General features: G+C 37.0%; 1 protein-coding gene across 2 annotated transcripts; it reads right to left on the bottom strand.

Annotated features, from left to right (window-relative positions):
• Positions 1-38,058: 38,058 nt before the first annotated feature.
• On the bottom strand, positions 38,059-58,737 carry rab11fip2 (RAB11 family interacting protein 2 (class I)). 2 transcript variants are annotated; one of them, XM_065296960.1, is made up of 6 exons: positions 58,542-58,737; positions 57,591-58,259; positions 47,908-48,290; positions 47,449-47,782; positions 45,180-45,276; positions 38,059-41,909 (listed from the first exon to the last, which is right to left on the bottom strand). In XM_065296960.1, the coding sequence occupies exons 2-6, from the start codon at positions 57,941-57,943 to the stop codon at positions 41,679-41,681; spliced, it is 1,398 nt and encodes a 465-aa protein (XP_065153032.1). In that variant the 5' UTR covers positions 57,944-58,259; positions 58,542-58,737; the 3' UTR covers positions 38,059-41,678. The 2 variants fall into 2 exon arrangements, with proteins under 2 accessions (XP_065153032.1, XP_065153033.1); XM_065296961.1 differs by having other exon boundaries at positions 57,591-58,253.
• Positions 58,738-72,089: the final 13,352 nt, after the last annotated feature.

The raw sequence follows: 72,089 nt of genomic DNA, 5'->3' as shown, positions 1-72,089 counted from the left end.
TGGGAATGCTTTACTCAGTATATCCACAATTCCATATTCTGTCCTTCTCTCATCTCACTTCAGTCCACCTCATCCACCTTTTACATTTCCATATGGAGAAGCAGAGACAGGGGAGTGGGGAAAACCAATTTACCCACAGAGCGACATCATCTGCCGGGCCGTTTATCTCTGACACACCACCCCTCGGTCCACTGTTGACAGTACATGATATTCCATTAATCTGCCTAATGAAAATTTAACCAGTGTTATAAACAAATAATTGGCCATTATCCTCTCAAAGATCCCGAATAAATTACTTGGGCCTTTCTTTTTTTCCTGCCGCATAGGAGGAGGAGGGATGAGAGAGAGAGAGAGAGAGAGAGAGCTTTAGCGAGTGAGACAGAGAGAGACTTAGAGACTCAGACATAGAGAGAGAGAGAGAGACGGCCTTCCTGATTGATGTCGGAATAAACGCGTAGGGTTCCCTCCGCCACTGCGAGTGGGCTTCGGCTAAGCCTGTGATTGACTTAATGAGAGTCTTTGGGGTGAGTAAATGTTCCAAATTGCTCAGTCATTAGCTTTAGCGCGGCTGTCTGAAGATACCCCCGATCTGCTGCGCTGGGTCGACTCCTCTTGTACCATTCCGCCTGCAATTACATTTTCATTTAAAGCAAACCTCTGAAGTCCGATAGCCAGGCCCCTTTTCATTATGCTAGACTCCTTTTTCTTTTTTTATCTAAATGGTGTGAAATGTCTCTTCATTTAGGCCAATTAAAGTTGAAAAAGTAGCCACTGTAATGAATTATCATACAAATTATTTACTTAATGCTACAATCTCACTCCGTCTTTTGCCTTTGCTTACTCTCATCTCATTCTGCACATCCCGTCAGGGCATAAATGGAGAGAGAGTGAGATTTTGATAAGGAAGAAGAGCATTTGGACTGCTGAGACCACATTAACGTCTCGGCCTTTTAGCAAATACTCTTCATAGCAAATGTAGAGAGACTGTATTTTATTACAACGTGAAAAGCAAACTCAGTGAATATTACTCTGCCATTAGAGAGGTGATTGGGATGAGGCATCTAGTGAGCTGGGGAATATGAGGACATTAAAACTCATTTCAGGAATTTGATTTCAGTGCTCAACTATCCTCCTTTAATTAAACAGAAGCTTATGCTTTTAAATTAACTCCATTTGATTGATGTGGAGTAAAATTTGCTGTGTGAGGCACAGGGAGAGGATCTTCATATATCTTTGGAGACCGATGGGTTATATGCAAGCAAACTGACACTTTGAGACTATTGCATTTCATCCTATAGTGTTCCTGTTGCCTTTTTCTGCCCTGGTCTCATCCAACACTGTTGACCCAATATTAATAGGTTCAGCCATGTACATGAAATGTATTCATCTAAGGCCCAAGTATACTTTGTTTTTACGCGTAAAAATGGTGTTTGACGCATTGCCTACATACTCAGACTGGTCTCATGGAAAGTCGTGTTATAGTCACAAAAAATATCCATGGCACAAAATTCAGCTTTTTTCGTGCCTTGTGCACAAATGTCTTTTTCGTGTCACTCGCACAAATTTCTATAAATAGTTTTTTGTGTCCGTTGCACGACTTTCTTTTTCGTTTAGTTTCATTTTATGTATTGTTATATCATTGTTTTTGCTATTTTCTTACCATTGTCACTTGGGGTTAGGGTTAGAATCACTTTCTGTTACATTTTTGACTTCCTAACCCAGTGGCGGCCGGTGACTTCTTTTTCGAGGGCGCTCGATGCGAAGTTTGTCACAACATGAATGTAGCCCGTCACATGTGTGGTTTGTAATTTCAAAATATGTGTTCGGCACGTCGAGTGAACCTGTGTGCGTTACGTGTCTTGTCAAAATAAGTGCCTGCTGCAGATGCGTCTAAAGGGTTTATGATAAATAAGACGCTTGCGCGTGCCCGATACTCTGTCTTGCGTGTATTTTGTGAACGTGAATGTGCCGGCTGCACACGGTTTTGACGGGTGTGCAGCAGGCACTTATTTTGACAAAACACGTGATGCGCATGGTTCATATGATGCAACAAACACATACACATGACAATACACATGACACTCCGAACACATATTTTACATTTGTGCCCCTCGGAAGAGCAGTCACGAGCCAGTACACCAGGTGAGGATAGATTTAAAAGCTGAAGAAAAACATGTAGAAACCAATACGTAAAAGTACATCCTCAACCAAACCCCAAATCTAACCCCAAGCGACAATGATTTAGGAATAGAAACAAAAAAATTATAAAACAATACATAAAATGACACAATAAAGAAAGTCGTGCCACGGACACGAAAAACTATTTATAGATATTTGTGCGAGTGACACGAAAAATACCTTTGTGCTCAAGGCACAAAAAAAGCTGAATTTCATGCCATGTACACAAATAAATGAATCAAATTTTTCGTGACTATAACAGGACTTTACGTTAGATCACGTTGACATACTATACTGCTTACTTCAGTCTGTGCATGCATTACCTATGCATACAAAGCATGCATGGTTACAAAAATCCAACTGTGAGCATACAGTACGTACATACTATTCTTATGAGGTCACGTGCACTGTGCGCTAACATACGCATATAAAGAAAAGTATACTCATGCTTTTATACTTTAATCTACTAACAAGAATTCTTTATTCATCATAATTTATTATTTCCAAGCAATCGTATTGACCCCAAAACACATTAGCAAACCACAGATGAGATATTCATGTATTAAACAAATGTAATAGCTCTGGGTGTTTGTTTTCATCCAGTTTGATTCAAAGCTTGTTCACACTGGGCACCACTGATTGAGCTGAAGTGGCTTGTCACCATGGAGACAGCAGCATCTGGTCCATGCCAAGCCTCCGTAGGGTTTAGGGAGGGCACCACCAACATTTCCCTGTAAACCCCCCAAATACTCCCATTCTACGGCTTAGTACTTTATTCCAAACAAACCGCCTGCCTCATTTTTAAGCACACTGACACGTATAATTTGTGTCTGGGGTTCGCTGCGCTATCAGATTTGAAAAAATCACAATGTACTCAGGCAAGTGGCACATCACGAATTTTACGTGAGGTGTCAAGCTGTTATTAGCCCTTCTGGGCAATAATGTTAAGTGCTGGGTGATTTGCAGTAATCGCTATGAAATCAGCCGCAGCGCTAAAGTGCCACTTCCGCCACTGTTTCTGCAGCGCTGCTGTTCAGCATCAGCTCGTATTCATTCTGACAGCTTATAATACCAATGCCAGATCACTCCTGCTGGGAACACCCAACAGAGGCAACGTTTCGCTGCTGTAGAAAGCACTTCACGGGTCACCTGTGGGTCTCTGTGCACTTCTCCTGAGCGCATTTTTTAATATAAGGGATTGCTTTTAATGATGGAGATAAATCGGGGTGGGTAAAAATTTAATGTTAAAAAGGTTAATGTGTTTAGGATTGCGTAAAGGACGTGCAAATGTCATGAGTGGCAAAACATTACATTCTCTATTATAATTTTTTTACATTGAAAGTGTAAATGTTAAAGCGTCGCCCAGTTAGCCTAATCTACAGTAATATCACAGAGTTACTGACAATTGGATTGTTCCACTAGATCAGTTTAACTAAAGTTTATAAGTTGAATTGAGATTTGGTGTTTGTATACAGAATTCTGTGCAGTTTCGGTAATCAGGACTTAAGTCCCACCTAAACACTGTGTAATTAAATTGTTGACATGCATAATTGCTTACCAATTAGAAGCCTGGTGCACTTGACTCTGCTTTCAGGGTCACTCGGTAGGAAGGCCAACATCCAGTCGACCAGACGTGTGTTTGCGCACTACTGCACTGAGCCGCTTGCAAGGGGTCCAAATAGCAATGTACATAAAGCAAGGCCGCATGCTGTCTGCGGCAGATGTATGCTAATTGTTAGCCGAGTGTGGACAACTGATCCGAAAGCAAACATTGGTCACACTGATGAACAAACACAATGCTTGTGTTTATAGCGCATGCTAAGATTGGCTTCACCTTTGTTTTTCGCATTAAAGAGGGGTTAGGCTATATCTGTGAATGCTCAGATTGTCATAGTGCATGTTTTACTAATGATCCAGGCGGCAAGATCAGCCTGACAGTTCTTAGCTTTAAAGTAGATTTCATAACATCTAAATACCTCCCTTACCAGCTTCCCGAGTAAATATCACAATTTGTGTCAAGGGGAATTTAGGATAGTGTCATGCAATAGATACGTTACATAATTTCGGTTGCCAGATCACATCAGAATTAAAAGCTTTGGTAAACCTGTGTGATCAATTTACTCTCCTCCATTTTTATAACAATGCTTTTGTTTTCCTCGCTAATGAGCGAGCTCACCTCCAAAATCAATTTAAAAGTCTGCCATAGCTTTTGAATGAAGAAGAGTAGAACCATTAATTAAAAGTGGAACAGGTTCTTATTTTAGTGGAAAGTGGAAAAATTGCGAGTCTTTGTTGAGGAAAGCCCAGGAGCCAGGCTTTCATTAGCCTACATGCATGGCAGAAGCAATTCATCAACCGTAATTTTCTCTCAATGGGGAAAAAAGAAGGGGATGAACCTCAGTACGCTATTTATGGTGTTTTTTTACGGAAGTGAGAAAACAGTAATGTGATTAACAGTTATCTACAACATGTTTGAAATAGCCCCTCCTGCAAGTGTTTGGGTCTAGATTAAAAAATAGACTGAGAGAGAGAGAGAGAGAGAGAGAGAGAGAGAGAGAGAGAGAGAGAGAGAGAGAGAGAGAGAGAGAGAGAGGGAGATAGCTTTGGTTGATATACGGTATATATAAAAAATTTGCTTTGCGGTGCAGCAGTGTAGCACATTGATAGCGATATCTTTCTACATTTTTAGCAGAATTTCTCTGCTACATTAAAAAGAGGATTTTTTGCCACCATCCAGCCCCCCTCCTTTTCGAAATATCTGTATTTAAATGTGTCTGTCCCTCGATGAAGGCGTGACGAGTAGAGTGTCTGCCTTTGTCCTGCGCAAGAGTATCTCCGCGACATATGAACTGCTTTTAGGATTAGCCGAGTGCAGATTTATTTAATGCAACCTCGTGGAGCATTGTTGAAAATCTATTTTGGGAAGCGCAGGGTTTGCCAAGCTCTAAGCCTGGTAATATATGCCTGCTACAGTTTAAGAGAGTAGGTTCAGGGACCCTCTTTATGCTGGGATCATATGGTTCATGCATACACATTTAATATGAAAATATCGCTGGGAGCTGATAGGACGCTATGCTAAATGCCCATCACCCCCCAACAATCCTATTGGCCACTTTCTGATCGCTTGTTTGTCTGGGCTGTTTAAATATTTGATATTCTGAAAACGTCTGTGATATTCATGTGACGCTATACTGTGCGTGCATATGTGTTGAGTGAATCAGTTAAATCAGTTTCCTCTTGAAAATGAGACAAAAATTTGCAATATTTGGAAAAATCTTTCTCATTTCATATGGACCCAATTCCAAAAATAAATACAGTTCACTGACTTTTAACAGAGAGCGACAACAACACCCTAGCACAGCAACAACAAAAAATGCAAAACTTTAAGAAAAAAGCCCATAAAACCATTCCCTCAACTACATCTCCCATGAAGCCCCGGGATAAGGCTTTGGGCCCATTCTCCACACAGTGTAATGTGGGCACGGTGACAAGCAACCGCACAATAGTGGAGAGCCGAGGGGAGCGCAGGCTGGGGAAGAGACTGTCAGACAAAAGGGGGAGGACATAGGCTTTGCACAGAAGACACGCTAAACCCGACGGCTTTATCAGAAGTGTGAAAGACAGGGGCCAGACTTCAAACATGATTTTCCTCAGCGTGACAAAGGCACTCTTCAAACATAGCCTACCTCACTTACTGAGAGGCTATAGCATACGTACAGTCTCTTTCAGTGCTAGCAATGAAATTGATGATTTCTTCTGTGTATAAACAGTCGTGATTAGCATTGAGTAAACTGGTGTAAAAAAGAACAGAGAGATAATTCATAATTTGCATTTAAAGTGTACACATTGTTAGTGTAAACTATTTTTGAGTGATGTATGTCCTACTGTATGCTAACAATTACTGTAATGCAATCCATGTATAATATATGTACAATCCATGTACTGATATATATTTTATATATGTTATAATTGTTTATTTCACTTAAAAAGTGGACATACATCATTTTTCATCACTAACATTTTATGATGAGATGCATTCTCAGGATCTTGGGAAAAATAACTCATGTATTTCTTCTATGCTACTCATTACTACATTAAACAAGAGGTATCAACAAGCAATTTCCATGATCATCAATACCCCATCTTTAAATAACAAGTGCTCTAAGCATCCCTCATTATATTAGCTTTATTTCTACAAACTTCAAGGAGAGCTTTGGGCTTGTCAAAATATCTCTTCTTTGACTAGGAAGCACACAAAGTTCAGTCAATTAGTCTGTGATTATTATTACTACTGCTGTTATTACTAGTCCCGCTAGCCAGACTGTTATGGTAACCCCAGACACAGCCCATAATACTAATCCTCACCCTCTCAATGACCCTAACCTTTCCACTTTTAATCAAAATCATATTTTGCAGAAAGGGGGCAAAATATTGACATGCTGTTTCTCGATGTGATCAGTTCACGGGCAATATTCTGGGAATGAAGTTGTTTTTCTCTTGTAAAACGCTTGTTTTTCTGTGCATTTTTGTCTTTTAGTATCATTTTCCACTAACAATTTCTTGTTTGGCGCTGCTGCGTCTGTGCGCAGTCACGAGGCCATTAGGGTTGGAACAAATTAGAAGAACAAAGACGGCGGTTATAGATGGGCTGTTTTGGGTGTGCGGCTCCATGTTTTATTGGAATCAGTCATGTACACAGCAGTCTATAAAGAGCTGTTTAGCAGGATGTATTGTCTAGCTCGAAACTTGTGGTATGAAATTCAATATTACTATTCAAGCGACACAAAAAGGACAATGCTGCGTTTTACCACAGCTGAAGCAATGAAGTCTTCTGGTTAATATTTGACCCATTTTAGCGCAAAACAAGTTTGTGGAAAATAACGATGTGCTATCTGATGGTAAATACATACTGGACGGTGTGATAAATACAAAGGCAAGAGCCATCAAGGCGAGCGAATGCCGAAGGGAAGACAATGATATTTCCTATGCAAAGCTCACACACAATGTCATGTGTGATAGCAACCGAGGTTGTCCAAGTCACATTTGGATTGGGGTCCGGGCACTGGGGGGATGTGCTGAATCGAGGTCAGCTGGGCTGCATCTTGCTTCTTGCTTTGATTCTGTTGATCCGGGATCTCAGAGTATTCCGGGTGACACAAAGCAGAGCTCGGCTTTGGGGTAATCTCATTACAAAACTTACCAACAGATGAATGAAGAATAAAGGAAGGGAAAAAGCCACCAAACCCGCATCGTACCAGAGCGGTGGCTCACGGAGGCAGGTGTAATGTTACCAAATTAGCCTCTAAATGGTAGAAAGGAGATTATTGCATATGCCCTAGCTAGCCAGAGCTTCGAGCCCCAAGGGGCGGCCCAAATTAGGCGTTGAGGACCCCCCAGGGCTCTGGGCCATAGCAGGTACTCTGACTGCAGAATGAATGTAGGCTGAGAGGATAGAGTATGTGATAGAGTATGTTAACTTTTTTGAGACAGATTATTATGTTATGTTTATGACACTTATTATGTTAAGTAGATCAATGTGACTTCTTGTATGTATATCTAGACATTTGTCTTTGTAGTTGATTCTAGTAGTTCACAATAAGGTCCCATTGTTTTTTTGTTTTTGTTTTTTTGCAGACATGGGTAGTGAAGAGTGTTTAGATTAGGTCAGGCTGAAATTGAGATATAAGTATCCTTTCCATCCTGCATTGGAACATGGATGTTAACTTTTAAAGTGCACCTATTATACCCATTTTCACAAGATGTAATATTAGTCTTGGGTGTGCCCAGAATGTGTCTGTGAAGTTTCAGCTCAAAATACCCAACAGATAATTTATTATTGCATGTCCTATTTGGGTGGGCGCAAAAGCTGTTTTCATGTATGTATCTTCATGGTTCTGCTCCTCACTCTATTTCTAAAAGAGAGACAGTGAGCACTTTCAGTTAAAATAGATTTGATTTCTCCGAATACAGATGGAGGCAATAGTGTATCAGCGTACAACTCACTAAAGGTGGAAATTATGGTAATGCAGGACTGTCAGTCAGTGGATGTGGGCTTATCAGTGTGATGTCACATTAACAAGAGAATCAAAACGGCATGTCTAATGAGAATGCTTTGGTTTAATGGGGATTAATAAAGTATATATGAATAGTTTGGTTCCAAAACGCAATAAATCAATTTTGACTAATTTCGGTAAAACGTGTTTTCTATACCAAGAAAGTTAAACGATGAAAACCACTATTTTCTGTTACAAACTTTCACATACCATCTTTAGGTTATAAAACATAACAAATTCAAATCCATAATTTAATTTTCAAAGATTTATTATAAAAACAACATGCCATGACAAGTTTTTTTTAATCAATATATTAATGTGTATTCATCTTTGCCATGTTGTATTAATTTAGTTGACTAGTGGTTTACGCTGAAAAATAAACATTAATAGCAATAATCAAAACACTTACTTTGTGATATTAATAACACTGTCATTGCTGCTGTTATACTTGGGACGTCGTTGCTCTACTTTTTTGATAGCGATCAGCTGTAAAATGTTTGGTCCTGCTCGATTTTCGTTGGCTTCAAGTAAAATAATGGAAAGTTTTTCATAAGATCCCCTGGGGTCAGTGTGTTAGCATGACAGAAGCTTGATGCTGTCGGGAGAACAAACAGCCGGCATTTTTCCGTCTTTTTTTGATGGCTTATATTTCTTCTCCGCCACAGAAAACCACCACAGGTTTATCAATGCCATCAGTATTATATTGTTTTTGAAGTACAAAGTATATGAGGAAAACTAGAATTCCATGTATATTCAAAGCACCGCTGTTATTGTTTTCAATGCGTGGAATAGTGCGTTGTGATTTGTTGAATGGATTTATTGCATTCTGCAGAGAAGGAGTGGCGTTTAATGCGTTTTGGGAAAAGAGGGAGAAAATATAACAGAATAACACGCCGGATATCGGATTTTGCATAAAATTAAGAATTGACTTTTTAATACTGACAAGATACAATACTGATTTTGGCGGTAACTCATTTAAAAAAAAAATGCAGCTTATAACGTTTTGGAACCATATATCTATGTAAAGTACTGTGCAAAAGTCTTAGGCCACCACCACCAGCTTTGTTTTTAAGCAAAGTTTTAATGTCCATCTAATTTTATTTTTCACTCTTTTTATTTTATTATTGATCAAGTGGAAGGGGAGTTTACCCTAAATACTTAACACAGCTTAAACTTTTATACTGTTTTTAATACTAAATACAAATGTATTCTGAAGAGACTGAAAAATAATTATATATGACCAGTATACCATTTTGAGAACAACAGATCTAATAGTGGCATGGTGGCCTAAGACTTCTGCATAGTACTGTATATGTGTATGTATTTGTATATGTGTACAAAATGTATAATCACAAAAAGACGTAAAGTATCCCGAGACTCTTCTTTGGACAGGTGAAGAATAATTGAAGTACAGAATATCCATAATTCCCTTTAATGTTTAAGAGACCAAGTTCTCATTTTTCCAAGCTTTCTCTGTTTGGCTTAACTGCATTCCCATCAAATCATCAACCGTTGTTTTTAATTCAGTTGGGTTGACTGCTGCCTGAAGATGTCACTGCTGGAGGTAGATTCCCTGCCATTGGCAAATGATTCTGTCAGCTACCACTAAGGACTGCTGGCTATGTTCTGCTTATAAAAAATGGTGCATAGAAGATGTGATGGAGTGTGCATGATCTAGGAAGCCCGAACCCAAAGTCGTCTAATCTCTGGCTGGATTAGTGTGGCAGATTGTTGCCATATGTGGCACGACGCTCTGCCTTCACCATGACAAAGATCAACTGTGGTGAGCAGAGTTTTCGTCTCTTAGAGCGACTTAAGTGCTATTACTGCAGTTTAAAACCCTCCTAAAAGGGCTTCCATGAATAAAAAAAAATGGGAAAATGACTTTTGAGTTGTCTGGAAAATATGGCTTCCAATCATTTAACAGGGCACTGAAATTATGTTATTCATCCAAACATATAAACCAGACACCACAAGTGAAGTTTAGGTCTAGATTAACATTAAAGAGGGAGAGTATACAGCGCAGATGCGTTCCTTCATCGCTACCCCCTTTTCTCCTTGCAGACGCACTGAGCCTTCAGCTTATTGTTACATAAAGTTGTGTAACAAATGAGCCGTGCTGCTTTGAACTGTTTGACCACACCAGGCTGGAGGAACCACTCGGAGAGAGACCTAAACATGTGGCAGCAATAAGATTGCCCCCCCTCCCTGCTTAAGACATGTGGGAGACAGAGCATTCCTGCCAAGATCATTAAAACTGAAAACACTCATCCCACAAACACTGTAGCACATACACAGGGTGATGAGACATATGTCTTTATTTTCCCACTAAAAATATGATTGTATTGTATAGGGTCAGTTAAGGGAGGTGTGCTTTATGGAAAAGTTGCCAGGTCCCAAAAAAGTGCACTTTTATTTATTTAGGTACACTTACCCATAATATACAAAAAGTATTAAGTACTTCTTAAGATAAACTCAGGAACATGTAAGTTTACTTACCTGTGCTATTTTAAGATTCCATTTATTTCAATATTTAAAATATTTTTTATATTTTTTGGTGTTTAGTATACTTTGCCAAGTGCACTAAAGTACTACTGAGGTAAAAACTAAAACTAAAAATTAGTACACTAAGCTGTCACTAGGACAGTACTTTTTAAAAAGATCCTAATATGTAACATTTGGGTACAGATATACCCAAATAAAATAACAGTGTACTACAAAAGTACTTTCTGGTGTATAAGCACATTTTAGAGCGTGCTCACACTATCCAACCAAACCATGCCCGAGTGCATTTGACCACCAAAGCCTGTTTCATTTTACTAGCGTGATCGCTCCATACCATGCCTGGGCGCGGTTTCATTAAATGCGCCCTGGCCCGGTTGCAGAGGTCGGCTCGTGTGTGCACTGTGTGAGTGCAAATTGGGTTTAAAAGGCGAGATGCCAGTTGTGCGACAGTCATTCAAGTTCATTTGTTCAAAAACCTATGATGTGCACAGGACGGTAATGTAACCGTCTGAGCGCCATAAGCAATGGTTTGCCTAAGCAATATAAAAGGCATGTAAGAGGGCTTTGTGTCATTGCGTCCCCAACGACTTAACATAGAAGCCACAAACGCAACATTACGATGCGCTCCAGTGTTGAGAGAGTGTTTTCCTTCATGTTTTCTTCAAAACAATCGCATCTTAATGACAAAAGCACAAATTGATAAAAGTACAGTGTGAGTGCAAGCCTGTGGGGGAGTGGAGGGGGGACAATGCGCTTGGGCATAGTTCAAGACAAACATGCCTAATACTTACTTTTTACTATTTTTTTTATTTTTACCCAGAGTACCTTGTGATACAAATTAATGTAGACATTTACATTCATCAAATGTTTTTATCCAAAGGGACTTACAATGCATTTGTGTTCCCTGGGGTTTAAACTTATGGCCTTTGCATTGCTAATGCAAGTCTCTACCAACTAAGCTACATTATCTATTTATTTATTACATTTTGGGTTAAATTACTTTAAAGTGCACCTATTTCATTGCTAAAAACAACATTATTTTGTGTATTTTTTATAATACAATGTGTTAGGGTGGTTTATGGTTAAAAACACATTATTTTCCACATACCGTACATTTTTGTAGCTCCAGATTTCACTCTCTTCCTAAAATGCACTGATTTAAAAAGCTCTGTGTCCCTGATTGGCCGGCTAATCGGCATGTTGTAATTGACCTGAGTACCTCTGATGTGAGCCGGAAATGTGACGCTCCTTACCATGTTTGAAAGATTCGCTCACAATGCAATGCTAAAAGGAGTTAAAGGAACAGTATGTAGGATTGTGGCCAAAGCTGGTATTGCAATCACAAAACGTGTGGCTAAAACTGGTACTGCAATCACACAGCTGGTGGCCAATATACAAAACGACAACATAAACATCAGTTGAGGGCTGCAACTCCACTTTTTAAATGACAATATCCTGGCCAGACCGCTGTTGTGAGTGATATAAGTATTTGAAATGAAAATTATTTCTTAATGTCTAGTGACATTTTAGGGCCATTTAATGATTAATTTATATAAATTTCTTACATACTGTTCCTTTAAAGAGTAACTAAACCCCAAACCAACTTTTTTTAGTTAATGATCTGTAAGAATGATGCTTTATTAGTGCTGTTTATTGATTTTAGTAATTTTTTTGACATTTGGATATAAAGTGTTTTAATACTGCAATATATGGTGTAAAAACGTCTGAGTGCTGCCCTCTTCAGGTTGAACGGTGGCTACTGCAGTTGAATTTTCCCATTGGATGTTGGGTCCAAAAAATGACTCGTGACGTAAGCAGGTTCAAGCTCACCACGCCCTTGTTACGATCTCACCACACACTTGGTACAAGCTTAATTCGTCCCCTCTATCTTCGTAGGGATCTGCCCACTTTTCTTGCATTTTTCAAATATTGCCAGTGGGTGGAGTCAGGCTCTGACCAGGGGTTTAGTTACTCTTTAACTTACAGGCTGTGTGTCCGAAGTGGAAGAAATTATGATAATGTCGGTCTTGTCTACATCATCAATTCCAGGAAGTAATTTTCCTACAATCTGTGTGTTTGTTGTAGTCCAAGAAAAGAGATTTACCCTGGAGATGATAACTCGAGTCGCGTCATCGTTTACTTTGGGGTTTGTAACGTTTGCATATCGTTAACATGTACTAATACACTCTTAAACACCAAAGGAAATGTAAAAACGTGAATCGGACAATAGGTGCTCTTTAAAGAATATAATTAAAATATGTGTGGCTAGTCTTTATTACAAGGATTAAAAGAATGTGTCCAGTTTATTGTTTAACAACAAACAGCCTACAGTTTGCCGAAAGAAACGACTCACTTCAAAACTTTGAATTGTTTATTGTAATAAAATGAACCCAAGTCCAAGATGAAAAGTCATATTGTCCAGTAAAAGCACATTAGTTAATTTAATAATGTGACAGATTTAACAACGCCCATTTGTAATGAAAATGGAACAGGCTGTTTAAATTCACACCCTTTTAAACTCATTTGTATGTTGTTCATTAATCTGCCTGCTCTGTTATTTTTAAGCCATACTCAACAAAAGGCCCATTTCTTCTACCACTACAAACAGCAGTAATAAATAAATCTGGTAATGTTGTAAAACTTGACGTCGAGACATTGATAGGAGCAGCATTTGCAAGCGCAACGCCTTGACATAAGATTTAGCATTTTAGAGGCCCCAAAATGTTTTCACTTAAAAGTGATATGACAGAAAAAAGAATAAAAGCAAAATGGCCACCGGGGAGGCTCTTTTTCTGGATGCAGGGAGACATCTGGCATGATTATTTTTGAGCTCTTCTGCTAATCCGCTAGAAATGTAAACTGGTGAGGGGATGTGCCAAATGGCTTTGGAGCAAGACTGTCTTTTGGACTTGTGGAAGATTCAAATGAGTTTTCATAGAAGCGTTTGCGGCATTATTGGAAAACGCAGTGAAACAATTGTAATTAGTTTTCATGCTGTCACATTTATCATCATTATCCTAGTTTTTAGACATGCCAAATTTACTCCACCGTTTAATGCTGCTGCCATATGCGTGCAATCCTCAAAATATGCTGTAGCATATCTGTCATTTTTTCACCTCTTTCTTTTTCCTTTCTTTTTTTGCAAGCACTGTTGCATTGTCAAACGTATGATATGTGACACTGATGCTCGGCGCCATGGCTGCAAGTCGTGTGGGTACCATTCAGAGGTGGCCTTGCCTCTGCTAATCCACTTGTCAGAGTCGACTGCCAAGCAAGTCGTCCCACACACTCAACAATGTGAGTTTATTCAGCGATCTGGGACATAGACTGCATCTGCCCACTGCAAAGGCCAGAAGAGCCATTGAAAAACACCCACGAGCCTTTAACTTACAGCCCGCAAATAATAAAAACAATCATGTGAAACTCATTTACTTTGACTCTGTAGCTTAATTCCTAAGTAACAACAAAAAGAGAGCTACTGCTTTAATTTTTTATGCGGATGACACTTTGTCTATTTGGTGTGTATATTAATGTATACATGTTAAAGTAGACTTCTTATACATAGATCTATCTGTCCACACATAAGTGCTTATGCATATCCCAGCATGTTATACATACATGACAAATTCAATCACCTATACTGTAGTTATTATCACATACATTAGTTTAGGTTATCATATGCGTCTACATGTGTACATTACATAGACAGACCCATGCATTGATGCATACTGTATGTAAATGCATATGTTTTTCAGCAGCGATATAGGGAATCTTAAAGTAAGCTTAATACACTGGGCTACAAAAACAATTAGGGTTGTTCATCCACTTGCTTTGACATATAGGGGAACATGTTCTGCATTACATGTAAGTTTAGATGGGATTTTTCATATTGCGAGAAAATGAAGAGAGGGATGGGCTCAATCCACTGAAGTGTGCCGTCTACACTGATCTCTGAATCCCGTTTTGACTTCAAACGAACTTCTACAATTTACAGAGAGTGATGCATTTGATGGAGGTTATAACGGCAAAGTCACAACAACGCTGTAATAGCGCGCCGTGATAGATTGGGCTCCTGTAATCGCTCTCAGTTGCCTTTTCATAAATCTTCAATGGGCCGCTGACCTCACTCCCAAACACTTCATAAATCAACATATTCAACATTGAAGCGACGGAGAGGGGAAAAATGCAGCAGGGAATATGTTTAATCTAAGTTTGCAGCTATTTAAAGCATGCTTCAAGTTCACAAAGGCAAGGCCCACAGATGCACAGGGAACCACCTGTTGAACAATCATTTAGGAAGTAATAAATTGCAATGCTTGATAAAGCAGAACTGAGACGGACATCTGCTGATGATTACAAACGCACAAATTAAACACGAGGAGGATGCGTTTGATGTCAAGTATTAAACAAAAGGCTCACGTTTGTTTCGAGGCTGCTTTCGTTTAAAGTGTGCAACACAGCAAAAAAATTCTGGCAGACACGCTGTTACCTAAAGGGCTAAATTACCTGAAACCATTCGCTTGTTTGCATGAGACCTGCTTATGTGTATGTCAGTGTGGTTGCTTGGTACCTGCTAGGAATTCATATGGATGACTGCTTGTGATGTGCAACCATCTGAGCAAGATTGCCCGCTAAACGAAATTAATGAAATACCAAAAGGTTTTGGAATGTCTACTTAATAGTGGAAAATTTGTTGTTAAAGTAGCGTTTCTAATGCGCTGTCTGTAATGGAAAGGTTTAAAGGCCATAAAAATGTAACTTTTAATGTTTTATGCTAGGATATAAAACTTAAGCGTGGTAAATGTGGAGTGCTGCAGATGGGGTAATAAACACCATTTTTGTTTAAACTGCCAAATTCTGATTCCATGGTTAAAACACAAGCACCTGGAAAGAGAAATTCTCTGCATGCTTTGATCTAAGCTGACCAATTGAAAACTCACAATGTCTAAAAAAAAATGTATAATGCAGTTTATTAGATATTTTTTTATTTAATGAGCATATTTAGTGAACCAATGCAAATCATAATGAGACTCGGCCTGCATCCCAATTCGCTTACTATGTCCTATGCCCTAAAAGTTTGTATTACAGGATTTTTGTGTTGGGAAAGTAATATAGACATTTGAGTGCTTTGAAAGATACCGACATAATAAATTAAATTACGAATACTATTTAATACTGATAGTATGCAAATTGGGATGCATGGTGAGTCTGTGTAGTTTAGTTTCTCACCACCAGGGGCGCTGCTCATTTTACATTTCTATTTTTCTGTTATATGATATTTAGTGCTGGGCAAAGATTAATAGTGATTAATCGTATACAAAATAAAAGTGACTTTTAGCATAATATACAGTGTGCTGTTTGTAATTATTATGTATATGTACTAGTGCTGCACAATTAATCGCATCGCAATCGCAATCGCGATGTCAGCCTGTGCAATTATATGACAGCAAAATGTTGCAATTATATTAAATAAATAAATGTGTGGACTTGTTAACACAAACTTTCTGATAACAGTTTGATGATTTTCCTTGCTGTTTAAAAAAAGAAAGAAAAATGAACAAAAACGGCAATGCACGTGTGGCATGCACGTGTGTGGTGTGCTTCGTCACTTATACCAGAGCGAAGATGGATGCAGAGGAGGTTGACAGTGATCTGGTAGTTTAAAAAAAACTCTATGTCTGTTGTATGGCGGTATTTTGGATTTAGGATTACTGAAACTGAGCAGTTGCTACATCATGTGGCAATACGAAAACATTTCTAGTTTTACAAATACAAATTTTAGCTAAACTGTGTGTGGATTTTCTTTAAAACCCATCATGTTGACTCATGATACCATTTAGTATAATCGCAATCGCACATCGCAATTTTAGCATCAATAACCGCAATGGGAAAAATTACCCAAATCGTGCAGCCCTAATATGTACTGTAAATACACACACATTCATGTATGTATTTAAGAAACATTTACGTGTGTGTGTGTGTGATAAATATATATATTTATTTATTATAAATAAACATATATATATATATATATATATATATATATATATATATATATATATATATATATATATATATATATATATATATATATATATATATATATATATATATATATATATATATATATTAATATTAATAAAACATTTCTGAAATGTGTATGTTCGTGTGTTTAAATATACATAATAATTACACAGCACACACACTTTATTATACAAAAAACCTTTTATTTTGTATGCGATGAATTGCAATTAATCTTTGCCCATGCTCTTATGATATTTAAAGATTATTTTCTATTCTGTGTGATATAAAAATATAAAAAGAAAGAATATACACTACCAGTCAAAAGATTGAAATTGACTGAAGATTGAATTGAACTTGACTAAATTTTTTTACATGATATTATAAATAAATGCTTGAAATTATTTTGTAGACAAACTTGTGCCAATAATTAATTTCTTTCATTAAAAAAATAAAATTCTGTTAAAATATTTTTTAATAAATGACTTTAATAATTGTGAACTCTTCAATATTTAAAATTCATCTCAGGGTGAAATCTGAAGTTGTTAAATTGCCATGAGTAAGATTTTACAAATTCTAGGCAAAGGGTGACTACACTAAAGATGATAACATTTTACAGTTTTGATTTATATCGAAAGTTTTTAGTCACAACATGACTTCCACGGTTATGCCATAGTTTTGATGAGTTTGCTATTATTACATAAGATTAGATAAAAGATGTTAATGGTTTGTTGATAACGTCTGACATTGATGAAGTCCTTTAGATAAAATATCTATATAGCTAATATCTATAATATATCTGAAGGTGCATCCCAAGTGTTAAGGAAATGTTCAACAAAATATTTCTCCAACAGGAATGAGTCTGTTATTCATCCCAGCTGTGCAATAGTCTAGCATCCCTATATGTCAAGTCTATGCAATATCCTTTGCACTCACCAGCCCCCATTAATCCTAATGTCTGAGTTCTTTCACTCCGGCAGTATTTGTTCCATCTACAACTACATTAATAAACTGGGTGCTGTCATATGCAGCACAGTCTTAATCATCGCATCAAAGCGCAGAAGAGGCTGCCCATGAAGAGCTTTTTCCGTAACCTTCACGTCAGATGGACTATTAATATGAAATACAAGCGGGTTGAAGTGATTAATATTTTAACCTGCTGTGATGCTCCGGGGGTAGTATACAGAAACATAGAAATTGCCATAGTACTATGATGGCCAACTACAGGGCCTGCTGTGAGGTTGATACATTGTTTGACATGCAAAAGATAATATACGACCAGCTGGCCTGAAGATGCAGAAAACGTTGAACTGCTGCAGTACTGTTTAATAATAATAATAATAAAACATATTAGCCATAATAGCCATTATCCATTCTAAGGCATGTTATAGTTGTTATATTGAAGTATGTTCTGATTTCGAAATATGAAAAGCTACTTTTATTTCATTAATGCAGTGAATGCTATATTGAACAGTTCACACTGTATCCATTTATGCAGGTGGGCATATGGCACCCTGTTGAAGGTGTTGAGAGGGGAAATCCTCCAGCGATGAGCAGATTAAGGAAATGACCACAGGGCAAATAAAAAGGTGAAACTTGATAAATCCACTTAATTTGAGTGACATGCAGGTCTTGGTCCGAGTCAATCAATGGAGTATCTGAAAAGAAAATAAGCACAATGAGAAGAACAAGGGTAAGCTATTTATATTAAAAGAGATTTTGTCCATAAGGATGCAAATATAAAATCACCTTGTTGGTTTGAAAAATTAGCTTTTCTGCAGATTTAGTTCTTTTTCCTTTAATTTATTAGACTAGCTTGTTGAGAGGAAGTGAAACACAGATAAACTTGGATTGGGGTGCAGACATCCATTCCTTTATATCTATTAATGGCATGTGTGTATTTGTGTATGGAATGTACACTGATTTTATAAACAGTGTACACTATGTATATGTAGTCTACAATAAAAAAACTGTTTCTGAGCATATGTGACACATTTTAAAGCATGCATATTTGCTGCATGTTCTTGAGCTTGGAGCTATGAATTTTCCCACTTGCATTCTCAAATTTGCATAGGTGTAGGTTTGCATGGATGAATGCATTTAAACTCTCCGAGTCTCAGTAATACCATATGTAAACACATATTTATTTTCTTGCATGTGGTTTAATCTCTCTGAATACATGTATGTGATTATGATAATGTTTATCCACATAGCCATAGCATGCGCACGATAAATCCGCACTGTTGTCTTACTCATCCTCCAACTGAATTTATATCCATGCCAGAGCCAGATTGGGTCATGGGTGAGGTGAGAGAGTTGCTGTGTGTACTTGCACAGATGTAGTAAGTGTGTATGTGTGTGTGTGTGGGGGTCAGTGTGTTAGTGAAAAAGAGGTCTGGAACTCGATAGCATGAGCCGAATCACATCCAATCTGTGTACAAAATTGACGCGATGAAAATTGTGGAAGACGGACACAAAAAATCACTTGTTTGCAGATTAATGTTCTGAATGGCGGTCTGTGAAGCTGTCCTTTATGGATGGTTTCACATGTGGACCTCCAGACCGAGTATGAGGATTACCTGTAACTCACTTATGTTACACACTGCACACGCGTGCGCGCACACACAAGTAAGTGCAGGTAGCCACCAACCAGTTTTGTTGTTTACATAACTTAATCAACCAACTAAAGCATTTTGGCTTGTTGTTATCTATACTTTTTGGAGTTTTTTTGTTTTCACTTTATTAATATATTCGCAGGATTAATATATTTCTATAACACAGAGTCAAGTAGTGGATCTGAATTGGCACACATCCTAAAAAAAGTGTTTTCAGACAATAGACGACTTCTATTATTGCAGTATTTAAAAATGCAGTGAATTTAGGATTCATAATATCTGTTGACTTACAGCCATAAATAATTCCATAAATATTCAATATTTTTAATCTAGTTTAATATATCCTACATTTTATGCAAATAATGAACCATTAGCATAATCACATTTGACTACATCCTTATAATCCAAGTAAAAGATTACAGCATTTTTAAGTAAATGTATTTTAAAGAAACATATTCAAATGTTAATGTAAACGTGGTGTGGACTATGAAGGAATTAGAGCACAGTGGGTTCAGGCATTGGTAGCTACAAATCACTGATTTTAGGTCAATATGTCTGCAAGAAAACTTGCCAATTGCCTACATGTGTCATCAGATTGAATAGACGTGTTTTAAACAACTTGGTCAGTGATTACAGAAAGTTTTGTCTGCATGCTTTTCAAAATTTTTCTGCAAAATTCATTACAGAATAAAATGAGAGAGAGAGAGGAGAGAGAGTGAGAGAGAGAAACCCACCAGCACTTAAGTTGACATGGGGCCTGTTAAAGCTTCAGCCAGATATCAAGCTGGATAAAGATGCCAGAAAAGACCATTATGTAGTCATGAGTAGGGATGCAGCGATTATAGATTTTGATGGTACGGTTATAGTCTGATAAATAATCACGGTTGTACGGTTATTACGGTTATTAAGGATTCATTTATTTCACAACATTAATGTATAAAATCACATGAATACATTTTTAATCAATTGCTAAATGTTTCTGTATTTTCAGTTTGTGTATTTTTTCTACAATTCTTGGACAAATGATAATAATAATAACTTAGCTGGCTTTGACTTAAACAGTATAGGTGCCTTTAAAACCTGTAGGCTATTCATTTTAATGATCTTTTGAATAAATGTAATTTTACATTTGGACTGAATAAAGTTATATTATTTTGGTTTGTTTGAAGTAAAATATATGAAGTAAAAATGATAAGAGCCTCTCAAAACGAATAATAACACAGGGTCATCCTGGGCCAGGTACTGCCAGTCATTTGACAGGTGTAGCTTAATATTACACAAAAATCAAATATAAATATTAGGGGTGGCAAGATTAACGTGTTAACTCATGCTATTCATTAATTAATCATTAACGCGTTAAAATAATTCAACGTAATGAAATGCAGTCAGACCACCAGGAGCCCCGCCCGGGTTTGATCCGCGAGCAGGAGGTTTTTAATGCTGTACAGAGTAGACCGATTGAAGTGTGGCTCTTTCATGTACGGATGCAGGTGCGCGCGCACCCACACACACACACACTCACACACAAACCAGATGCACGAACAACCAAGAGACGCGTCACGCGCACATATTCTTTTGAACGCGGAGCTTTGTCATACAATGCATCATGACGCATGCGCCTCTTGGTGCTTCGTGGATCTGGTTTGTGCGTGCGTGCGTGAAACAAAAACACGCGGTGTAGCGAAGGCTTTACGGTTACTTAACCGTGACGTTTTAAACCGCGGTTAATAGTGAAACCGGTTAATCGCTGCATCCCTAGTCATGAGAGACACTATCCCTCTATTGCTGCCTTAATTCACTTGTTCGCCCCCCCCCTCTCTCTCTTACCTTAAACTTCACTGACGTTCAGTGGCTGAGTGCCCCCTTCCACCAGAAAGAACTGGGTGCTGGTTCAGAGCTAGTGTTGTTGCTGGTTCGAAGTTGGTTCAACTGGTGAGCCTTCTAAGAACTGGTTTACCTTTCCATGAAAGCCACCATAGAGCCAAGTCTTACGGTAATTACGTCAAGCTGCACGTTCACGTTGGTTTCAAAGTGTTTGGATGCCAATGTAGATATGCAAAGCCATCGACCATTATTAGCATCCGCCATTGTTGATAGTGTGTTTGGCGCTGCCGCACTAACATTGCTGGGAAAGATGATATATACAGTGCACTATTTGCTTACCTACCCTGTACACTGGCATCCAAATGTGGCGAATCCAACGTGTCGTGCAGCTCAGCGTAATATATTTAAATGGAAGTTGCAATCGAGAATAACGATACGGGCATAGCATGTTTTATCATTTACACAGAGCGTTAGCCTTAGCATGTAGCTACCATTATCATTACTGTGACCCCTGTCACAATAACCTCGCCCCTAGCCCCTGACGCAATCGGTTCATAATTCTAGACCAGCAATGTTTTTGTGCTACTTAAGAATCACTTCTCCTGTTTCAGAGCTGGTGCTTTGGGTGTCGATAAATCAAGAACTGATTTGAAATTAGGCTCTGAACCAGCATTTAAACTGCCTTGGTGGAAAGAGGCATTAAGGGCCCTTTGGGTCCCCTCAGATTTACCCCAAATCTTTATTTCACTACATCGCCCATCTCTCTTCCTGCTCCCGCACACATACACACAAATACAACAAACTGGGCTTTATCTTTCCCCATAACACAACACTAACTACCGAAAAACTGCTAGCGTGCTATCAGTCCGCCCCCGAAAGCCTGGATGGCTTCCCTCTCAAATAAGATCATTATTGCACTAGTAATCCCATTAAATAGATCATTTTGCAAATATCTAAATCCAATTAATAATGCGTTTTCAAAGGAGGTGAGGAAAAACAGTATGCTATAGAGAGTTGACACGCTGTGACTCACGGGCCTTTGTTGCCTGCCTTAGCGTTAGCACTGCACGTAAAGCTGGAAAAGAGCAAACTTAAGCCTGAAGCGTCATGTTGGGGAAAACAGGATGATGAAAGCTACACTCATTACAGGAAAATAAGACATTCACTTTCCACAAGCTTTTTAATTAATGCGTCAGACTCGGAAAAGGCCTTTACCCAGAATCCATGCTGCTTTAGAGAAGCAGAGCTTTTTGATATCCATGAACCCTTGAATTCATGAGTCAAGGAGCACTCTGGTTAAGTGAATTAGCATGTAATTAAATAAGTGAGCATCTGTTTTGTGGATTTTAGAGATATATACATATACCAGAGCTTTTTTTTCTGGATGTTTTCATTCAGGAGCACAGTCATGGTACAAGCCAATTAAGTGACTAGTCGGTTTTTTACCCACTGGCTTACACAAACAGTCCAGAAGAATAGAAGCGTGAAATACTGCACATATACTCGGTGCCCATGCAACACATCTCAGCTGCTATGAAATAACAGCACTACAGTTCATTTTAAAACAAGTACATTAATAACACTTCAAAACATGCTAATTTACTGTCATTGTAACTATTGTTCATACTGTATTTCTTTAATGCATTTTTATTGCATAAATATATTACATGTATTAATCTGTTTTAATATTTCACTATGTTCTTAGCTCAACTTAGATTGAATCAATATATACAGAACCTATCTTTTTTCAATGCGTGCACTTAATCTTTGTACGGCACATTGTGAATGTGTTAGCATTTAGCCTAGCCCCATTCATTCCTTAGGATCCAAACAGGGATGAATTTAGAAGCCACCAAACACTTCCATATTTTCCCTATTTAAAAACTGTTACATGAGTAGTTACATGAGTAAATATGGGGGCACAAAATAAAAATGAGAACTATATTGTATGGCGGAAGAGCACTTAGTTTGCAGCACTTCGACCTCGGTGCGCAGTAACATCATCACCCCTGACTTTAGAAGTTTGAGCGAGTGATGATGTAACTGCACCAGAGGTCTTAGTGCTCCAAACTAAGTGCTTTTCGCCATACAATATAGTTCTAATTTTTAAGCCACTTTAAAAATCGCCACGTTTTATTTTGTGCCACCATATTTACTACATATACAGATGAAGTTGCTATTATTTTTATTGTGTGTTATATTTTATTTGCCGACATGGCTTGTAGAGATCAACTGTAGGCTATACAAAACACTTCATCAGGTAATTAGCAAATATGAAAAAAAAACATATTACACATAGACCATATTACCCATAGACGTAAGTCATACATACCACGTAATATTACAATAGGTACCCTGTAGTTATGAAATACTTGGAGAATAATTTTCCATATATTCTTACCCCCTTATTACCCCAAACTTAAAATATTTTTCCCTTATAACTACAAGTAGAGGTACTCGGTTGTTACAAATAGGTACGCTGTAAATTTGGTTTAATTACGCGGTACTTTGCGGGTCGTTAAATTAAGTGTTACCCAAAAAATTTTTTCTGGACACCCCAAAAAACATTTAAGTGTAAAATGTATCACATGCAGTAATTTCTTGGAAACACTGCCCACACTGTAATCTTTAAAACAAAGTGCGCTACTACTACTATTACTGTCAGGAGAGGCAAGGCAGATGAACCCAAGCGCAGACACTGATAGAAAACTGAACAATTTATTGAACAAAAAACAAGAAAACAAAAACCCACGAGGGGGTAAAACAAGACAAGATACACAGGACCGGATAAAAACTAAACTGGACTACTATGACATTAAACTAGACATTGACTGACTAAACACTAATAACATACAATGAACAACAGACAATAATCTTAGCTTACTCAATATAAATAAAGACAGGAACAGAGCTTGATAACACAGTACGATCACAGACAGAACACTGGGCACAAAGACTTTAAATAGGGACAAAATAACGAGGGGAACAGGTGAGAATGATGACAGGTAAGGGAGCGGGTAAAAAGTGAGAAGACACAGGAAATACGTGGTCTAGTATAATCAATACAGACCACGTATTCCCCACATAAAACATTGTACTGTCAGAACCCTGCCATACTGGACTAAATACTAAAACAGGACAAGGTTCCGGCAGGATCCTGATAACTACTACTACTACTACTACTACTAATACTAATACTACTAATACTACTTATAATAATAACTTAATTATTTAAAAGACCCATTCAATATAGTCTAAAAAAAAATCACAACACATTTATGTAATTTTCAAAATGTCTTCCTTACTTTTGGTTTGAGCTCAGTTCAGGACAAATATATATTTTCATTAAATGTTATCATCATCAGATTTTGATTTTAGCTCCTTGAGTATTAAAAGGTCTGGTTTCTCCTAGCTAAGCATGCAGATCGCCCCCTTTTGTTTGTTTTGATCGGTTAATGAGTGTGCCATTTAGATCTGTATCATGGATAAGCGTTTGAGGCTCACAGCTTTACTGAGCCTGAAGAGATGTGTGTTACTTTTGTGGAATTTGTACACTGACACCCGGGCAGTTGATTTCATGGTTTTTGCTATCTCTTAGTTAACAAATGTTGTTATCGGAACATTGTTATGGCTGAAACCAATCAGAAACAAGCATTTGGCGATAGTTATGACATATACTATGTGATTGACTGCTTTCTTTACCTTAACAATTTAACCCAAGACAGGTCCATTATTAGTAGGAGTGAAACATGAACAAAGAAACAATATTGTCAATTATAAATAAAAAAATTATTTATTTTTATTTACAGTATATAAGGTCTTATATTTCTATATAAGCTTTGCATAATTCAATATCACACTAGCTGCAGTGCATTTGTACTGATTATCAACATTTCTGCTGTCTGTCACCTGCACTGCCTGTACGTCCAAATCACAGCTTTGCTAACATTTCAGTAAGTACACAAACATGAGGAAGAAATTGCAAAAAATATACGATAAAGCAGAAATTAGTGGGCAATGAAAGAGAGAGAAGTAGTGGAGGCCGACCGTGAGCAGAGGTCAAACTCTGGAGGTTAATACCTGCTGTTGAACACGGCGGAGAGCCCGCGCTGAGCTCATCTCACTAATGAAACAGAAACACATCCTCTCCTCAACCCAAACGCCAATCGCTGCCAGCTAAAAAAGCAGCCCATTCATGCCTCCTGGCAGTCTGTGTTGAAGTATGTGTGTGTATAGAGGGGAATGTTACCTGCCCCGCTGGAGTTTGATTAATGATGAGAACAATAGAGCTCTTGTGGATGCCTCAGTCAGCCCCACTTGGTTCTGGTCCAGTGAGTCAAAGGGCGCTCCATACTTGGACCTGAAGCTCATCCACATCTATGCATCTGTCCATATGTCTACCTATCTGCTTTCTCTCTTTTTTCATCTCTCGCTCATCCTTGTCTCTCTACTTCAATTTGCCCCCTCCCCTCCTGCACTTTCAGGATATACAGTATATCATGTGCTGTGCGTCTGCTGATAAGCATTCGAAACCGATGCAGAGTTTCAGTCCTAATGGACATTCTCAGGGACATACCATCACAACAGTCTATACATTCTGCACATTTACATACACTGTGTTGTACACCAGCAAGTATATAAATTGAAAAGAAAATATTTGAATTGCACTTACTGTAAAGGATTAACCCAAAATTATGTCAGCATTTATTCATTCTCTCACAGTACTGGAATCGATTGAATCATAGTTACCTGAAATATGTTGCTCTTTTGATTTAATGTCCACTAGATCTGTTTTCGGTTTTGACGTGGGATTTTTAAAAGTTACGATGCAGACACTTACATAAATTAAACCTGCTCGTCTTTGTTAAGTAGATTTGTGCCATTTGGTCTTTATTTATAATCATGTTCGCACAAACCGTGCGACTTACGCTGTCCTTGCAGTTTAATTTTAATAAATCACAGCCGAGTAAATCATACAGATGTATTTTGATCCTTCATTACTGCCACTTTTGTAAGTCACCACCATGCTTCATGTAAAAAAAAAAGCTCTGGACAAACCTCGGCCAAACACTAACAATTCTGACAGTAACAATATCAGACGGTTATCATCACAGTCACAACTGAAGAATATACTTCAATAATGTTCTTGTCTGCTTGTAACCTTAAATAAACCTACATTAAAACAGAAAAAAACAAGTGCTTCCAGTGCCTCTAGTGGACACTTCAACAGAAAGATGCAGTGATTTGTGACAGTGTTTCAGGTAATGGAAAAATGTAGGCAGAGGTGCATGATTTCAATAGGCATGTGTAGCAACAACTGTCTTTTTAAGGATTATATATTTCATGCTTTTAACGTAACATTTTGTTTTGACTTACAGCTTGCCAAGGAGAACATGATGCATATTTCTGTGCCATGTGTTTTGTTCTTATACCATACAGGTGTATATGTATGTCTTTGCTCTTTCCATTCACAGTTTGACAGCCGGCAATTACTTCATTTAGAGGAGAATATGAGAATCTCAATTTTTACAGTCTGACAGCTTAATTCTTGCCATGTCAAAAGCATTGCCTCACAATTAATTACTCATATTTTCCCACTCTCAGAGTCAGTGAAGCCCTTTGAACCGTTCCTCCCTCTATCTGTTGCCTAATTGTATCAAAACAGCCCTTCAAATCGAACCACCTGCGAGTAGTTTACAAGGCCGACTCTTGTGCTCATTTTACTTGCAAATCGAGAACATTTCGGAGAAAAACACGCTTTGGAAAAAAGTGGGGTGATTGAGGGTCAGTGATATTCCAGCCAGCTCGGTCTTGATGGCTCATCACGCAGCTATGTGACACTTGCAAAACATTGGAGAGTTTCCACCTTGTTTGCTCTGTGGAAACGGAGCGCGAGAGACCCTAATGAGGACATATGGACGAAACGGCCGCGTTGGTCCGCCGTATGACGCTGTGGGCCTGTTTTGAGAAGTACTGCGCGATTATCTGCCATGTTCTCGTGTTTATAAAATAAACCTTGGCATGTTTGCAAGCACGCCGCTAAGAGGGGATTGTGAGAGCCTGGGGTTGTTAGCCGTGACTGGGAACTGAGCGATCATTCTTCATGTCAACACCACAATCATTTAGAAAGTTTGCCACAAAGGCTGAAAAATAAATGAAGCATTGTGAGGCTCTATTGGTTTTCCGGATAATTGCAGCGTTACAGGTTAAAATGCTGTGCTGGAAGTGGTCTCATATTCTGTAGTCATTACTTGCTAAGATAAAAAATGCAATCACTGTGTATCATTATACTTTACACTCGCCGGCAACTTTATTGGGTACACATATGTAATTGCTTGATAGCACAAATTGCTAATCAGCCAATCACATGGCAGCAACTAATTTAGGTGTGGTGAAGTCGTTCAAATCGAGCATCAGAATGGGGAAGAAATGGGATTAAGTGACTTTGAACATAGCATGGTTGTTGGTTGTCTTATTTAAAAAATTGCTGATCCATTGGGATTTTTTTGCAACCATATAGGGTTAACAGGGAATGGTCCGAAAAAGAGAAAATACGAGCAGAAGTTGTATGGATGAAATGCCTTGTTGATGTGAGAGGTCAGACTAGTTTGAGAAATTGGACAATAGAAGTGTAGAAAAACGGTACCTGGTCTAATGAGGCTCGATTTCAGCTGTGACATTCAGATGGTAGTAAACAACATAAAAGCATGGATCCATCCTGCCTTGCATCAATGGTTTAGGCTGGTGATGTACAGTAATGGTGTGGGGAATATTTTCTTGGCACACTTTGGGCCTCTTTGTACAAATTGAGCATTATTTAAAGAGCACCCATGTCATTGGTTATCTTTTGTACTTGGTATAATACAATATATAGTATTTGGTGGTTTATGGTTAAAAAAACACATTGTTTTCCACATGCCGTACATTTTTGTAGCTTCAGATTTCACTCTCTTCCTGAAACGCACAGATTTGAAAAGATCTGTGTCCCTGATTGGCCAGCTAATCTGTACATTGTATTGGCCTGAATACCTCTGAAGTCAGCCGTAAATGTGAGGCTCCTTACCATATTAAAAGATTTGATTGCTAACAGAAGTTAACTTTTAGGCTGTGAGTCCAAGCATGAGGAATTATGATAATGTCGATCTTTACTAAATCATCAATCCCAGGATTTATTTAAGACAGTTTACCCATTTACCTAATGAAATGATTATGATATTCAGAGAATTTCACAGTCATGGAAATTGTAAAACTTTTAAATGAATAACATTTCTGTATTTAACTATTTTTTAATATTTAGTTTGTTTGCCATGACACACAAAAACGCATTTCTCCCATGCTGTCTTCTATGCAATACGTTATTATTACTACTAAGCAACAATTACTCGAAAATACAACACAAATTCACAAAAGATGTTACTTTTATTCATTTGCTGTAATCCACATCTTTAAAATTCACACAATTGCGAGGAACAGATCCAAATTCAGCCCTTTATCCAGGGATATTGATTTGAGTTCTCATCAGCAACCGTAAAGTCAGATCGCGCGTTCGTTATAAGCTAATATAAATTTGAATTCAAATATCGCGCCTCAAGAAGCTTTACGACACATTGCTTTACAGCAAAAGCTCATTGGCTCTCTGCGTGCCACGTGACATATTTGCGTCATTTCCGTTTCCGTTGGTGTACGTTTGAAATTAAAAAAAAAATGCACAGTGACAGAGGGAAGCCAGATCAACGTTCCCTTGGATTCATAACTTTAATACTTCTCTTTACTTCATATACTCCAGAGAGGACCTTGGCTGCAGCACATCGTCATTTTAACTACTTTTGGTATTGATTTTAATATTCGCAATAAATAAGTTGTTGTGATTACACTTCTCTGTCTGTTATGCTTTTTGTAACAGTGAGTGCGTTTACATGCACAGAATAAGCGGATAACTATTAAAAATCTGCTTATTATAGAAAACTGTTTTCATGCGTTTACATGCAAATCAATAAGCCGGCTATGCAGTCAACTGTGTTTACATGGGACTTATGGGTATAGTACACAATAGTCGATCAAAAAGTCAACAACATATCTGTCTTAAGCTGTACTGTTGTATCTCTCCTCGTGTCTGCAGAACCTGTAAATGTAACATGAGCTTTTATTTTCACAGTTTCTCTGCCAACTGCTTTAGACGAGCGGAGACTTTTATGCTTTACCTTGCGCTTACTTCGGCGTGTGACGTTTATCTTTCATAGGCGGAGACATGCGCACATGGACAAAACCGTGAGAAAGCGGGTTAAGGTGTTTACATGCCACGTGAAATCGGCGTAATGAGCAAAAAACTACCTGTGCCGATCGGTTTTTGCTTACGCCGTTTATGGGCTTTCCCCGATTAAAGAAAACCGCTTTACGCGTTTACATGACCCCACGTGTTATCAGTTTATTAAGCATAATTGGCGTAAGACTGTGCATGTAAACGCACTCAGTAACATTAAATGATTTTAATAAACTGTTTTGTGTAGGACTGTAGTGGCTTAAAATATCTTTTGAATGCTAAATTGTTACTATTGTTACTAAAATGTTCCTAAACATATATGTCGTTTACGTTGCATAATATAAAAAGAATACTTTACGTATTTAAACATTTTGTATATAAGGGTTTGGGTTTAGGGTAAGGTTTGGGGTAGGGTTAAGGTGGTAACATATCGCTAAAATGGTTAAAGGAAATTATGGAATGAAAGATACGTAAATGTTTTACTCTTTTTTGCTGTAAAAACTTATTAATGCTACATTTAAATGTTGTAAATACGTCTACATTGTATGTTTTAGCATCTATTTAAACGTACAAAAAATATTTTTTTGGTTTTGAAAGTTACATGTAAATACTACGCATTAACAGCGAGACCAGGCTGCTAATACACACTTACACACCAAAGAAAATTTAAAAACGTAAATCGGACAATAGGTGCTCTTTAAACTCCACGGCCTACCTGAATATTGTTACTTCCAGCAGGATAATGCACCATGTCAAAAGATTTGCATCATGGATGTGCATCCAACAAATCTGCAGCAACTGCATGATACTATAATGTCAATATGGACCAAAATCTCTGAGGAATGTTTCTAACACGCTTAAAGAATTAAAGCAGTTCTGCAGGCAAAAGTGGGTCCACCGTTTGTTAAAATAGCTTCAAATCAGCAGAAGGTTTAATTGTAATATAAACTGCTGCACACAGAGAAAAAATTAGAAATAATATTAGATAGTAGAGAAAGAGAAAGAGACAGAAAGAGACATAATTGTGAGAAGCCAGAGGTTGCTTAGAGGTCAGTCTTTTAAAGCTCATGAAAATCGTGGTTGTTTTATTTAATTATCAACTTTGTTTCTTCTAAAATTCCTTTAAAGGAATTATATTAAAAAAGATATAAAACTTGGCTGAAATACATGAGAGTATTAATATAATGTGGTAAGCATTACTCAGATAAATTGGTTTTGGAACAATCTGATGTAAAATACTTCCATTTGTATTCACATTTCTGACCTTTCACTGCAGATTTGGTGTCTTAGCAAATCTTTTAGGACATTATTGATATCTCTCTTAACACTCAAGAGGAGATACAGTATATGTACTGTAATTACTTGGCTCTTTTTCAAGAGAAAGATTTAAGAAAGTCAAAAGTCTCCGTATTGCTGTCAGGAAGAAACTGATATTGAGTTTTAATTTGTGATTTATTTCTTCTACTTCGTTTTTTAAACAGCACTGTAATCCACACTAGTAGCAGTTTTATAGTAGGGTAAATGATTGTTTATCTCAGATTAATTTGATTAAAGAGCTTTTGAGTCTCCTCTGTGAGCATTTGTCTTTGTGAGCAGTGGAAAGCAGCTGTGCATCTCTCTAGCCAGTTATTAGATCAGAGCAATGTAATTAATGGGGTGATTGGTTAATTGTCCTGTTTCTAAATGAGGGACCACTGAGAGACAGATACCTCTATTCACTGAGTGACCTACATGTGTAGTATTTCACAACAGAATTTTATTCCCTTAAATCACAAATTAAAAACACGTCATGTTCAATTCATGACAGTCTGGTAGGATAAAGGATATCAAACGTACAAATTATTCTATTGAGCCTCAAAAAGGAAAGAATAGGAATAAAAGATTTCAGTATGGCCGGGGAAATCGTATCACCTGTTGTTAGCGGCTAGCAGAGAGGATTACGGTGAAATTACACTAAGTACATTGACGCCTCTAATACAGGCAGAGAAATTAGAATATTCACATGAGACTAACTGTTAAAGCTTTATGAAGATTTCAGACATGGTGAGATGTAGGAAAAGTAAAGTGACATTCACACTGAGAGAATCTGGTTTGATTTTAGGCACCTGTAAAACGGAGATGGCAGGTGTTAGAGCGACTGCATTGTGATCTATCAAAACTAAGTGTTACAAATCATTCTTACGTCATACAGTTTTCCAAAGCAATATTCTTTGTGCCATCAAGAGATATTTTACAGCGTTGGACGGCGTAATAATAATTCCATTAAAATGAAGTTTAGGAATAAAAATGTTTTTGGATAATTAGTGCACAGAGAGTCCAAGTCCTTTAGTAAATGTTGAGAATTCAGTTCAAATCAAACAATCTGTTTCATGCCAACACAGTATTATTTTAAAAATCCACCTCTGAGACTGCATGACAAATATTTTGTTTAAAATGTCTGGATTTGTATTTATGCCTAAATCTCTCACTAGGAAAATATGTATATATGAATGTACAAAATAGAGATGGGAAAATCATTAGAAACTGAGTACACTTTTATAGTTTTATATCTGTACAACACTGAGGAAATTGGTTGGAACACTGTACCAAAACAGCTTGATGTCATAACCTTGAATCTACAAGACCTAGTAGACCTTGACCATTTTCAACAAGTTCTTACTTTCTGTCTCTGTGTTCATCAAACATGATGGTTCATCTAAGTGTGCTCTCTATGAGCTCTGACATGAGACTATAGCAGGCCAGACACCAAAAGACATTTTCAGACAGGCTTTTCAAAAGCTATGCTAACAAACACACACACGCGCACGCACGCACGCAAACACACACAAACTCACACATTCTGGTTTCCATGTTTTGTGGGGACATTCCATAGACGTAATGGTTTTTACTGTACAAACTGTATATTCTATTCCCTTCCCCAAACCCCAACCATCACAGAAAACTTTCTCCCACTTCACATTTTTAATAAACATCATTCTGTTTGATTTAGCTTGTTTCCTCGTTGTGGACCTCACAAATGTCCCGACAAGGTCAAAATTTACTGGTATTCTAACATGATAATTACCAGGTACACACAAACACAAGCTTTATGGGGACTTTCCATAGAGCAGGTTTCATTCAGCCAATAAAAGCAGGTTTGCACAAGGTTATGATAATGATAATAATGATTCATTGTAAAAGTAAAAGTTGGATCAACTTAAAAAAATAAAAAAAAATTTGTAACGCCTATAAATTGTTCTCACAGTTTTGATATATTACAATTTTTACTATTTTATAAGTTTTATTATTATTTAATATCATTAGTTATTTTTATTTACCAAAAAAAGGAAAATTTCACAACATACCTGTAGTTTTTTTGGAGTGATAAAAAAAAATAAATGGCTGTATGATTGAAACAAATATCACACATACAAGCAGGGGCGTCAGTTTGTGTTGAAAAGTGGTGGGGACAAAAGATTAGATGAAAAAACATTACAGCAGGACGGGAAAAATATTGAATAACGGCGCATCAAAAATGGGCCGACATTTTTGAGGGTTTTATGCTGAGTATTTTTGTGTTGTTGACCCCCTACGCTATGTAGGGGGTCAACAACACAAAAATACTCAGCATAAAACCCTCAAAAATGTCGACTGCACATGTAACAGTCCCTGCAACACCAGCTCAACCGAACAGTGCCATACTGTAGAAAACAGCAGCACGTTAAGTCAATGATTACAATGAAATTCATTACATATGTAAAAGAAAACACACTATAAGCACACAACGCAACATATAATTTCGTTGTACTTGTACAATGACAAATAAAGCTTTTGCACCACAAAACCCTGCACCACAAAACCAGCGTACACTGCAAAAAATTATTTTCAAAAAAAATATTCTTAGTTCCGTATTTTTGTAAAAATATCTAAAAATTCTTAAATTAAGATGCTTTTCTTTATGAGCAAAATGACGTAAGAAAATAAGTCTAGTTTTTAGACCAAAAATACCAAATTTAAGAGATTTTGTGCATAAAACAAGCAAAAAAATCTGCCAATGGGGTAAGCAAAAAAATCTTGAAACTTTTTCTTAAACACTAAATTCAAAATATATTCAAGAAAAAAATTCTGCCAATGGGGTGGGAAAATTTTGCTTAATTTAAGTGTTTAAGAAAAAAGAAATCTTATTTTTAGATTTTTTCTCACCCCATTTGCAGAATTCTTTGCTTGTTTTAAGCACAAATTCACTTAAATTGTAGAGTTTTTGTCTAAAAATTAGACTTATTTTCTTGGGTCATTTTGCTCATCAAGAAAAAGCATCTTAATTTAAGAATTTTTAGATATTTTTACTGAAAACAAGACAAAAATACTAAGTAAGAAAGTCATTTTTGCAGTGTAAGTCGCACATGTATTGCTTGATTTTTCAGAACATTTTAACCAAATGCTTTCAAAAAGTGGTGGGGAAAAATCAGCCATATCAAAAAGTGTCCCCAGCGTCCCCAGTGTAAATTACACCTATGCATACGAGAAAGAAAAAACATTTTCTTCACTGAACATCTAACAAAAATCATTAGCCACATTTAACAGATTGTTTTTTTTTACATAGTTGTAAATCCATCTACAGGTGCATCAGTTATACTTGATTAACAATGGGTTGAAAATAACCCAGCATTTTGTGAAGTGCAAAAAGGTACTGTAAACAAAATGAGCTGTATTAAAGTACCACGTTTTCACACTAAAAGTGTCAGCAAGGTACCTGAGCTATAAACATTTATTTCCACGAGATAAAGAGAGAAATCATAAATAGAAGAAGACAAGCTGCAACTTGCCCCACATTTACAAAGTGGATTATCATGCTTTAGGATCGTGTTTCGAGTCTCAAAGAGTTGACACATCACAAATGTTTCTTTTGAAGAGACCGGTTAAGGCATGGTGGGGAGTCTCTCAGCCTCTCTGCTTCCATCGCTTTCCTCCGCCCAGATCACAGTGATTTTAGGCCGTGTTTAGATGTAAACACCATTACATTTTGTCAGTTTGCGACACTGTTTGTCTGGTTCACAAAATGACAAGCTCTTACACAGAAACTCGAAGAAAATTGTTAAAAAACCCGGCTCGGAAATACAGCCACCTCTCTGACACATTAGAATTTATGACTTGGTAATTCCCGCTGGGGTAATTTGGCTGGTACGGGGTCCAGCGGTGCTCCGCCTGGGCTTTTATGTTTCAGGAAAGCAAGCAGACAACTGACTGATTGACCGTATTACTCCATGTTTAGCAGCATATTTGAAAGTAAAAGTGCCCATGAGAGAGAAACCTGCTCCCCGGCCGGCCTGAGGGATGGTCCTATCAGCCTCAACCAGAAAATCTGGTACCGCCAGATGCTTAGACTGTGATGCAGACTGTCTGATGACATATTTTACAGAGCAACATATACACACTGACACATGTAATTCAACATATAAAATGCAATGTCAAGCATAATATTTGAACAATTGCATTTATTGGTATTTGACAAGACCAAACAGAAGTATTTTTATTGTAGCCAGTTAAGGTTTGTTTAGCTCAGTTGACACTTGACTAATGGTGAATTTTGACATCTGGTTTATAATTAGTTTTTTTATGATTACAGTATTTTTTATTTTTTATTTGTGTTGCAATTTTATCTGACAGTGTAGAGAGAGAGAGAAACACTTTAAAAAAGATTTGTTTTTTCCTTTAAATTTCGAGTCGATTTAACTAAAAAAGTAGGCAAAGAAAAGGGTTTGCTATTCACAAAAATGTTTTTTTTTTTTTTTAAGTTGAATCAACATTTTTTTAAAGTGCTTTGCAAAAACCTACATATGGGCATTTGCTATTTTTCTTATTAATGTTATAATGAAAATACCAAAATTTAGATAGATTGGGACACCTAACCTAAATTCACTCACTTTAACATTATTTTTGTTACGTTTCTTTGTGACGGGAGAGAGAAATTGTGCCTGGTAAACATCATTTTCAGCAGCGATGCTGTTTGGATTACATCTCTGAATCAGAGGTCATGAGGAGCAAAGCCGCGAAGATGCTCATACACATAAACACAAATAACATCTTTAGCCTTTCTTGAATGAAAGTGCTATACTGTTTGTTTAATTTTGAAACAATTCCTCACTACTCCCCTGTCATTGTCTTTTGTATGATCATACCTTGTTTCCCCAGCTTTCCTATCAGTTTTGTAAACTCAATCAATTACCTCTGAGCACAATGTTCTCAGCTTCAGCTCTGGTCCTTTCACCTCCTTTGCTCTTAATTGCCCTGTTCATGTGTCTGATTTCCTCTCGTCCAACACCTCAGGGTGTCATCTGGCCTTTGTTCACCTGATCCAGGACGCGTGGCACCAATCACAAACACAATAGATCACACAATAGGTCTGATGGGGGCCCTCCTTATGCTGAGAGGCTCATTTGACACCTAGCCGAGTGAACGCTTTTCCAGATTATCTTTCCTAAAGCGTCAAACCAGGGTGGAAACCCCAGCGGAGGCTAACTTTGACATCTGGCTTACGTCGGGTTAGGTTCAGACAGAGCTTGGGCCGTAAGGAGGGGCCACAGACAACCACCTATGGCTGTCGTTCCCAAAACAGCTCATCCGTGTGTTGAATTTCACTTGCTGAACATCTTGTCACAGAAATCGCTCTTTCTGAGCTGACGCGTGCCTGGTGTCACCGATCGCCACGCAATGACGCCCATCCATTTTTAACACAAGCAGATGAACTGTGGGTGGCCTCCACCTGCACGCGTGTCCTCGGGAAGGCGCGTGCTGTCCGGTCGGCACGAACCACTGCTGTCCGTTTTGTAATTTATGATCATATGCTATCACATATCGTATAAAACAACGCCCTCTGGGCTTAGGAGTCCAGAAAAGAGAGAGATGACACGTGCCAAGTCTTCTGGACACTAGACTAAATGAAATCGTATCTTGCGGTAAATGTGTCCAAAGTTATTGTTCCAATTAGAACAGATGAGATGGAAACCTATTTACAGCGTTGGTCATTGCTAATTCATGAAAAGGGGGCAAGAAAGGTGCTGCTCATTTATTTTTAACTGTTACGTCAAATATTGTGGGCCGATATCAGAATACAGTGCACACTTTTGTTTAACCAAAATGGATCACATTTCTAACACCGAAAGGGAAACATTATGATGTAATGAATGTAAGTAGTGGCTTTTAGATGTCCTTCAAAAAGGATAATTAATGTATTACCAGATTAAATGATCCACACAGTTCACCTCATTAAACATTACACCTTCCACTCTCTGTGTCTAATGCTGTAAAATTATTAACTTTAGTGGGACAAAGTAAAACATTTACAGCGACTCTCAAAAGTATTTGGACACCCAAGCCACACTAAAAAAAAGAAAAATGTGAGAACTGCATAGATAACATTAAAGATAACATTTAATTTATTTTGATGGCACAAGCAAATGTTTTACAAAAACTTGATTGTTATTAAAAAACATTCATAGATCTAAATAAAAAATAAATACAAACTTTGGTTGCAGAATATTAGTAAAACATTATAAAATAGTCATTCTTCTATTGCACTTGTATGCACTTCACTCAATTCACATTTCAAAAATGAATTGGTGAGTTATAAGATACTTGATGTTTGCAGATGAAATTAAAGAACTTAAATTAAACCAATAATAAACTAAGTAAATATCTGTATAATATATAAATATATTTTTGTGTGCACTGGTTTTTATTGTTTTAATGGTGGTGAATGAGATTCCTCGTATAGGGATGAATAAAGTTGTAACATTATGAGGTTTCATTTATTTGGGCCTAAAATTATTTATAAACTCTGCCACTCACTACTGTATCTGTAAATCTCATAAGAAAAGAAATAAAAAACTTTATTAAAACATTTTGAATACTTTAAAGGCAGACAGAGCCGGAAAACCCATTGAGCCAGGTGCATTGTATTATTAAAGGAAAATTCCGTGCCGTGCTTCCACATGGAATTCTGTTCATCTACATTTCATTGCGTGAGAACAAGCTTCATTTTCATCCAAATTGTGCTGAGAGAGTTTCTCTATGGAGAACTCGAGGCTGAATGTGAAGGGGCCGGGTCTTTTGAATGAAGAGCAATGATACGGCTTCTCATGAGGAGGAGATGGTAAACAGCTTGAGAGGCACTTGTTTATGCACGGGGTCGCACACACACTCATGATACTCATAAACAAATGAGGTGAGAAGTTTAACAAGGTACCTTGTCGCTAAAGAGGTTATTTTATTTGTTTGGGTGGGCATGAGAATTTCCTCCCCATTGATATTCCTGAAAGAAGACAACATCTGTGGGGCTCTCTGAGCAATGATGGTTAATGAAACCGGAGATTGGCTAAAATCCCTTAGCTTGCGGAGGATAATTGAAAAAGACTAATGAATTTTCATATGATTAATGTATTGATGTGGACACCAGCAGCTTACCATAGTACTGAACACTGGCTGTTTTTGATGCCTTTGTAGTGCACAGTAATTATTTATCCGCATCAAATAATAGTTTTCCTAGCATTGAATTTGAATATAAAACATGCTCATGATGATCTACAAGCTTTATTCTTCAAACCAATCAAGGACACGGGTCATAAAGTGTGGAAGATTTATTGAAAGGGGATCTACCATCATTTTTAAATGGTAGCCACAGAGACAATACTGTACACTCATCTTTCTTTTCTACTCATTCATGCTGCATGCCAAGTATGCAAAGACCCAGAAGCTGTTAGTTCTGGATGAGTCATGAAGAACTACAGCTACACAAAATAATGAATTTTCGCAACATACAGAAAAGTGTTTTGGTAACAAAATTAATTTTCATGATAACTATGCTTTTAATACCGTGAGGAAAGTCTGAAGGAAAATATCTATACTCTATGCAGCGTTATTTACAGGTACACACAGTGAAAGTTTTTGGAAGAAAGAATATTTTAAAGGAAAAAGTATTAAAGTAGAAACATATATACATGTACTCTAATACAGAATACTTGAAACTGGTTTATGCACCAGATATTAATGCATACAAGAGACTAAATGGCAAAAAAATAAAAATAATAATAAAAACATGTCTTGTTCAGTGCTATTCATTTTTTATTTAAACTTTTGTCTGTCTTGTTTCATTTTAGTTTTGTATGTTATTCAAGATAATCATGAAAAATTAATTGATCAAATTGACCAAAAGAAGCTACTGTATATGAATCTAACTAAACAACCTTTAAAAGAAATATCAGAAAAAAGTAGCAATACTAAAAGTATAATTACTGCAACTGCATGTATATAAATTAAAAGTTTTAAACCAAAGATATATAGTAAATCAAGTTAAAGAATAAAAAAATACTTTTTTGTAGAAAAAAGTTTTTAACTTTTTTAAAAGGTCTTATATTCTGGGCCACCAACATTATTGATCCAAATACACACATATTAGTATGAGTGCAAGCATAAATAAATGAATGTAGTTGCTTCCTTCCAGCTGTATACTGTGTGATAACATAAGTGCTAAATGATCGACACATGGTGATCAACACTGTTTGTGTCATTACAGATATTGCTGATTGGTCAAAATACATTGAATACCAGTGTTGGGGGTAACGCATTACAAGTAACGTGCATTACGTAATAATATTACTTTTCTGAAGTAACGAGTAAAGTAACACATTACTTTATAAATGTACACATTAATATTTGAGTGACTTTGTAAAAAAAAATTATGCGAGTTACTTTTCAGTTTAATTAATTCAATAAAAAAAATAATGTACTGAATTAAATTGAACATATTAACGTAGAATTATGCACTCTGTGCGACTGAGCGGAAACAGTTTGAGTCAGAAAAGATGATGGCAGGCCTAAGTTTGACATTTTTGCGATCATAAAAACACTGGCAAGGCCTGAAAGAGATCAAGCCTCAGCCAAGTGAGAAAAAGTAACGCAAAAGTAACTTAAAAGTAACGCAAGCATTACTTTTCATGAAAAGTAACTAAGTAACACAATTAGTTACTTTTTTGGGGAGAAACTTAATATTGTAATGCATTACTTTTAAAAGTAACTTTCCCCAACACTGTTGAATACCAAACAGAATTGCTGTAAAGATAGATGCATAGCAGTTCCAGTTTTCAGACAAGAAAGAAAAAGTGCTCTGCTAAAACAGGGAAAAAATACAATACATACTGCTCACATGATTCAGCACATCTTCAGCACATCTTATTTTAAAAATGCCACGTACAGCAAATCAGAACACATTCGGAGCCTAATTTGATCGCAAGCTCTAGAAAAATAAAGGAAAATTAAGGAATATACAATGCATAATCTACACAAGACTGGGGGTATGTAGATCATTTGATATACAGTAACTTTTCTACACTTAATCACATTCAATTGCATAATTTTGGCAAATGACAAAAAAAGAAAAGAAAAAAAACTGATACATAAGGTGATTAAATCTGTAGCATATTTTTGTAATAATTGAAAGAAAAATGCTTTAAGCCTAATAAATATAGCCTAGAAGTGTATCCTAGAAGTGAATCAAAATATGTTCTTGTACAGGATGATATGGTTGCACAAAACATCTCATTTTCAAATTGACTCTCAAAAGAGCACTGAACTGTGTAACACTGAATTTCAACAAAAATCTTACATACATGTAAACCTCTCCAACATCAGTAAATCAAACCTACATGAAACAAGACATCAATAATTTAAAGAATTATAAGAATACAACACTTGTTATGATCCAGTATTACAGCAAGGCTAACCAGCAGTGTTTTTACCATGGTCTGGGAAGCTTTCCACAGATATACAGAGAGAGAGTATACATACAAAAAAATTAAAAAATGGCCTAAATATTTGCTCTGCGAGTTATGTGAACACATGAAGGGCTAACATACTTAAGGGTTATAGTATAGTAGTATACCAAGTCACCACTACAATCATTTCTTTCAACAATCATTTTCTCTAATATACAGTTTTAAATATTTGGTGCCCAGATGCACCACCACAGTACAGCTTTCACTCTGATACTGTAAAATACTGTACAGTAGATACTCAATTATCAAGAATGATATGTGCTACAAAATTTAAATCACGATAAACGCTGTCAGTGTCCTGCAAAGGTCATTCAAACTATCCAGAAGCAAAAGCTTTCAATGTACTATAAAGACATTTGTAAACAATTTTCTTCTATTTAAGTTAAGCTACCTTTTGTCTATTTCGTTCTGTAAAGCATGCTAAACACTGTAAAGAAATGGTTTTATACATAATGAATTATTTTTGATGAAATACTCCCACAGTGATTAAAGCAGATATACCAAATACTTCCTGTGGGTTTAACTTAGCATTTTTTAATGTACATGACTTTATATGACATTCAAAATGGGCTTTGAAATACTTCTGTGCTGAATGTCAAAGGCAGTTTCTTAGTTTTTTTTTTTTTTTGATTGAACAGTGTTCTACACATATTTTGTTTATAGGAATCAAACTTGAAATAAATATGTAGTAGTGTAACTCCGTACCAGTGTATCTTTTACATACGTATCCTTTGTGAAAGTACCAAAGAGTCCAATACCAAAATCTTACAATCCTATCAACCAGGTACCCATGAAATACCAATATCGTCTACAGTGTTAATACCTTCAACATCAATAGAAGAATACTACCCTGTCAAACCCAGCGTGGTCCTCCGGTAAACCGTACACACTGGTGCGAATACATCCAGTAATTATTTATTGATCTCACAGTAATAAATGCATTTCTTTATGTAACCAAAACATGTTTTTGCAGGATATGTAAATTAAAGGCCTCATATGCACAGTCAACCCCAGTCATACCTTTACAAAATAATGAATGTAAAACACAGTATTACTGATAGTATTAAGTGCTGAATTCACTTCCACTGACTGAATCCAAAGTAAAAGGCTATTTTCGGCACAAACATAATATTGGTCTCATCACACAAATCATCTTTGAATGGCTGCTTATGAATTTTTTCGAAAATGGTTGCCAGTATCAGTTATATTATCTAAAAATAAACAAAATAATATTGACACAAAAACTTAAAGGGTTTTTGGCATCACCACATTTAGCGCCCATCATCCTTCACAAGAAATCCTTGACATAAAATCTAAATGTCCATGAACACCACCAAGATGTCCTTTAACATTAATAATTTAATTCGCAGTAACAATACACTAGGTCTCACACTCCAGACTCTGAAGAGCATCTTTACTTCTTAGAGAACTTCCCAGCTTTTCTCTTAGGCTCATATGGTGTTCTTAAGATGCTTGGTGTCTCCTCCATGACCCTGACCAGCAGGTCATCAATGTAGTCCTCCAGCTCCCGAATATGAGCATCTTTCTTTTTCACCACCTCCTTCTGCTTGATGAGCTCCTGTACAACTTCCTCAAAGGAGAGGCTGCCGTACGCCGCCATATTTGTCTGTAGATGTTCAAGCTCCTGTATGTGAAGAAAAAGCACACAGGACGTGAGATTGTTAAATGATACCTTAAAAGACATTCTGAATCCTTTTCTCATGCATTTATTTTCAACTTGCCAATTGCCTGTATGCAATTATGTCTTATCACTGCCCCACAGCATTCTGGGAATTTTTTACTTCAAGTGCATAAAATAATTTACTTATTTTTATCATTTTAGGCATCACTAGGGTGCTATTTTCTTGGAAAACATCCAAGGGGCCCTTATTTTAGTCACTAATAAATGTGTTTAAGTTACGTACTGTACGCTTTGCAGAGAAACAGCTCCACTGAATAATTTTCACAGGATTTATATGTACAGTATGCTTGTTTTAACCCTTCTTTTAATGTCAGTAATACAAGTTTAGTGCAAATAAGAACTTCACACCGGTAGTCTGTTACTAGCAGAAGTATAAATCATGACTTCTGTGTGAAAATACATGCATGGTAAGTTAATAAACATGATTAGTTGTTTAAGAATGGAGAAGTAAACGATCAAGTGGCACAGTAGCCTATAACACCAGGATATCAAATTACATTAACAAAAAGGATTTTGTTTTACAGAAGAAAATATTTTGTTTATGTTTAATATGAGAGTGAAATCAACAAGTTATTTAATATATGACAAACTCGATAAATAAGCCAATTAAAAGTGTTGGTCTATGTTAAAGCGTCTGTGATTATGTGTTGACATTAGAAGTGTCAGCATCTGACTTCATGATGATACATTTCCACATGTGCTATCAAACGTCTGACAAATTCACACTTTTGGGCGTCAAGGTGAAAATAAGCTCTAAATGTGGTCAGTTGGTAAAAATCTTAGACAGTTTATCTAATGCAAAAAAAAAGAAAAAAACACTTTAAATCCAATTTCACGGCATGTGCTAAGAAACCGTATGAATGGTGCATAGGACACAATAGGATAAAACATTTTTTAATGCAGAGGGTAATATGGTAAATGTAAATCCTGTATACTGAACAGGTATACATTTTCTGTAGCATTTACATTCACATATCATTTGTGACCCTGGACCACAAAACCAGTCATAAGTCACACGGGTATACAAACCAACAATTCTATGAGTCAAAATTATAATACATTTTAATGCCAAAATCTTTAGGACATGAAGTAAAGAAATTTTGTAAAATTTATACTGTAATTATTATAATAAGATTAATTAAATAAATAGTAAAATAATTAAATAATAAAAAAATATGCTATAATTAGCAATATATGTTGCTGAGGATTTGGAAAACTTTAAAAGGCGATTTTCTCATTATTTGGATTCCAGATTATTTTTTTAATAGTTGCATCTCAGCCAAATATTGTCTTATTGTTCAGATGTGAAAAATCTCAATTTCAAGAAATTGATCCTTATGACTGGTTTTGTGGTCCATTTATTTCCATTGAAGATATTTAAGATTTTTTTATTTAAGACACTTTTCTATTTCTGAAGACCTCGGACACATTTTGAAAAATATAATAAAAAGCATATAAATATATCTGTGTTAATAATATTGATGTGTAAATATAAAAAAGCTTCCTATAGTAAGGTTAAAAGCACATTTGTACATTTGTTAAGTAAATTTGGCAGGAACATGCCTTTAAGTGGTATAGTCTGAACTGCTTCTGGTCTTTAACTTAAGTTACATTACTGTACAGCTTTTTATCCATGTGACACTTTGACTATGACAATCCTCTTTAGATTACAGTCATAACTTTAATAAAAAACCTTTTCCCAGGGAAACAGTAAAGCGAATAAGCTTATACGAGTTTAATAGATTTTTAAAAAGAAGACAACATTTTTGACGCTTCCTAGTTGTCAAACGTTAGCGCATAGTTAATGTGATGAACTACACCTGTGGTTTGTCCTTTGATAGGACCGAGTAAACACAAGGGAAAACGACTTCAAACATCCACTAAAATGACCTTGGGACCAGTTGGTAACTGCAAAATAGCTGAGAGAAGCTAAGATATTTCTGAAAAATGCTCTAGCATCAGTTTTTTGCAAATGCCCCTTGATATTTTGTAGTGGATCTAATGGCCAAATACTTGTTGAAGAACCTTCATGTTGTTTCTCTATTACCATACTGCTCATTAAATGAAGGGTTGGTCATATTAAAACGTGAAAGGTTATATAATGCAAAAACGAAAATATGATTGAACACAGATAGATGCTTCTCAGGCAAATACAGGCGAAGATTCAGAGACTTAAATGCTGCACGAATTGTTAAACCACCAGGGCCACAAGCTGAAGCTGTGGGGGCAGGAAAGCAGCCCAGGAAATGACCATGAACTGGCAAGCTGCTGATGAGCAGATTTAGGCAATCACGAGTGTGGGAGAGATAAGACTTCCACTTGGCATTCTTCAGTTGTCTCATTATGGGCACTAATGAGGGCCTTCGCGTTGAAAATCTAAAACTCCAAGTCCTTTGAAATGCCTCGGCCGGCTCCCACCCTCCCCTTCTCGTCCTTTAATTAAGGCTTTAGAGCGCCAGAGACACTATTTCACGGACGCGGTGCTAACATAACCTCAAAAAGGGTGAGGAAAGCCATTTTCAGCAATCCTACTCCAGTTTCAACATCACTTCAGCGGCAAGCAAACGTCGTGCTATTCGAGATGACGGTCACATTTGGTGTAATTATGACAAAGCGAGACAAGGCCCTTTTTCTACGTTTAACACTGACCGTGGGTTGACCTTTAGCGTAAAATTAGACCAGTGACAAATCGCGTATTATTAATGATTAGATTTCCAATTATTGAGTGAGAGAACATAGCGTCCAAGATCGCTTTCTAGCGAAATGGAGGCGCGCTAATAAGTTAACACTACTTCAAATTACAAGCAGATCACATAGGATGACCACCCGTTCCAACTGTTAATTAGATAAATGGCTTTCCGAGCGGAGAGCAACAAGTGAAACTCAGTCAGGGATCAGCATCATCGACTTTCATCTGCAATACTTCTGCAATAATTGACCAATTAAAAGTTTAGGCAAGTTTGGAAAACTTGTGAGAAATGTGTTCAAATTGTGTTTCGACAGATTGGACAGTAACATTGATGTGAAAATACACCTTTATGTAGCAATGAATTGGAAAATTAATATAAATCAGTATTATTCGCACAGTACACCTACCTGAAATAGTGTAAAGCATGGAGAAATTTGGCTAGGGAGTGTTGAGAATACAAACAATAGAACCCGAGTTAAATTTGTTTTAGTTACAATTGCAGTATTTCTTCTGAATTAACTTACATGTTCTCTTGTGTTTTTTACACCAAGCTTTTTGCCAGGAGAGGTTTTGGATTTCTGAGTGAGGTCCTCATTACTGCTGGGATTTCTCATGTTGTCACTGCAAACGGGGAATAAAAAGAAACTGTCAAAGATCTCACTTTCAGAAGCATGAGAAATTACATTAAACGTCCTTTCATCCTACGGGCGAGTGCTACATTTAGCTTTTTGACCAATCAACATCACTGAGATCTTAGTAAGCAACAACCCCTTAGAGGGGCAGCAGCCATCACATCATCACCTCAAAAGTGCAACAGCCACTTGCCTGCGAAAGTTCAAAGCAACTTGGCAATCTAACCTTTAGTGATGTGACAAGCCGAGGGTCATATTCTGTTGTCAGGAAATGGTTTGACACCCCCATCACACGCATGCTGTAACTGCAAGTCTACTTTTCATTTCCTAACAATGGGTGAGGTCAGTGACCACAACAAGGGCATGCAGCATGCCAGCATCAGATGTGAAGTGTGTACTTTAGTCAATGCAATGATTTTGAAAACCACAACTGTCAAATACCATTGCAAGTTGCAGTATAATAAGGTGGCTTAGTGCTCTGTAGACCTGCGATTATGAGAAGGCCAACAAACGGTCTAATCCGTTAAAATTAAGAAATTGTGTGGGTGAACACCTATAATAAATCTTTTACTAGTATTAAATCTGGTCATAGTTGTAAGCGTGGCTCTATACTTATTGTTAGCTCATTGACAAAATACATTTTATTTGACCACTTCACAACAGTAAGCAGATTTGTCCGTTTGCCTGACTTGTAACCACTTGCAGACATGTGATCTAAGATGAGAGGGTGAGATGTGAGGGTGTGAGCGACCTTGTAGGCCACAAGCAGATAAATTGTTAATTGAATGGTCTATCTCTCATTCAGATCTCATTACTGTGGCTTGGTCAGGCCCCTGTAGTCTGGATTGAGCCTAATGACATTGATAAGGTCTTTCTAATGACAGACTTTCTCTGATAAATATTAATTGCTGGAATGTCCCAACCTAGTCTACTGAAAGTATACAGACGCTTGAACCTTTAATTTGAGGGAGAATGCGGAGAGAACAGTAAAACCATATTTTACCTATATTAACATTTACATTTGTGTTTGACGGACACTTTTATCCAAAGCGACTTACAGTGCATCCATAAAAGATTCCTATTAACTTTTGCACTGATAATGCAATTTCCTACAAATTGAGCTACAGGAACACTTTTTTAAAGGGATAGTTCACCTAAAAATAAAGCTTTATGTCATTATGATATTTTTAAAACATTGATGGGTGATTCTTGCAAAATTAGACTTATGAGGTGTCATGAAACATTTGGATAAAAAGTAAATGCAAAGTAAGAGTATCAAAATAAGAATCATACAGTTATAAACATCTCTTACAATCTCTTCATGTATAATTTTGTACATGATTTCAAATGACATTATACAAACCAATTTTTTTTTTTTTTTACACATTTAAGGGGACATTTTTCATTACCGCAATGTGTCCATGACTGGATTTGGGTTCTTTGACAAATATTTATAATTTAAAAAATCTAGAAAATAAAAAGCTTTCATGCATGTTATACTATTAACATGTACAGTAAAGAAACATGTGGTATTTGGTGATCATTGGTAAATATAGAGACAATAATAAGGAATACAAAATGTGTAAAAGACCAATTTTCTCATCCTCCGCAACAATTTTCAATCATTCTTTAAGCCCTCAAGGAACTAACATTTAAAAAAAAAATAGTTGGAAGGGACATAATTGACTGTGACACTCAAGATGGCTACCAGATAAGCAGTTTTAATTTTTCCCTCCAGATAAAAGTTTTGTTTTGTAATTTTGTTTATCATAGTACCTAGACAACTTTTTAGTTCTCATTACCAAAACATGAGTTTGTAAATGCATATATTTAATGTAATATCATGTTTCGGTCATGATAATTTTTGATAATGATAATATAAAAAATTTAAATAATTCTTTAGGAAATATGTTTAAATCCTCTAAAAAATGGTTATAGTAAGTTCAGACCTTAATCTTATACAGGTATGTGTAAAAAAAAAATGCAAAATGTTAAACAATTAAACACTTTCTAAGTCTGGATTTTGTGGGGGTCACCCTGATATCATGTCACATTTAAATTATAACATGTTGTTGAAAAGTAACGGTTTTAATTTTGTATTACACAATGTAATAAAAGTTAATAATGAGAGTAAATAATGAGGAGAAGAGGAGAGCAGTACCTGGATTTGTAGTGTGAGATGAATGGGTTGGTTTCACTTGAAGTAAAGGGGTTTGGAGATCGCAGGTCTCCAGAGCTGCCAGTTTTTGTCCCATTCTTTTTTCCTTCTTTCTTCCCAGTCACTCTGCCCAGAAGACCGAGTTTCTCCTTCTTTTCCTTCTTCTCCGTTCCCCATGTCATTGCCTGATCTCCCTCGAAGGGATTGCGGTTACGTGGGAGAGTAGCAAACTTTTGGGGCATGTTGTCTCCGATGTCGGAAAAAGGATCACATGGAACGTCGCTGGCTGGCAAGCCAACTCCATCACTCTGAGAGTGTCTGTGAGATGCAGTGACTCCTATGGATGAGAAGGACAAAACATTTACTCGAAATCTTCCCCTACACATTTACTACACAAACAGTAAAAGATGAAAATCAGTACAGTTATGCTAATTGCAAAAGTAGACAATTTGAACATCTCACCTTTGTCCCCAATAGAGTCCAGTTTGGGCCTGAATAGATCAGACATGGAGTGAGCAGCTGAAAGTTTCTGCGTCCCAGTGAGCAGCGAGCGTTTTGGCTTGGGTGCAGGAGGAGCCTGAGGGTGCTGATGCTGGTCTGGTAGAGAATCTGTTTCGCTCAGTCCTGAGCGTGGAAGGATGGCAGATGATGTGTCTGAAAAGGCTCCGTCATGCTTGCGACCCTTCATCTTCTCCTTGAGCTTGGAGAAAGGCGATCTGGGTTTGTCTCGCATTGACAGATCGAACATGCTGGCGGTCATGTTGTTTCGCATGAACTGGATGCTAACCTGAATCTTTCCTCTGTCTTTCCTCTTCTTACCTGGTCGTGAGTCTAGGGTGTACCAGCTGAGATGAGAGAAACAGAAAAATATCAATAAAACTCAAAAACACATATTAAAAATAATGCCATCCCTGATGTTTTCTTACTATATGGGGATTAACATGGTGAAGCTCCAGAAAGCACATCCATCCATCAATAAAAATCCAATTGACTCTAGTGCGTTAATAAATGTCTTCTGAAGTAAAACAACTTGTTTGTGAAAAAAAACTTTCTTTTTTGCCTTTTTACGATTGCGTATCCATGCATATCAGCACGCTAAGTTCAAATATCACGTTTCGTCACGCATGGTTTCACTCCAGAAAGTTACGTTAATGATGGATGTATGAGCTTCACCATGTTGACCCCTATATAAGGTAACACGACAACATGTTCAACTTTAAAGCTTTAAACTTTGAAAGTTGTTCAACCCATTCCATTAAGAAATATGCAGCTTTAAACAAGCATAGCAGGCCACGGTTGGCCTATTAGTTGTTATGAAGTACATGCACCAGTAATTTGCAGATGTCCCATGTTCAGTGTACCTTCACAGCCTGATATCAAACAGAGAAAACCACACACTTTTTCACATCTCCTTTGCTATAAAAAATCCCCTGATGGGAAGACTCTCTTTCAGGCTTTGCTCTGTATGTATAATTCATACAAAAACGACATGGGGGCAATGTGTTTGTCTGGCCATAAACCCAATTTCACTTCACACAAATCCAGCGCTAGTCCATTTAGTCCATTTGAAAGCCGTACCCCGTCCTGAGAACGCATATTATAGTAGGGATAAACATAATTCCCTGGTAACTGCAAAGGTTTGGGCCACATAAAGAATGTGAAGTAATACCCTCCCATCTAGGCCATTCCCCAGCTCCTGTTTATTTAACCTCTTGCTCTTTTTTTCTGCTGGAAATAATGTGATTGATGCTGTAACGCTGTGAAAAGGGGGTGGCATTTGCACAAATCTGGCCTTTGTTCATTGATGCTCACACCAGTATTTGGAGATTATGAAATGGACAATATTTCAGTAGAGCCGCGTTAATCACAATGCTGAATATTGCTTAAGACCCTTAAATAGGATCATATAAATAATTGTAAATATATAATAATAATAATAATAATAATATGTTTATTTTCTATAGCGCCTTTCCAATGCTCAAGGACGCTTTACAAAGTACAGTTAGAAAACAACAGACATTCAACACTTAAATCGAACATAGAAATGGGTAGTAGTCATTTGCTACAGACCCAAACTTCAGCAAATTGCAGTTGCACATTGCAGAGTATACAAGACAAAAAGCAGAAAAATTAGAAAACATACATTATGACTGGTAATACTGAGCAAAAAGATGGGTTTTAAGATTTGACTTGAATTCTTGAAGTGATGTTATTGTTCTAAGGGCCAGGGGCAGCGAGTTCCATAGCTTGGGAGCAATAACAGAGAAAGACCTGCCACCCATAGATGATAGTCGGAATCTGGGTATACACAGAAGCTTGCAATCTGAAGATCGAAGAGAACGGGGAGGAGTATAGGGAGAGAGCAATTCAGAAAGGTAGGGTGGAGCAAGACCATTGAGGGCTTTAAAGGTAAGGAGGAGTATTTTGAATGTAATACGTGAGAGCACAGGTAGCCAGTGAAGATGGTAAAGGACAGGGGTGATATGAGAAGAGCGTTTAGTGGAAGTAAGCATTCTTGCAGCGGAGTTTTGAATATACTGCAAGCGGGAGATAGACTGTGCTGTTAAACCATAAAATAGTGAGTTACAATAATCAATGCGAGATGTGACAAAGGCATGAACCAGTGTCTCAGCATCTTTTGAGCTGATGTATGAGCGGAGCTTAGAGATTCGGCGAAGTTGAAAAAATGCAGCTTTAGTGAGGCTACTAATGTAGGGATCTAAGGACAGGGAGGAGTCTAGAGTGATACCTAGATTTTTGACAGTGACAGATGGTGTGATAGATGTACCACCGAGATTGAAGCTCGGAGAAACTGTTATGTTTTTTGTTAGGGTTGGGGGGCCGGTTATTAAGATTTCAGTTTTTGTCAGGTTTAGACTTAAAAAATTTGAAGTTAGCCAGGTCTTTAGCTCACTGACACATGCTGAGAGTGATGTGATCTGGTTAATGCAGGCCGATTGGCAGGCGGTGTAGATCTGAATATCATCAGCATAGCAGTGGTACTGAAAACCGTGGCGGCGGATAATTTGGCCAATAGGCATGATATAAATGATGAATAGTAATGGTCCAAGAACTGAACCTTGAGGAACACCTTGTTTGAGTATGGCAGTTGGGGATTTGTATTTATGCATAGAGATAAAATATTGCCTGTTTGTCAAATAGGAGGAAAACCAGGACAGTGCTGCTCCAGAGATACCAAGTTCTGAGAGGCGCCCCAGTAATAGTCTGTGGCAGACAGTGTCGAATGCTGAGCTGAGATCGAGTAATAGTAGTAATGTAATGTTGCCTGAATCACCAGATAGGAGGAGATCATTAGTAACTCTTACTAGAGCTGTCTCTGTACTGTGATTGGGTCGAAAACCTGATTGAAAAACATCAAAGTGGTTATTGGTAGCCAGAAAAGATTGAAGTTGGGTGGCCACAACCTTTTCAATTATTTTTGAAACAAACGGTAGGTTAGAAATTGGGCGGTAATTAGCAAAGTCGGTTTTGTCAAGGTTTGGTTTTTTGAGGACAGGTGTAATAGCAGCAGTCTTTAAAGAAATCGGAAGATTAGCAGAAATAAGAGATGTGTTAACAAGATGTGAAATAGGTGCAGAAATGACATTTATACAGTGTTTCAGAAGAAATGTAGGTGCAGGGTCTAACTGGCAAGACGAGGAATTTGATTTTTTGATTATAAGACTTATTTGAGTGGGGTTTGTCAGTGTAAAGTTGTTCAACAGATGAATAGGCTGAGCTTGCTCCAAGGAGGACATGGTCGGCTCTATATCAAAAGCCCCGCATAGGGCATCTAACTTGTCTTGAAAATGGGTCAGGAAGGAGAAACACAAGTCATCAGATTCCTGTAGACTGGTATTATGGATGGGTGAGTTAGTTAACCTGTTAACCATGTTAAACAGGGATTTGGGCCTGTTGTTAGCTTTATTAATGATATTGGAGATGTAGGATGAGTGGGCATCAGCTAAAGCTGCCTTGTAATGGTTTATATGTTCGGAAAATACTTGAAAGTGTATGGTTAGGCCCGTTTTCCTATAGAGGCGTTCAAGTTGTCTGCCTCTTGCCTTCATAGCTCGAAGCGCAGGATTAAACCAGGGACAGGAGCGGGACACAGGGACAGACCTAGTCTTAACTGGAGCAAGCTCGTCTAAAACATTAGCAAGAGCAGATTGATACAAGTCAGATACCATGGCTGGACAGGTGTAATTGAAAACATCAGATATAGCAGATGAAGCAACAGAGTCAGTGAAAGTGACAACATTGATAGAATTGATTTTACGATAAGAGATTTTTACATTATTAATACACTTCATAGGACTGATTAATGTGAAATCGAAAGTGACAAGCCTATGATCAGAGATGGGAGTTACAAGACCACTAATAGAGAGTTTGTTTAAACCTGATGTACAAACCAAATCAAGTATATGACCATGTTTATGGGTTGGAAAGGTGACATTCTGGTTAAGATCAAAGCAGTCCAAGAAAGACTTCAGCTGAGAACTATAGGTGCAGGTAACATCAACATGTATATTAAAATCACCAAGTAAGATGACTTTAGAGGATGGAGTACAAGTTAAGGTTAGTAGTTCGCTGAGTTCAGAAAAAAAGTCATTATGCTGCTTAGGTGGCCTATAGATTAGGATGATTATGAGGGGACATTTTGAGCCCACCTTTAAAACCATGTATTCAAAAGACTTTGTGCTATGGAAGACTAACTGGGAGAGTGATATAGAGTTTTTATAAACAGCCGCAAGGCCACCTCCTCGGCCAGATAAACGCGGTTGAGACAAGTACTGATATCCAAGTGGCGTGAGCAAATTTAGATGTAGAAAGTCGTTCGGTGTTTGCCAAGTCTCGGTAAGAAATAACTTATCCAGATTACAATCAGTAATTAGTTCATTCAAATAGGTGCCCTTGTCCGTGATGGAGCGACAATTAAGTAATGCACATTTGTTTTGCACCTCGATATGACCGGCTGAGCTAGGGTCGGACTTATTTATGTACGTAAGAGATCGCGGTAGATGAGAGTCAGTTTGTAGGCATTGTGATTTAATCCCAGCTCTATTTTTTGACCAAATACATGGAATCGATGTTGGCGTTGACTGGTAGACATCAAAAAGCCTGCGAACTGATCGGTGCACATAACGGGGTCGACGGAGGATCTCAAGCGACCGACAACACTCGTAAGTCGCAGGGTCAAGCCGTGGGTGTGTGTTAAGTGCTTTAAGATCATACGCCAGGTAACTAGCTGCCATGTTGGGGAGTAATCCAAAGGTAACCGGACCCGGAGAAAAGGCCAGTAGTGGCACTTTTAGCGTATTGACATTAGTCACGAGAAAACCAGCTATCAGCAGGACCACGTTAGCCAGAACCGCTGCCATCACAACATCTATAAAAGCTTACGGAGAGGAAAGCTACCCAACCAGACAGTAAGCTAGGAAACGACTGATAGAAGAGTGTTAACTCACCTTGCAGTCAGTTAAGTTAGATGGAGGACAGAGGGGAGAGGGCTCGCAGCGGCCAACAGCTGAGAGATCCACAGCAGCGACTGAATGGAGACCGGGACGAGTAATAAATCAAATCCAGTATAGCGTAAAAATTAAATCCAGTTTAGCGTAGTCCAAGATGCAAAACAGACAGAGAATAAGTCCAGAAATCCGAAAAGAACTTTGCAGGCCAAATAAGAATAGTGGAACAGTAAACAAACAAACAAACAAACAAACAAACAAGTCCAGCGTGGAGCGGCAGCCAAACGCGCACAGCGTTCCCACAACCGGAAGTCATTTCATAACTGTGGTGAACACTTAAAAGGGGTAGCTTACCCAATTATGACAATTCTGGCATCATTTATTTACTTGAAAGAATTTTAAGATTTTGAAGTATGTCTTTTTTCTCCATACAATAAAAGTCCATGAGGATAAAAAAAAGGATTTTTTAATAAGTCGCAAGGGTTAGGAATAGCACAAGGGTAAGTAACGGATGACAGAATTTTCAACCCAATTTTTGTTTTTAAAGTTGCAATAAAATTAAAATGTTTTGGAATAGGAGCTGCAGCCTTCGGATTGAGAAATGCCCGTTCTCTCTTGGTCACTCAAGGTTGCGAAAAAGTATCAGTCTGCGTTACACAATCAGAAAGCGTTGTCAGCATGGCTGGAACATTATAAGCCCAAAAAGGTTCCTCACTTCTTGTTTCACAGATGGAAGTGCTACAATAAACACTCACATAGGTGCCTATCCCATGGGTGCTCCTGATCTCGGCTCGAGCACCCACCGAAATTGCCTAGCACATATGCACAGTTGCTTGACATTTACTTCACGTCGCATCTAAAACCATGCGAAAAACGTGACCACGCCAATTTCCTACTCTTCAAAACGCTTGGGCGGGTCTTGCGTTGCTAAGTAACCTAAGCATTGCTTGACACTGTGAAGAGCACTCACCGACGGAGAAAGAATTTGGCACCTTTGAACATGAATGTTTGTTAAGAACTGTATATCTGACCCTCGTTTAAATGTTTATATTTCAAAATATATGTATGAATTATATATTAGACCTATGCATCAATGTGCGCGTGCACATACGCGCATCCATGCACCCCCCCCCCCCCCCCCCCCCTACACACACAGTCTATAACTACCACAGTGTATTTGTGCATTACTATCACGATATAAAAAACTGCCACCGTCACAGCCCTAATGGCAGGTGGGCGGGGTCTGAGAAAAGATCGCGATTAGCAAATAGCAACATGACCCGACTTCAAACGATTCAATCAGTTCTCGATGGACAAATTCAAGTCCAGCCCAACCTTTTCTTTTTCATTTCAGAAGCTGTTTCACTACAGCACCACGGGGAAAATAAGACAATCCTTACTTCTGTTTCATGGCGACTTTAAGGAATGTTTATTTTTATTGTCAGAACATTGGTGATGCCTCATGACTTTTCCATGGGTAAAAAACTGGGGCACTGTGAGAATACAGGTACATGCCATTGTGTTGTTTCTTTACACAGCTGTATGTGTCCATTTGCAATGACATCCATTAAATCTATTTAAATAAAACCTGATGGGAATTAATATTTTCAGGAAAATAAAATATCGTCCGGGCCCTCACATCTGCATTTCTTGGCCTCAGCCCTGACACTGCAAATCAGCCTTCCAGCATGAATGTTTCACACTTTTGACCTACACACCGTTCTTACGAGCAAACGCTACTGTAAACACCCCTTCAGTATCACAGCACGGTTCCCTCTAGGGCCGTCACGGGCTGCCATCTTGCTGAGTGCTCTTCTTCCATCATGGCACAGCTAGTGATTATGTTTCTTTCCAAGGCCATCCACACACTTGGGAGCATGTAGATCCAGGGGAAGGGGGTTTACCTGGTTTTAGGCCCAAAGAGGAAGCTCTGATCTAGGCATGTGGATAGCCAGCCAGCCAGCCAGCCTGTGTTCTTCAAATGGGAATCGGGGCCAAGGTAAATCTTTCTCTGCTTGGAACCACAATACTCCCACTCTGTGAGGGCCGCTGGGAACCTCAGCACAATCAACAAACACAGGTGTGCGATAATTAGGGCCTGTCGACTCGAAACGGACTCTTGTACCCTCGCGGCAGTTAGAGGAAACCCTTGTATGCAGAGAAATAGTCAATAAGGGTTGCTAAACCTGGGAGTTGTTCGAGGAGAAGGGCCATTGATGCAAGCTTGGTAGAAAGACTGGTGTCATCATTGAGTCATAGGATTACTGGATAAATAATGCAATGCAATAATCACATTTACATGTATGCATTTTGCAATGAGAATTAACGCAATGCTCAGTTGAGCTACAGAAGATGTTATGACATGAAATGCAATTATTTGCAGATTTGTAAAGCAAGCACTGTAAACGCCTTATATAAATGGAAGTATTCTAAAAACAAAGGCTTTGTAATTGATTGATACTTCATTTACCAATAGGAACGGATAATATTCTGCCGTTTCTACTCTAACCAGCACTACTGGTCTTTCTTCTATTACACAAGTGTGTGCCAGTACACATGGCTAAAGAATTATGATGGGACCCATAAAATAAAATAAAAATCTAGTGAAAGTAGGAACCTGACTGTGCCTCATTTGACAATGAAAGGAAGTTTGTGTGTGTGGGGGGGTATATAAAATGATGTGGTTACTTTTATAGGAAATACATTTATGAGTCAATAGGGTCTGACAAACAAGTCGAAAAGACTATAAGCATACAGGATCATCCTCACTAGACCTGTTCACCAGCCTTGACTTTGTGACTCAAACTTAATGTAAGAAAAGAAGTTAAAAGGTTTCTTTATCTGAGTTTCATTCCAGAGCAAAAGTGACCGGCAATGAGATTACAGTGATGACAGCGATCTTTACATTTATTGTTTTAGAGCAAAACAAAACTTCACCTTTGTAAAATTCACTAACACTTTCATGGCTGATTCCTTCTGTAAAAGCTTACAGATGACTAATACTGTAAGCCAGACAGGTTTACACCCGAGATCCAAAAACTACAACACAAGGTAGCAAAAATAGCCCAGCTCATTTCAAAACTTCATGCATATTCTTGCTTAAAATATTACTGCGTCTAGTGTGGCTTTATTTGTCCATATGCTGACAAGCATTAAACACTAGGCCCTATTTAGGCACACAGGTCACTGTGAGACTTTGTGGTCTGCTCTTGCGACAAAACAATAACCACATCAGCTCAACATGACAAGGTAATAGCCTGAAAAGAAAACCTATGAGGACTAAAATGACAAAAATAATATTTTGTATCGAGAAAAGGACAAAATGTATGTATGGTAATAAGTGTTATTAACACTTTCACGCTGTTATCGCATTGTTACTACTATCAGATGACAAAAGTAAGTATGGTGATAAGTGTGATAAACACGTTCATGCTTTTATCGCATTGTTACTACTATCACATTAACCACACTCATCTTATTCCATTCTTAGTCACTAACTTCACTGTAATTCCTAAGAGAGAGACCTATTTTCAAATTTCCTCTTTTAAGTTGCACTTCTGCATTTTTGAAAGAACATTAAAATTGTTTTATTCTACAAAACATGCTACTTGCTCATGAACAAAAACAGACATTAGCAGCCAGCCTCATAAAGACTGTGCAAAAGTCTTAGGCCACCACCAGAAGCTTTGTTGTTTTAGCAAAGTTTTAATGTCCATCCATATTAATTTTTCAGAATTTATTAAGATACAAACATAAAATACAAGAAATATGTACACAAAATTAAAAACAAAACAATTTTCAGAACTAAATGTTTTCTTTAGGCATCAGTCAGTATTTAGTGTGACCTCTCTTGGCACGAAACACATCTTGAGCTTTTTTAGGAGACTGATGTCATTCGATTAGAATTAGAAATTAGGATTTAATTTCATTTAGGTTTAAGAGATCCTGCAGCTGCCTGCTATTGCTCAAGTGGAAGGGGAGTTTACCCTTAATACTTGACACATCAGTTTACATCTTTATACAGTTTTTACATACACATTTTGTGTATTTTCTGGTTGTATTCTAATAAAGAGACTAAGAAATAATTATATATGATCACTATACAATTGCAAAAACAACAAATCTAATGGTAGCATGGTGCCCCAAGACTTTTGCACAGTGCTGTACCTTAAAACACAAAATGCAATACATAGACGGTTTCATTGGACGCACGTGCGTTGTCGCGGTTACACGTTGGGTCTGAACTTTACTTCCAGTTTCTGTTTGTTTAATGGTCTGACTAGTGGCTAAAATAAACTCTGGCACAAATACCTCGTCAAAAATAACAAATGTTTTGGTTTCCTAAAGACGAGGGGAGACAGTGATCATGAATCACCACTATGTGAAGGGAGGTTTGGCAGCTGGTTTGTAGTTAACATTGTATACATTATAGTACACATTTTACACTGCAAACGTTAGCTTAGTGTCGTTTTTTTATACGCTTTAGCTATGAAATATGAACTAAGGTAACCTACAGTACTTCATTCTTACCGGAGTTTACCGGAAGTTACAAATGTTCCACGAAAGCCGTTATGTTTATGTTGTTCCTGCTAAAACCGTCTATAAAATATATAAGATATGCAGGATTATGCATATTGCATAATATACACTAAAAAGTTAAAAATACAGCACACTCACTCAGTTTTCCGTCGCTCCTTATTGTCAAATATCTCATTCAAGCTGATGATCTTTTGTCCCAAAAACTTGTCCAGCCCAACCAGAGACCTGTGCATCACAGTGAGGCAGAGCTCATAAACCTCTGGATTGCTCTCCATGAGTAAACCTGGCAGTTCAAAGGATGCCTCTTCCTTCCACACCGGGCTGAGGGTTTTCTCCATCACTGATGTGGAGTATTTCTCTTTACCCAGCTGGATGATAGTGTAGGCATCATTGGTGCCATTCTTGCCCTTTGGTTGCAGGTCTGTTGCTTGAAGTACGGTAGCTTGGACATGAGTTGGAAACCACTTCTGTGACTGTTCAGCCAATGACATGATGACTTTAGGTGTCAAAATATGAATTTGGGTGAATATTTATGAGTATGAAACTCATAAGTAATTAAGAATGATAAACTTTAGTGCTTTAATCATTAAATTTGCCTTAGCATATTGTTTAGTTTGAAATCACTAGAAATAAGTAACCGATTGGTGAATTAAAAAAATTATAATAAATAAACAAAGCTAGTGTCTACAGTGTGGGAATTAAATATCTGTCATTGGTAATGCAGGGAGTCGCATCTATTAATAGAGGTAAATAATGACGGGCGTCACCACCGCAGAAACACGTTCACCCTTCATAGGTAATCTAAAACTAAAACAAAAACACAATGAGTTTCACAAACTAAATCAACATTTCATTCATACAATTACATTTCAAACTCATACTGCTGTGTAACATGACTGATGCACCAATACGTATTTATATTACAGTTTTCGCTTTAGTAAAATCGTAACGTTATGACTTTTGTGGCTGAACATTTTTCATTTCGACTAGTTTATTACTGTCATTCAATCAGACATAGCAAATCATTAAAGCAGCAGTTACTCGTCCCTGACAAATATAATAAAGGCAGCACAAAGCTCTGCTATTTACCTGTCAGTCATGTTTTCCCAGCGCAGGTAACACGCGACACTAGCTGTGGTATCATCGGTTTAGTAAACCGGTAAAAAATCTCAACATTTGTGATGGATGGACGTGAGTAAATTGCTTTAATCGACACTAATTCATCTTAAAGAAATGTGTGGTTTTCCACATCCACATCAGCCTTGTACTCGACTTCCTACTTCCTCATTTCCGGCGGTCACGGGTCGAAGTGCAAACTCCTCCTCTGTTGCCATAGAAACATAAGAGGATCAGCCTGCTTCTGCCGCCTTTCCCGGGAAATCCACTCTGACTGTGATGCTCATTACACTTTGTGCAGTGAGTTACTCGTCAACTTTTATCATTTTGTTGATGATTTTGGTTGGGAAAATAAAATCAATAGTTAAACATCATTTATGGATCTTACTTGACTTAAATAGTTAAGTTTTTTTTATATATCACTAAAATATTTTTAAAATTAAAAAGTATATGAACATTTAGATAATGGACAGTAAACTAAAATGAACAAAGTGTATTGGTTAACATTAGATTAATAAATAAAATAAAGAACAAAGATTAATAAATGCTGTAAAGATTGTATTTATTATTAGTTCATTTAGTACTGTAAGTAATCTTGATAAACTAAACAATATTGTAAAGTGTAATAGAAAAAAAGGTTATAACAATAAAAAGTATGTTGTTGTTGTTAATATGAACAAAAACGTAAAATAAAAAATAATACCTTGTTCTTCTTCAACCCTTCAAGACACTTTTAGTTATTGGCCAGCCTCCTGTTGCTTACCATATTTAATTTAAAACAGGCCCTGCTCCAGATATAAAATGAAAGGTGGGCCAAGTGATATTCCAGGGGGGCCGGTCGGATTTTGGGGGGGGTCTTTAATGCTTTAATCTCACATGTCTATAGTTTTAATATCATATATTTAAGACTAAATTGTTCAATGCGGCTCGTGACTGCTCATCCGAGGGGCAAATTCAAAATATGTGTTCGGAGTGTCATGTGTGTTGCTCGTGTTTTCAAAATATGTGTTTGTTGCGTCATGTGAACCATGTGCATCACGTGTTTTGTCAAAATAAGTGCCTGCTGCACACATGTCAAAACCGTTTATGATAAAAGAGACGCTCACGTTCCAAAATACACGCAAGAGACTCCCTTAACAGTAAACTCTGATTAAGCATTAGATTATGTGAGTATCTGGCAAACCCTAGCGTTTCTTTTATCATAAGCCCTTTAGACGCGTCTGCAGCATGCACATATTTTGACAAGACACGTGATGCACATATTTTGAAATTACGAACCACACACATGATGGGCTTCATGCATGTTGTGACGAACTTCGCATCGAGCGCCCTCGAAAAAAGAAGTCACCGGCCGCCACTGCAATTGTTAGGGTTGTTTGTTATTGTTGTGCTTGTGTTTCTTCATTTTTAACATTTTTTTGTACATATTTTGGAACTATTTAGTAACTTATATATATAAAAATTGTTAACAAGTTTATTTTTACATTCTCTCTATTTTCATTTGTAATATTTTTTGACCCCTTAACAGATCTTGTATTGAATATTGATCAACTAAAACAAACTTGTTACAAACTAAAAAAATTTAATTTTATCTGAAATGCTGTTTTGGGTGGGCCAGGCCCACTCTGGCCCGCCCGTGGATCCGGGCCTGATTTAAAATGCATATAATGTATATTTTATATTCCTAAACAAGTCAATGTTTTTTTTATAACAACTGGTCATTAATAATTACAGATAGGTTAATGACAATTCAAATGACATGCCATGACATTATTCTCAGTTGATATATAGGCTAATGCCTTAAACTATTTTTTTTATTACTTTTGTCTTCCAACCATTAAATGTAGCTTTTCAGAATCATTCTGCCATGCACATCATAGCTTTTTTACAGCAGACTGACTAAATTCCCATTTGCATTAAACTGTCAAAATAAATGATAAAAACAAATATAATCTAGATGTAAGATCGAGATCAGCTCTCCAGCTCTCTCAGTTTTAATAATGTCCACTCCTGTAGACTATAATGTCAATAATGTCTATTGGTGGAGACCCTTGACAAAACTAAACCACACAAACATGTTAACATGCTGTCTGCCATGTTTCATTAGTGGGAACACTGAGGTATACTGATAAGAGATTCATTTAAATGTGTATTCACCCCACTTGACAGGTACATCTTAACCAAACACACCTGCTCTATCTCTCTCTTCTTTTCCCCATCAGCCTGAAATAGACGTAGAGTGTTGTGTACATACCAGAGACAGATGCAAGTGTATGGCATATTTGACACACATAGATTATAACTCTTATCTGGAGTGTATCTCAGATTGAAAGCAGGTCTGGTGTGGTGAAATATTAGCTCATATGAAATGCATTTAAGACAGGTTAAACTGAAAAAGGGTGCTTCCATTCATTGCAAACACCATATAGCTGAGGAATCAAAGAGACTGCTTTGTAAACAACTCTAACAATGGCTGCATGGACATTTTATGGACCAGTGTACTGTAACTAAGATCATGTGTACACATTTACATTTTTGCATAATATGTCAAATACTTTTATCCAAGTCAGTGCATTAAAGCTCGGTTTGTGTGTATTTCCAAGAAATTAAACCCTTGATCTTGATGTTGCTAGCGCCAGATGAGCTACAGGAACAACTATGCATATACAGTATTATACATGAAATGCAAGAAAATAAAGGTGATTCATAATCTCCCACACGGAGTGTTAATGATTATAAAATATATTTTTTTCCTCTCTGTTCCATAGTTTTCAATTTGGCACTATTCAGTGTTAAAGAATCATGAGTTGGAAAGGCTCATGACTGTAAATAGACACCACCAGGGGTCATGACACCAATCCTTAATTTGACAATTTGTTAGACACTTTCATGTATTACCTTCTAAGACCATAATACGCCTCTGTGCCTCTGGAGTGGGATAAAAACATGAAAGGCTCTACATTCCAGCCTCACCTGCTTCCTTTTATTGTTCTCCTCTGATAGAGTATATAAAGGGGAAAAAAAGTCCATCAAGTCATAAATTAGCCTAGAGTAACGTATGGCCTCAGTCCACTTTTCCAGAGGAATAACGTTGTAGCCCGTAAACTGTCCAATATACAACAGGACCCTTTATTACATATCAGTAAGGCCCACATGTTGGCCTATATTAGGCATCATCTTTATGGGCCGGAATCCTTTGTAAGGTCCCTCGCCGCGGTCAGACAGCTGGTTCTGCTTTAGCCGCCTTTCTTCAACACTATATAGGTTGTATTACATTTATTAAACACTTTTAAGCATCCCTGGCTGCGCGATTGCCCATCTGTTAGCACAGGACAATATACGAGTTCCAAATGCATAAGGAACGCAAGGAGATGCCATTGTACCATCCGTACGGTTTAATATTGCGGTTCAGGTTTACGTTGGGGTTGTGAGATTGATTTAAAAGGCTGAGCTTTTAGTCAAGAGGACATTTAGATTACAGATGAAAATTTAATAAAAAATGCAGGAGAACAGATCACAAATCACTGCCGGTGCTGCGCTCTGTGGAATTTTAGGGTGTGCAATACGCTGTGATATATAGAGCTGCAGATGTGCATCTAGACGGCGATGGCTGAAGTGTTGCCGACCTATAGGGGGTGTGCGGCTGCCGAAAGGTCTTTTGTGTGGAACAATACTTCAAGAGTGTTTATTTGAATATCACTAAAGGCTATCACCTCTCACCTCGTCACTTGTTCAAACCAGGCCCGTCGCAGAAGTTTCGAAGTAAAATGCATTTTAAGCTCAAAGAAAACGGAAACCTCTGGGGCCCTATCGTAAACGGTGATGGATTTGAATTGAGAAAATGGTACTGGTGTCAAAGGTAACATTAACATGTTTTATGAGAGCACATTTTTCTTATCTTATCTTGTGTCAACACAAACTCTCTTTATGATGCAACTGTGCATCAGTGTTTTGTGTTGAAAATAATGTTGTAATAATTATATATTTTTAATAAATGCATTCCGATATGTTTTCGTTAGTGGAACACATTAAGTACATTTATACAACAAAATGTGTTGTGGATAAATAATTGCAAGTAAAGTGGGCAGTAAAGGAGTAATCGGTTAGGAATTTCCTGGATCCAAACACCATTCATTTAGCTATTTACTGATATGCCTACCTTATATGTACCCATAATGATTATTTATTGCTTTTGAGTTTATGGGATTATTCATTTATTTTTTTTATTTTAGTGTCATACATATAACTGGGAGGGATGTTAGGTGGGGTGCTCCACACAATCTACAGTACTTTGCAAAAGTCTTAGGCACCAGGCTTGTTTTAGAAGTTTTAATGTCCATCCATATTTATTTTTCAATCTGTTTTATTAAGATACAAACAGAAAATACAGGAAATATATAAAAAAGAGCAGATTGAGCAGAATGAAGTAAAAAGACTAATTTCTTTAAAATTAGGATTTCATTTTTTTTAGGTTTAAGAAATCCTGCAGTTTCCTGCTATTGCTCAAGTGGAAGGGGAGTTTACCTTAAATACTTGACACATCAGTTTACATTTTTATACAGTTTTTAATACTACTGTATATACACATTTCCTGTATTTTCTGGATGTATTCTATTAAAGAGACTGAGATATAATTATATATGATCACTATAACATTGCGAAAACAACTAATTTAATTGTGGCATGGTTGCCTAAGACGTTTGCACAGTATATGTCCATGGTGCAAAAGTTTAAAAATACACAATGTAAACAACATTTTCCTCTGACTATTTCCTATCCATATGAAAATGCACTGCATGAATCAGTGCTGCTATTGAATGCTCTTCTGTATGCACAGGAGGATGCGCAGACCGGGGATATGACAAACAAATTAAACAAATGAGAGTGATTAAAACAGCTGGATCCACAAATGGCATGACCAATTCAGGGAATTATGAAGGCAAATGCATGCAATTATCGCAAATGAGATACACCCACTTTGCAGTACTCAGATGTTGCAGTAATTTGAATGGTCTGTTTCTGTGGTGCAATTTATATTACATTAAATTAGCAATAGAATCCCCTGTGTCCTTCTGCTGTAATTCAGTTGAAGTCTTTATAAGACTCTTCTCTCCAAAGCAAATCTTTTGCAGTTGGATTTCTGCCTGTCAAAATGCTCAGTGGTATTTTCCTAAATAACACTGTGAAGAAATTTGGAAAGAAGACTTGGGTAAGGTTAGTTTTTAGGCATTGTGATCATGATTGTTTTTCTTTCTAAGAAGTGTTTTGGCAATGTTATCATCCTGTTTTTGACAAAACACGGTCTGAGGTGAATATACTTTGCAAGCATGCACTACCACAACACGGGTTTTTACTTTCAACTGCTCAGATATACAGTACAGTATCAGCTGATATCACAAAAAACACTTTGCTTTGTTCCCTTTGCTTTGTTCCCTATTAACCTTTAAATGCATTGTTCAGAATGTCATTAATGCAAAAGTTGTGCGAAAAAAATATTGGCATATGCTTTGTTTTATAATTTTGGATTTGTTAATGAAGCAGTACAACAGTTTTATACTAATGAGAAAGTTTAGAGAGCGGTGTAAGAAATACATTCTGGTCACTGAACACTGTCAAAAATAAAGGTACCAAGATGTCACTGGGGCAGTACCCTGTAAAAAAGGGCCTAATGTGTACCATTTAGGTACAAATATGTATCTTTGAACTGCCAGTATGTACCTTTGAAGTACTAATATGCACTTTTTACAAAGGTGTACCTTTTTGGAAGGGTACTGTCCCAGTGACAACTTTTGTACCTTTATTTCTGAGAGTGAAGACCCAAATATGTTGGCAAATAACTGGCAAAACATTCATGCATTTAAAGCCCCACTGTAGGGAAAATCTGAATTTTTTTGTTGTGTCAAGGTGGTGCTTTTAATGTTTCAAGATAAGCCATGGGTAAATTCATCATTAAACACCATTGCTGAGTATTTTCTCCATAAAATTAAAGACAGAGTCTCATTCCTGCGGTTTAAAATGGCCTTGGTTTCCATCGTCACAAACACGTAACCAATCACATCAACACAGTTGAATGCGTGCATCAGTAGTTTGAGCCATAGGCATGTTTGGATGCCTCATATACCCGGCGCGGAAATGATGATGCTTACATGTGCTGGGTAAGTGCTGTAACCTGTTAACATCAACACTTAAAGAGTAGTGCTGCAAACGTGCAGTTCACCAAACTTTTTTGTCTAGTTTAGAGCTTTATTGATCCCCTTAATTGGGGCAATTAATTTAAGCTTACATGGTGTCTCACAACACATAAACACATATGCTGAGTCCCAATTCGCCTACGTTTTTCGCCTCTAAGTTAAAATATTTAAAGTTTATAGTAAAACTATTGTTTAACGTATTTTATACTTAAAGGGGACAAAGAATAAAAACATTTTTACCCTGTCTTACCTTGTGTTGAATAATGGTTAGTCTACCCACATTCACAAACATACAAAAATTGCTAAACATGCTAAACATCTGTCTCATCGAAATTCCTCTTTTAAAAATGTCAGCCAGAAAACGGCCCAATCTGAAAAACTGATGCTTATGACATCACAGGCATCTCACTGCCCCTCCACTTTAAAATAATTGGCTACATTTTTAGAGTGGCAGCAAAGTCAGCCAATCAGTAATGAGATTGCAAGTTAAGCCAGTAGGAGAGCCAAATAGGTGCAAAACCACTTGTTTAAAATCCCCCACCCTAATAGAGCTATCTGAGAGAGGTTTTTAGGAAGCTTCTAAGGCATTACAGAACCAAACAAAAATATTTTTGTCTACATGTCACATCACAGAACAAGGATAAATACTCTGTTCAATCATTCTATGTCACCTTTAATTTTATACTTATGTATATAACTCAAAAATACCCCAATGAAAATTAACCATGCTTTTACTATAGTAAAAGTGTAGGAACCATGTTTCTTTGGTTGGACTAATAAAGGTAACATTTGTACAGCCACAGTATTACTACAAATAAGTCAGTGTGGTTAAACTATGGTAAGTGTAGTAAATGGTGTTTATTTTCATAAGGGTTTATAGTATATAAATCTAAGACAGAAACATAAAAAGAAATACATAAAAAAGACACTTGCATGACCCTGTACTAGAGCCACGGTACTTTTTTGGCATAACATCAACCGAATATTACGAGACAATAAAATATAACTTTAATTAGAGTTAAACATTTGAATTCTTACACTTAAAAGCTGAGGGTGAATCTCCGCTGCTGCATCCGGTTGCCATGTTCACCACAAAGCTCCTCCCTCCCGCACGCAATGGGTTGTGGGCAATTTTAGCCGTTAGAGTGTGCATTGATCTGCACTTCGAATTCTAATCGGAAATAGTAGACCATCCGGGTATCTTTGGGATACTCATTTCAACATACTACGATTTGGGATGTACTAATTCTAGTTTTGCATACTATTTAGGATGGATAGTATGCGAATTGGGCCATATATTTAAACACACGTAAAAAAAATCACCTACATCTGTTACATAACCGTATATGTAACATACATAACTTAGCAGTGATGTGTCTAAAACTGCAGAATGTAGCATCTATTTACATATATATATATTTATATATATATATATATATTATCCAAAGTGGTGCAAAAGAGTGGGGGTGACTAATTTGCATATTTATATCCATGGTCCGAGATGTGCGATTGTCGATTGAGTATAGGTGTGAATAATTTGCATATTTGAAGAGTTTGGTTCCAAAACTCCATTTGTTTATTTATTTTTTAAAGTCTTGTTTTTAGATTCATTGTGCATTCCAATTAATATCAATCAAACTGCAGTTGGTTTGTTTTGATTCAAGCCTAAAATAACTAAGAATATATAGCTAAGTAGCACAATAAAACAGTTATCCGGTTTTGGAATCAAACTCTAAATTAATAGATCTGGTATACTAAATGAGACAAAGGTGTAGTGTTACATTCAACCTGTTTTAAAGCATGAAGAAATGACTGAGACAGGTAAAACTTTTATATATGCTATTTGATGCTCAAATATGCATTTTAAATGATAAAATTCTTGACTACAGGTAGACTTTAAGGGTTAAAAGTGGAAATTGCATGGGAGATACAGACAATACAGAAGTTCTTGTTAACCAATAGGCTGTAATACATCATAACCAAGGTCCATTATTTGTTGCTTGCTAGCAGGTGGCATTAGCAGCAGTTTCACAGATCAATCCAGCACTAGGCAGAACTTTAAAAAAAAACAATACTGGTGTGCATCTTAGGACATCTTGTCTGGTAAACCGCCCCTTAATATATTAATGTTAGTATAATGATGCTTTTTTTGGAGTATTTAAGTGTAGAAAAATTGAGTCATCAATATGGGGACTTTAATATTATCATATTGTCATACAGTAGCAAATACTAAATGGCTTCAACCAACATATTATAAACATGCAACTGAAATGTTGATTTTATGGGGTGTTTAAAATCATTTATTGTCAGGCATGGCTCCTCATTACCCATTTGTAATTCATCTTATTGCAAAACCTTGTTTATTTCTGACAAGTTTATTAGGTTTTATAACACTGTATCATTTGAGTTCAAAAGCATGTCGAAACATCTCAGGTTTTAACCCAGTCATTCCATTCTCACTGAGTCAATGAATGGTTACCTACTGCCATCTGTTAAACAGCCAGGATGCTGAGAGATTGACAGAGCTATACCGGGCTCATGTCTTCAGGGGGCGAGTGAACAGGTGTCCCTCCTGCTGGAGTTTAAGAGAAGTCCCCTGTGCCCCAACCTAGAAGAGCCAGAAAGACCCACATGTGTGTGCCCCGCGGCCCATCTTTTTCTCCTTGTGTGTATGTATATATTACTGTAGATTGAGGTGGAGGTATGCAGTGCCATAGTTCAGACACATGATAATGAGCTTGCAAAAATAAAACAATAGTAGAAATAATAATATTATAAGGATATATCATTATAAGTTTTATATAATTATGGAAATAGAAACAAACAGAAAATAAGCAGTGATGATGATGATTAATAAATTGCATTCTATTACAGATCTTATTATTGCATTGATCTGGTGCCTTGTACAATGGGAGAATGAAAAATGTGTTAATTGTTGTTGTTTTTCACATTATTAATTAATTAACTGCCGCAATCTGTTTAGACATCTGTGCTTGTGCTGAGATACATGTTATTAATAAACGTCTAGCACTCGTCACAGTGACTCTATTTAACTTTGTGCACAAACACATCTCGCTTCACACTCCAGAAGAGGAAACGTGTGTCAAGCCCCATATCAAAGATCTCAGCTGTTTATATATCCACACCATCTGTCCATAAACAGCAGAAGCATGTGAGTTTATCTCTCAGCACGATCTCTCTGCTCTCGGTACTTGAGGAGTTAAGCTATTGCATGTCACTAATTTTGACATCTGATGACATGCGATGGACAATCAAGGATGTTGGATTCCACAATTGCATAATAATCAGTTGGACATTTTATGATGTGTTTTTTGTGTCTTTATGAGAAATGTTAACCTTATATATGTGTGTGTGTGTGTGTGTGTGTGTGTGTGTGTGTGTGTGTGTGTGTGTGTGTGTGTGTGTGTGTGTGTGTGTGTGTGTGTGTGTGTGTGTGTGTGTGTGTGTGTGTGTGTGTGTGTGTTATAATTCTTTCACTCTCAAAATGCACAAACTTACAGTTTTAGGACAGACTGATTATAACAGAAAAAAATCATTGAGTTGATAAACAATTGTGGTAAACAAGTGATTATTGTCACACAAACAGTTGTTTAGAACAACCTTTCAAATAAATGATTCATTGTCAATAATTTTCTTAGCTTTTTTTCTTTTTTGTTGATAAAATTAAGAGCAAACACTGAGCTGTCTTTTTACGGAGGCGAATGTTTTTTAAAATTATTATTCCACGGTATTGCATATAGCCGGAAGTATAAGAAATGGAGGAAAAGCTGGTGCGGCATTTCAGTTTTCCATGTAGGAGTATAAGAGCCTGTGTTATTTGCATACCAGGGACATATTTAAGCTGTATTACATGCTGCAGAAGTGTTACAGGGAAAGAGGCTATACATCTAAAGTAATGAGGAGTTCAAAAAAATGTGTGAGAAACAGCTTTAGCCTGCATGGAAATGCACACAGTCAGATCATTAAGTCTCTTCGGCTTCAAAGTGCTAAAGCAGTCTAGTGAAAAGCCTATTAGTAGTCACTGGAAAGCTCAACTCGGCACTAAACGGCGTGCTGTTTTCATGTCTACCCTCGGTGATAAAGCCTTATCTATTTAAGATGCTTGAAAATAGCTCACATTGAGCTGCATATTAGAATAAATTAAATAAACACATTGCATATATATGAATCAAACTCCATGTGGTTAATCACATACACAAAGAAAAGACACCCACATTGAAAACCCCGCAGAATAAGCAAAATCTATCAAAGCACGAGGCGAGGCTTTGCTCAATCTGTTTAAATAAATCAATCAAAAACCTGAAGATATTTGTGAAATGTGCAAAATATTTTTATTGAATGTGCATGGTCAGGATTCTTTTATTTCTTTTATTTTTTATTATAAATAAAGACAAACACATAATGCAAATACATTAATTAGTCAATTATGGTAACTGTACTTGATGCACAACACAATAAAATCAACAACAGAAAAACATTGTGATATACATATTTTGTCTTCTTCACCACTATAAATTGTATAAAGTACAGTATATAACGGTTTGTTATTTGGGTAACACTTTACAATAAGTTTGTAAATGCATTAGATAACCTGAACCAGCAAAGGGCAATATCGTTTTTCAATTAATTTTAGTTAATGCCAATACTATTTTTCATGATGCATTTACTAATGTTAACATTTACAATTATTGATTTTAAATGCTAAAACTAACTTGAATTAGGATTTAAAAAGAATGCAGTAGAAGTATTGTTAATTGTTAGCTTATGCATTAACTAATGTTATTGCAAATACAACCTTATTGTAAAGTGTACTTTATTTGCAAATCTGATATTTAGCAACAGTGCAGAATAGCATTGCTTCATTTATGATGTCGTACCAGAGCAATATTATTATTGCTAAATAATTGTTGCAAATTAGTGATTTAGACTTCTATTAAAATGTACACAATTCTACAAACAGTTATCTTTTTAAGTAATTGTTTTCTTGTGCATCACATGCCTAGTTTTAGAACAGACTGATATGTGTCCATCAAAACTTATCTAAGCTGCTAATGTCAGCACTGTAAAATATGTGAAAGGCAGATACATGCTTCTTATTGGTAACATTTAGCTAAATTGATGGCCTTTGTTTGCACCCGGTGCCAAAGGTTAGGATAGTGGTGAAGGTCTTCGCTCCCTTGCAGGGATGCGTTCAACCGATAAAGGTTGTCTCGACCTGCCGTGCAGCAGAGAGATATCATAACTGATATTAGTGCATTATGGGTAGGGGAGTGGGCACATTATCTTGTGCATGGTAAATTATATAAAGATATAAGTTTGAAGTTATGTCTATGGCTAATAATTATAATTCACAGAATTTGAAAGAGGAATATCTTAAAAAAACAAATGATGACAAATCTAATCAACAAAAAATCTAACAAAGGATTATAATTTGGCAGACGCTTTAATCCAAAGCGATTTACAGTGCATTCAAAGGATATATTTTATAGCATGTGTGTTCCCTGAAAGTCAAACCCATGATTCTTTAATTATAAACATACTGCTTATTTCTTTTTGACATTGCAAACAGCACTGTGTATACTTGAATTACTTTCTTTTGAAGTGTATATATTAAAATAAATATTTTTTCAAAAATATTTTCAGTATGCAATTTAGTTTTCTCTTTGAGTAATTTTCTGTATCATTCTGTCTAAGGCAACAATATCAGTCAGCTAATGGCCTGTGTGAAAAGCTCTAATCTCTAACTTGACCTAATATTTATCACACAACTTTAATTACTTATATAACAAATAAATAAATATTTAAAAATCATTGCAATGAAGAATTAAATAATACATTACATAAGAAAATATTAGCATTTTTGAGCCATTTTGTTTGTCCACATATTTACTTATACATAGTTCAATGAAAAAAAAAAGAATAATAATATTCACACCAAACACAAAGATTTGACAACAACTGATATTAAATTAACATAAACTTTTGCACTTTTCATTAAATGTCTGTTACCTTTTTAGGCGCAATGGTGCGAGTGCAGAACAGCGTAGGCAGACAGCTGAGTTGTTGACTAGACGGCACATCAGGAAAACTTCTGCTCCAGTATGAGCAACACACTCATTTAATCCCTGAAGCAGAAATGAGCGCTGTTCAAAACTACTGTACACATATACATGCTCACACATCTTCACTCTGCAGCTGTGATGAAGTCATCTCAGGGTCTTGACATGCTTTCCTAGAAATAGTTTTTTATAATGTTTTGGGACTGGTGTCCAAACTAGACAGTTACAAGTCTAGTACAAACTGAGCAGCACACTCAGATATAAAGTATTTAAGGTTGCTTAATACCGCAAAAAGCATTGCAGGCACATGCACAAGTCATGTACTCATAAATCAAGTTCTGTTGATCCATCTGGTTCATGCATGTGATGAACAATGAGACAAGAAGACGGAAAGAAAAGAAATTAAAACATTTTAAAGACTTTCTTAAGTACAAAAAACAATGAAGAACATTTAGAAAAAAATGAAAAGAAGATTTGGTGTTTATTGTATGTTACTGTTTATTTACAGTACTTGGACAATAACATGCACACTGTAAAGTGCAGTTGTTACCTTAAATATATATATATTTCTATTACCTGAGACAATCCCTCAAATGTATTTAGTTTTTTGGAACCTAAATAAAACTATTTAAGTTAGATAAAACATCTTTGTACAGTCTGAAATGTGATTTAAAAATCGTTTGGGATTAGGCTGTAGCTGTCAGGAGTATTGTATAAAACTGCTCAGGTGTCCCAGGAGTAGTAGCAAAGGACGGTCAGCGAGTCGCAGCCCTGCTTTACTGTCATCATTATTCTTCATCCTGCATTGCACAGGACGTGTTAGTGACCTTACCAAAAAAATCACTTATATCTGACACGAGCACTAATGCACTATCCAGATGTTCTGCATTCGACTTATGCTGCTCTGCACGTTTGATGTTTTCATATATATTCACTTCTTTGTCCTGCGCATAATCTTTCTTCTTTATTTTTTTGTCTTGAACACAGTTGTCAAAACGTGCAGATGCAAACTCTGACATGTTGGGGAGGTTTGCATGTGACAATGATGAATGTCGTAGAACAGAACGTCTTCAAAAGCCATATAATTTTAATTATTTGTATATTTGCTGGTGTCTTGGCTGAACAAAGGGCAAATCTAGCATCGAATGGTGTTTCCATTAAAGAATTATATCTTACTAATAAAGGTTACCAAGATGACATTATTCTCCTTGACATTTTGACTGACACATTGAGGTTTATGACCTTTGTCA

The sequence above is a fragment of the Paramisgurnus dabryanus genome, chromosome 20 (genome assembly GCF_030506205.2).
Source record: "Paramisgurnus dabryanus chromosome 20, PD_genome_1.1, whole genome shotgun sequence".
Classification (NCBI taxonomy): domain Eukaryota; kingdom Metazoa; phylum Chordata; class Actinopteri; order Cypriniformes; family Cobitidae; genus Paramisgurnus; species Paramisgurnus dabryanus.
This window is presented reverse-complemented; position numbering and strand designations above follow the sequence as displayed.

What these genes read in the sequence shown, in the direction of transcription:
- rab11fip2 (XM_065296960.1), bottom strand. Translation starts at nt 57,943, where the DNA reads ATGTCATTGGCTGAACAGTCACAGAAGTGGTTTCCAACTCATGTCCAA. An exon ending in AAGGAGCGACGGAAAACTGA is followed by an intron (nt 48,291 to 57,590) that starts GTGAGTGTGCTG and finishes CTCTCATCTCAG; the next exon opens with CTGGTACACCCTAGACTCAC. An exon ending in ATCTCACACTACAAATCCAG is followed by an intron (nt 45,277 to 47,448) that starts GTACTGCTCTCC and finishes CCCCGTTTGCAG; the next exon opens with TGACAACATGAGAAATCCCA.